This window comes from Rhinolophus sinicus, chromosome 3, assembly GCF_057876585.1.
Source record: "Rhinolophus sinicus isolate RSI-liver-muscle chromosome 3, RSI-T2T, whole genome shotgun sequence".
NCBI classification, from domain to species: domain Eukaryota; kingdom Metazoa; phylum Chordata; class Mammalia; order Chiroptera; family Rhinolophidae; genus Rhinolophus; species Rhinolophus sinicus.
Window position 1 is genome coordinate 102,729,178 of NC_142503.1, and position 70,339 is coordinate 102,799,516.

At 53.7% G+C, this 70,339-nt stretch overlaps 1 protein-coding gene across 3 annotated transcripts; it reads right to left on the reverse strand.

Moving 5' to 3' along the window:
- Positions 1-7,164: 7,164 nt before the first annotated feature.
- LOXL1 (lysyl oxidase like 1) lies at positions 7,165-31,329 on the reverse strand. 3 transcript variants are annotated; one of them, XM_019736051.3, is made up of 7 exons: positions 29,891-31,329; positions 16,160-16,268; positions 13,248-13,385; positions 12,589-12,745; positions 11,937-12,032; positions 10,233-10,348; positions 7,165-7,502 (listed from the first exon to the last, which is right to left on the reverse strand). In XM_019736051.3, exons 1-7 carry the CDS (start codon positions 31,023-31,025, stop codon positions 7,496-7,498), a joined length of 1,758 nt encoding a protein of 585 aa, XP_019591610.3. In that variant the 5' UTR covers positions 31,026-31,329; the 3' UTR covers positions 7,165-7,495. The 3 variants fall into 3 exon arrangements, 2 of the variants coding, with proteins under 2 accessions (XP_019591610.3, XP_088652966.1); XR_012494867.2 differs by having other exon boundaries at positions 11,937-12,745; positions 29,891-31,172; XM_088796840.1 differs by lacking the exon at positions 7,165-7,502 and having other exon boundaries at positions 10,229-10,348; positions 29,891-31,172.
- Between the last annotated feature and the right edge of the window lie 39,010 nt (positions 31,330-70,339).

The window sequence follows — 70,339 nt, forward strand, 5'->3', positions numbered from 1 at the left end:
AAATGGCAAAGGATTTAAACAGAAACTTCATCAAAGATGAGATGGGGTGGGTAAGATGTACATGGACAGATGGCTCACATTGTCAGTGACCAGGGAAATGAAACTAATGACAACCACAACGAAACACCACTACATACCTACTAGAACGGCTTGAAAACACCAACCGGAAGTGCTGACAATGCCACTTGGAGCAATAGCCACTTGGAAAATAGTTCGGCAGTTTCTTTCTTTCTTTCTTTCTTTCTTTCTTTCTTTCTTTCTTTCTTTCTTTCTTTTTTTTTTTTTTAAAGATTTTATTGGGGAAGGGGAACAGGACTTTATTGGGGAACAGTGTGTACTTCCAGGACTTCTTTTTTCCAAGTTATGTTGTTGTCCTTTCAGTCTTAGTTGTGGAGGGCGCAGCTCAGCTCCAGGTCCAGTTGCCGTTGCTAGTTGCAGGGGGCACAGCCCACCATCCCTTGCGGGAGTCGAACTGGCAACCTTGTGGTTGAGAGGAAGTGCTCCAACCAACTGAGCCATCCGGGAGCTAAGTGGCAGCTCAACTCAAGGTGCTGTGTTCAATCTTAGTTGCAGGGGGCGCTGTCCACCATCCCTTGCGGGACTTGAGGAATTGAACTGCCAACCTTGTGGTTGAGAACCCACTGGCCCATGTGGGAATCGAACCGGCAGCCTTAGGCGTTAGGAGCATGGAGCTCTAACCGCCTGAGCCACCGGGCCGGCCCTCGGCAGTTTCTTGTACAGTTAAACGTACCCTCATATGACTCAGTAACCTCCTCCCTAGGTGTATACCCAAGGAAAATGAAAACGTATGTCCGTTCAAAGACCCGTAGGTGGATATTTATAGCAGTCTTTTCCATAATGGCTCCAACATGGAAACAACCCAAATATTTATTCATATATGTAAAAATAAATGAAGGTCCACACAATGGAATAGTACATAGCAAAAACAAGGAACAAGCTATTGCTGCACATACACAGGATACACATGGAGACAGACTCAAAAGGCCACATATGATATCATCCCATTTACATGAGATTCTGGAAAAGGCAAAACTAGGGACAGAAAGCAGATTAGGGGCTGGGGGTGAGAATAGAAAAATGACTACAACGAGGCAGGAGAGAACTTTTAAGGGTGATGAAAATATTTGCATCTTGATTGTGTTCTACAACTGCACATAATTGTCAAAACTCATCAAACTGTAGACCCCAAATGGGTGAATCTCACTATGCAAATTATTCCTTAAAATACTTTAATTATATTTAGAAAGCGAAAAAACAAGAGGTGTGAGTCAGAAATGAGATGGCCTTTGATGTCACATATGGTGGAGAGAGAAGCCTGCACCCTCTGGTGGTCGCCAGGGGCAGTAACCGTCTGTTTCCTGGCTGAGAAGCTCCCAGGCTGCTGGGACCCCCGACCCAGGCCAAGGGCCTCCTCTCTTGGCTGGCATGGGTGCACTGCCAGCTGGACCACGTCCGTGGGCCCAGGTTTCGGTTGTCCAGATCACCACAGGCAGGCACTGTCCCCTAGTTTTGGGGGTCTGCACATTGATACAGCAAAAGACTTGGTTATTTAGTCAGATGTCACCAAGCCCAAAAGGGAGAAGGCAGAGAATGTGACCTATTTAAAAACAAACAAACCAACAAACTTTTCAAAAAGGAAAAGAAATGACAAAGTATCGACCCAACAGGGTATTCCAGCTGACTACAAGTTTCCAGTCAGCAGCAGAAATTCCAGCTGTAGCCTTTTTGTATTTTTGCACGCTTTGCACTCCTGCTCCATTTTTACCATCTCTGCTTCCTAAGAGGAACACTTAGGATGGTACAAAGTGAATGTTGTGTACAAGTTGCCTGGGCCCAGATATTGGGCTCCAATTTTGCCCCAGCACAGATGTGCACAATTGGAAAGTATGCCGAACATTAGCACTTGGGCAACTGTGGGCACTACTGACTGATTAGACAACGCGGTAACACAGTCTTCCTTTTGCTGGCATTTTCTTTGGGACTTTTGTATCTATTGTCATGAGAATATTGGTCTGTAATTATCATCACGAAGACGGGTGGGATAGGATGGCTATCTTTGTCAGTCTTATGTTGGGATTATGTTAGCTTCATAAAATCCATTCAGAAGCATAAAATCAATCCATCATCTCCCCCACATGCTCCGGAAGAATTTAAATAATGTAGAAATGACCTTTTCCTCCAGTTTGAAAGAACTCACACTCAAACTCTCTACACCTGGTGTCTTTTTCAAAGACACCAACATTTAAACTCTCTTCTGTGGTCTTTCAATCATTGAGTCAGTTTTGGGAATTTACAAATTTATTCCTGAATATTATTATTTAATGTTGATAGCATGGAGTTGCGTATACTATTCTGTTAAATTTCAAACGTCATCTCCATGGTTGTGTTAATATTCCCTTTCTCATCTCATGTTTTTTATTTTTATTTTTTTTGACTAGGTTTGTTGATGGTTGGTCTATTTTAATTTGCCCCTCCCTTCCTCTGCCCATAAAGAACAATCTAAGTATGAATCAAACCTCTTCTAGGAGGAATTCTGCTTCCTCTTGCCCAGCCTGTATTTGAGCTGCTGTTTCCAGGAGTCATGATTCCAGAAAGCTGTGGAGGAAGGAGCTGAAGGTTTGAACAGCTCTCTGGCTATACTTCAAAGCACAGACAAATGGCTTTTTGTCTGCTCCCAGATGCCTTTGACGACCTGTCTCCAGAAATGTGCCTGCATTTGAATCCCAGCTCTCCCATTTATTATCTGAGGGAATGGGGGGAAGGCAAGTCACATGAGTTCTCTATGCCTCAGCTTCCTCATCTGCAAAATGGGAATAATAACAGCGCCTCCCTCACAGGGTTGTTGTGAGGATTACATGTAGAGCATTTAGGACAGAGCCTGGCACATGGCTAAGCGGTGAAGAAGTTAGCTGCCATCATCATCATCATCATTATTGGTACTCTGCTGCTGAGTCTTTTTCTCAACCCTCCACCCCCACCCCCAGGAGGTACTTGTGCTTCCCCACCCCAAGGACCAGGTCTGAAGTGGCTTCTGAACTGAGGCACACTGGGGTGTCAAGGAAGTTGCCCCAAAGAGAAGGAGGAAAGGAGTGAGGCGTTAAGGAGGGCATGGCGGGAGCAGGTAGAGGAGAGTTTGGGAGAGCTGGGAGATGCAGCTGTGGCTCTGCTAGTAGCAAGGACAGTGCTCTTTCCTGGCACTGCCCTGGGGACGTGGAGAGCCTCGAGGGACACAGCTGAGTGGTGTCCTTATGCCCAAGCTATGCAGGAGTTGGCGATGTGGGCTGTCAGGGGTTTTCAGTCAACGAGCCGCCAGGGATGACTGGAGGGGACTGACGGCCACGGGACCCCTCTCTGATGTCCTGGGCCTTTACGGCCTCTAGAGTGGGAGCAAAACGACTCAGGACATTGAATTTCCCACCTGGTAGCCAGGGGCTCAAAGCAGACTGAATTTGATTTTGAAAAATTAAAGAAAAAAAAGAAGAAATGATTTCACATAGGGCACACGAGAACCCAAATCCATACCTGTCTCCCCTGCTTTCCATAGTTTGAGTTTCGTCGTTAACGCTTTTTCAGAAACTTCTTATTCTCAGAAATTTCTGCACTGTCCAGGGCGACGTGTGTCCTGTGCACCCTTGGTCTGGGTTCTGGCTGCTCCCCACAACTCCATCCACAGGCTTCAATGAGGTTTCTGGGGTGTGGGCAGTGCCTCTCATTCTCCCTAGCGAGGCCAGCCCACGGGCACTTCCTGCAGGACTCAATCTGGGGGATACCAGGGGGCTTTGCAGAAAGCTGTGCAGTAATTTCCAGCAACCACTGTGGCTGTGGTGTGTGCCTGGATGCAGCCATCCGAGGAGCGCTTTCTTGTGCGTGACCAGCTGGCCTCAGGGCTGTGAGCGGGCAGCCAAGGGGGCCTTGGAATCTTGTCTTGGCCACAAAGGTAGGCGAGGAGATGCCTGTCGGGAGCTGGGAAGTAGCCCCCCCCCCCCCCGGAAGAGCAGGTGTCGTCACCTTGCTCTGCCTGGCATTAGCAGGGCCAGCAGGACCCTCCCTTAGCTGAGGGGCAGGCATCACAGGCGTGAGGCGCGGCCTGTGTGCCCGTGTGTTGCCCCGGGATTGGACTGAGAGCCCGCCAACACAGAGGGGTAGGGCTGGGCCCTGGGCTCCCCCTTCTAGGGTTAAACTTCCAAGGCTTTGTTTTCATGAAATCTGTAAATATCACAGCCTCCACTCCTGGCCAAGCAGCTATTAAAGTGCTCTCTTAAGAGTCAATTCTATAGATTAAGAAGCATCTCACCTAAAAGTCAGGAAGGAGATCTGCATGGGTCTGCCATCCATACGGTGGTTCTCAGCCGCGTCCATGACACAGGCCTAAGTAGCTTCTCAAAAAACACGGGATTTTTATAGAGCGAGGGGAACCAGGAGGGTAATGTGTTTGCCTGGGTCCTACGCTGAGGGTGTAGCAACCCTGTGTAGGGGGCAGGTGTGGAGCCATGGGCATGGGGGCTGGGTGAGTGGGAGAAGACTGAGGCTGTGGACAAGACAGCAGTGGGATGTAGGTCCCAGCCGCCTCTAAGCCCATGTCCTTCAGAGGCCCCGCCCTCTGCCCCCAGCCACACCCTCCCCTGTTCCTCCCCGCCCCTCCTCCTCCCCCACAACACCTCTCAGCATCTTCTTTCTAATAAGAAGCCTTTGTGAAGGCTCCAGGTCCAGCCTGGTTTGGTGTCTCATGCCCCTACTTCAGGCCTCTGTCTGCAGTGATGCCCCAGGCTCTCCCAGGCTGCAGTCTCCCTCCTACCTGACCCCATACAGGCTGGGCTTTGTCTATTACCTCTCCTCTTCTTCTCTCCCGCCCCTTCCCTACCTTCCCCTGCCCCAGTCTCTGGCATAAGGAGCAGCAATGGAGCTCAAGGAGCTTAGGCCCTCAGGACACAGATGGGCAGAATTAGTCCCCTGCCACTTGCACCGCCTCTGCTCTCTCTGTCCCTCCTGCTCGCCAGCTACACCCACTCCAAACTGTTACTACTTAACAAATTCTGTGGCCCTGACCAAGGGGGAGGCTGTAGGGAGGTCCGTATCTCTCAAAGTGTTTCTAACAGCAGCATCTGAGAGGTGGTGAGCCTCTCAGCTCTGGCGCTCAGCAAGCAGAGGACGAGGGGAGTTAGGCAGGTGACAGAGGCCCTTTGCGGCCCAGGTGGATTCCTGCACATCAGTGCCCAGAGGTGCTGGCAGAAGCTCTCGGGGTCTGAACTCCAGAGGGAGGGAGGGAGGTTCTGGGTCAGGAGAGGAGACGACCTGCCCACGATGCCTCCCTCCTTCCTCTGGAAGGCCTTGTGTGACGCTGAGCACCAGGTGCTTAGGTGAGTACAGGGGCACTGCTACGGACCAAAAGGGATCCTCACCAATCTGCAGGGACTGTCTTCTTAGAAACCCACTGTCCTTGTTCAGGCAGGGAAGGTGGTCCTGTGCTCCTCCCCTCCCCCCTCCTGCTGGCCCCCTAGTCCCAGGGCCAGGCAGCCCCCACTGCCCCCCAGGAACCCTCCCTTGAGCATCGCTGAGCCTGTGGCCTCAGACGGTTTCTCATCCTGGGCTTCCTTCCTGACCTGGGACCTGGGGACTTTTGTTTCTACCTCAGGGATCGACTGAAGTCTGAGCCCTCCCTTGCTCATTCTCAGGGACACCTAGAATGGAGAGGGGTGGGGCTGGAATCAAGACAGCATGTCTGAGGCGTACAGGGGTGAGGGGTGTAGCAGGACTGTGACCCCTGGATGACAGGCTTCTGCCGAGGCTCCTCAGGCCTCCTAGTCTAGCCCCGGATGGAGTGGTAGGGCTACAGCTCCCTCCCTGTGCCTCAATGAGAGAAGGTGGGAAGGGTTCCAGCCACACTCCACTCCATCCTGCTGACTGGGCTGGCCAGTGACCCAAGGGCTCCAGGGGGCTGGGGCCAGGACCCTTCTGGAAGCACAGCAGGATTCCAAGAAGCCCTTCTTCTCCACCCTGTCAGGAGGCCTCTTTGCTACCAGGGACCTTGAGGCATGAATTGCATGAGAGCCCAAAGGGGGCCCCTTCTCCTTAGAGGACTCTGGGTGCAAAGGGGATGGGGTCCACGGTGGTCTGGAGGGGTGGGTCCACCCCCTGCAGCTCATGCAATGCCTGTCCTGCAGGAGGAGCTCAGTGGCTCTCCATTCCAGCCTGCGAGCCGGGCAGCATGCATTTCCACTTTATGCTGGGGAAACCGAGGCCCTGAGGTGTAGCATGACTTGCTCAAAGTCTGCACAGCCAGTGAGCAGGATACGTGGCCCTGGAACGCACAGCCCTGGGTCTTGGACTATCTCTTGCCCTTTCTGGCTACCGGTCCTCCTCTGGGAAGGCAGGGAGCTGGCAGGGGGCAGGCAGGTGCAGGAGTATCCTGAGGGCTCATGAGAGGGGAATGAAGAGGGGCCTCGCCCCCTTCGGCTTCTTCCTGCCCTGCCCCAGGGTTCAGGACCTGAGACACCACAGCCAGGGCAGGAGAGCAAGGGCCTCCCTCGACCTCTGACTCCCGCCCTCATCAGCCTCTGCCAAGAATACAACTGTTCCTTCCCTTCCTGGGGAGAAACCAGCCCCCATGGGAAGCCTCCACCTTCCCCCCAGGCATTGTCTCACTAGGTGTGGCATGCACCCCTCTCTGTGCCCTGTGAGTTCTGAGAGCAGGAACTGTGTCTCATTCTCCTGCGTGTGCTCAGCCCTAGCATGGCCCCAGCATTCAGCAGGTGCTCAATACGTGAACACGTGGCTATTACAGTGAGTGATTGCTTATGAGAGCAGGGGTTGGAGGGTGGGAAGTTGGTGGGGAGTGTGAGGCTGTAGGAAGAGGGGTGCTGGAGGATGGGGAGGCTGAGCAGAGGAATGGGTGGGAGCAAGAGTCCCCCCCCCCAGGGGGATCCCCTTCCCACACAGTGCGTTTGGCCTTGGGGTAAACCCCTCGGGGTTTCCACAGGAGGCTTGATGCCCTCGATGCCCTCTTGGTCAAGCAGTGGTCCTGAGGGGTGGGGGTGGCTGCCCTTACGAGACTCTGCTAGGGGAAGCAGGAAGCCCCAGGGCGTCCCCTGAGCCCAAGCCAGCTCTGGCCAGCCCAGCTGGCAGGCCACATGCAGAACCGCAGAGTAGAAAAACCTTGTTTTATTCAGCCCAGGTCTGGGCAATCTTGCTCTGTGGTATGCCCAAAATATAAAAAATAAAAACCAACAACCGACAAAATAACGCGGTAGAGAAAAGTTAAGTACGACATAGGGCCTGGCATCCAGAATCCCTGTGGTTTCGGTCCATGTTCGCTCCCTGAGGCCGGCAGGGAGGGATGTCCCTGTGTCCCACTGCCCCTGCCTCTGGGGGTGGGGGCTGTGCCCCTTGGGCCAGGTTTGTCCTGGTGGGAGGCTGCCTGGGGAGCAGGACCTGCCTTGGGAAGTGGGGGTGTTGGCTGTCGGTCCACCCTCTCCGATCAGGATCTAAGGAGAGAAACAGAACAGGTCAATGGTAGGCAGAGGGGCAGGCCCTCACCTCACTGTCAGCAAGGCCCCCGCTGCCTCCCCAGCTGAAGGCTTCCCCTGCACAGCCCAGACCCCATGTGGAGGGCAGGCACGGGCCTCAGTTTGCCTCAGTAACCTGGGCTCGGGAGAAGGGGTCCTCAGCCCCATGTCCCAGAAGGGGGGTGTCATGGCCTCCCACCCAGGTACTATCTCAGGACCATCCCCTCCCTGTGCTGTGAGTTTCAGATTGTCTTGTTTTCTAGGCAGAGCTGCTACTGTCTGGAAATACTTTCTTTCTAACTCAGTACTTTTTTCCCCCAAAACCTCCTTTTTCCTCTTCGGAAACAAGATTGAAACCCACAGGCGTCAGTCCCGTGGCCTTTCTGGGAAGGCTCCTTCCTTCCAGCTTCCTGTGTGCTGGCCCAGACGCCTGCCTGCGGTCAGGGTCACAGAGACGCTCTAATAAAACCTGAGCCTTTCCAAGCACTTATGTAAAAGGCTCAAAGGGAAGGGCCCACAGGCCCCAGGGGAGGTGGGGAGGGAGGTGCTCTGCTTTGCTGTCTGCCTTGTTGAGGGGCCTAGCCTGTGGTGCTGCCTGGAAAAGGGAGGCTGTTTTAATCCACCTTCCCCAGCAGCCGGCAGAATAAGAGGGGCTGTAGGCTCCCTGCCCCACTGCATGCCCCTCAGCCCCCTTTTTTCTTGTATGCTCCCTTCCTTCCTTCCTTCCTTCCTTCCTTCCTTCCTTCCTTCCTTCCTTCCTTCCTTCCTTCCTTCCTTCCTTCTCCTTCCATAGAATGGCTTCCCAGAACACTTCTGCCATTTAGGTAACCCCTAAATTTAAATGGCTAATTGAGACAGGCCCTGAGGAGTGAGAAAGGGCTGGAAATACAGGCCTGAGAAAGAGCCATGCTGCCAGGGAGGGGCCAGGAGTCAGTTGTTTCAAACATACTCTATGACCTGAATAATTCTGATATATTAAGTTGGTGCAAAGGTAACTATTGTTTAACAGGTTAAAAATCATTGCAAAAACCACAATTACTTTTGTACCAACCTAATAATTCTGCTTATGAGGAACCTAATCTCTGCACAGAACTAGAGGCTGTTGTTCTCATTTTTAGTATACATGGTACGATGGGGAGTGGAGTCTGCTTCGTGGTAGCACCCAAGGCTGAAAGAGCTTTCTCTAAATGGGTCTTGATCCTGCTCACACACTGAGCCCCGACCCCGCTCACACGCTGAGCCCCGACCCCGCTCACACGCTGAGCCCCGACCCTGCTCACACTGAGCCCCGACCCTCCTCACACGCTGAGCACCGACTCCTCACACACTGAGCCCCGACCCTCCTCACACACTGAGCCCCGATCCTGCTCACACACTGAGCCCCGACCCTCCTCACACACTGAGCCCCGAGCCTGCTCACACACTGAGCCCCGACCCTGCTCACACTGAGCCCCGACCCTCCTCACACACTGAGCCCCGACCCTGCTCACACACTGAGCCCCGACCCGCCTCACACACTGACCCGACCCTGCTCACACACTGAGCCCCGACCCTGCTCACACACTGAGCCCCGACCCTGCTCACACACTGAGCCCCGATCCTGCTCACACACTGAGCCCCGACCCACCTCACACACTGACCCGACCCTGCTCACACACTGAGCCCCGACCCTGCTCACACACTGAGCCCCGACCCACCTCACACACTGACCCGACCCTGCTCACACACTGAGCCCCGACCCTCCTCACACACTGAGCCCTGACCCTGCTCACACACTGAGCCTTGATCCTGGTTACACGCTCCACCTGTCAAGCATTAATAAGCATCCACTTTTGGGTAAAGAGGACTCTCTGGGCCTTGGAATCTCTGCTGTTCATCCTCCAGCTGAGGGATTAAAGCTCTAGGATTTTGCTGTCTCTCCCTTTTTTTAATGCTAAAGAGTTGCTTTGACCTGATCAAACATTTTAAACTCACATGTAGTGGGGTGAGGTTTCTTTTGCAGGGGGCCGCTCTGCAAAGTACTTCATGGCAGGAATCAGGAGAGAGGCTGAGGACAGCCAGCATGAGACAGTGACAGCTGAGGACCCACCCTACCCAGGAGCCACATGCCAAAGGCCTGGGCTCAGAGCTTATCAACTTGACCATGGGCCCAGCGACCAACCATGTCTCATTCCAACCAGAATCACCTCTAACCTGGGACTGTTTAACTCAACCCACTTGATAAAGACACTAATGATCATAGGTGCCATTTATTGAGTGCCCCTGTGAAGGGTTCTTGAATGTGCACGGATGTCAAGCCTTTAAATCCTCCTCACAAGCCTACGTGGGATATAAACAGTGGCTATTGTACAGTTGACAAAAGCATCTCAGAGAGGGGAGGTGGAGCTGTCCAATGTCACAGAGTGAGGAAGTTACAGAACTAAGACTGCAGAGCCGCGCATGTCCACTCAGCGATGCTGCCTCTTGCTGGTTCCCACACGACAAATCTTAGGGAGCCACACCCCAGATCTACACGGCAGCCTGAGCCCCACCACGGGAACACAGCCTGGGGCTGCTGCAGACAAGACTCCCCCTGCCCTGCCTGTGGGCTGGGCCCACCTGCAGCTGTGTGTGGCCGCAGAGGTGAAAAGTGCAGGTATCCTGGTGTGTGTTTCACGTGGCCTGGCTTGTTCCCGGGGCAGGAAAGGGGTGGAGCAGGCGAGCACTTACTGGACAATTTTGCAGTTTGTTGTAGAAACATAGCGGCCTGTGTAGTGGATGTTGCATCTGACCACATTGTTGGTGAAGTCGGACTCCAACACAATGTACTTGGGGTTCACATGCACCTGGAGGAAACGGGCAACAGAGGGAACGGGACCTGGTCAGAGGGGTGTGTCTCACTTGGTCACCAGGCAAGGTGGTGGAGAGGCAGACAGACAGAAAGAGGGAGACGGGGAGGTGGAGAAAGACTGCGTGAGAGGTAGGAGGTAGGAGACAGATACACTGATGGAGAGGCGCGGAGAGATGCAGAGAGACAGAGGGAGGAAAGAAGAGGCCGCCCTAGTTAAGAGCACATCAGGTCACCCTTATCAGAAGGTGGGAAACTTCCCCAGGCCAGTGGGCTCCGCACAGGGCATTCAGGCTCAGAGAGGTTGAATCACTGCCCTAGGAAACACAGCAGGGAGGGAGGGGCCGAGCAGGGCTCCCATGCCCGGTCTCCCGACTCCGAAGCTCACACCCTTTCACCGCATACGTGCCCGGCTAGATGACCTGCTGAAGGCCTGTCTCATGCCAGGTGGCATCCTCTGCCTGGAGCCCAAGATGCCTGACACTCACTGAGAGGGGCCAAGCACAAGCTGTGCTTTTTGTCTGAAGAAAAGCTGTCAGGACACAAGGAAGCCTTTTCAATGTTGGATTACTGGGGGGCGGCTCACGGGGGTAGGCTACACCCAGCTTTATTTGCGGAACACTTGAGATCAGGTGGGAGGAGGCTACTTTTAAATCCTCGTACACTCCTTATGGGCGCGAACTGCGTGTTGCTTATGTGCTTGGCTCTGCAGGGCCCATAATTCAGAGGGGCCTTTGTACAGTCTGTGAGTGGATGCACGAGGGGAGGGCAGAAGAGCCTGGACAACCTCGGCCCCGGGGGACATGCAGCAGGGCCCCCCGAGCCTGCTGAGAGGTGCTCAGATGAGGCTGCAACAGCTTCCAGGTAGCTGAGTTCTGAATATGGCCGCCCCAGCAGCCCATTTCATGCAGGTTAAAACCGTTTCCCAAGCCTGTCTTCACTGCTCTTGCTTCACTGAACTTCAGTGTGGAGCAGCAGGTCCAGGGGGACCTGGCACAATGTACCCGCCCTCACTTCGTACCTGGGTGGAGGAGGCTGATTTGGTTCCCCAGATGAGGTCATAATGGCCCGGCCCTGGTAAGCCTGCACAGGGGTATACCACGTGGGGCGGTGTGTCCCCACCGTGCTTTTCTACCTGTTTCCTCCCAAGGGACGGGGTATTGGAGTGAGTGTGCTTTGGAGGTGGGGTTCAGGCTGGAAGGGACTATTGGTCACAGGAGTCCCTGGCTTTGCAGGGGTCACTGTGAGGAGCTGAGTATCTCTCTCAGACGGCAGTGTCCTCTCCCAGATGGCCTGCCCTGCCCACAGACGGGGGATGGACCACATGGCTTTCTACGTACTCTGTCACTTAGGAAAGACAGAATCCCCACTCTCTGACACCACCACACCTGGGCCGAGGGCTCCTTGGTGTCTTTATGGAAAGAGGCTGTATGTGCCCGAGGCTAAGACCTTCATGGGAAGGGCAGACCTCTGTGTGAAGGCCCAGGATGCTGGGGAGGGACACAGCCAGAGGCTGGAGTGTATTTCAGAGGTGGGGACACTGACAAGAGCAGCAGGCGGAGGGGGTGCCCAGACCAGGGGCCCACCTTGAGGATGTAGTTCCCGGGCTGCACGTCAGTGATGTCAATCCACTGGCAGTCGATGTCCGCGTTGTAAGTGTCATAGCAGCCTGGGCTCAGGCCCTAGGAAAAGGCACAAGAGTAGAAGTCGGGTGTTGCATCCTCCTCAGAGCCTGGGGCCTCCTTCCTGTGCTTCGCCCGACCCCGGCCCAGGCAGCTGCTCGGAATGGGGCTGCTCCTGCCTCAGCCCATCGGTGGCCTAGAGGGATCAAATGAAAAAGGGGGCATGCCTGGGAGAAATGGGTGGAGGGGCACATAAAGGGACAAACAGGCAGTACAGATGGCCACTCTGTGATGATGGGACAGATGGAGAGAAAGGTGGATTTGGGTGCACAAGTCGGCAAACAGAACACCATGCCATCCTGACTTTGTTGGAATGTTCCTTTCTTTCCAAGAGAAGACACCTGGGAATGAAGCAGGAAGGGGCCGGGGGCGGGGGTATGCAGTCCCCAAGGGGCCCTTTAGTGGCCTGAGGACTGACGAGAAGAGCCTCCTCTGGATGACCTGAGTGGCCAGAGCCTTGGCCAGAGCCAGGCTGCACAGCTGTCCACTCCTCCAGCTCCATTGGGCTGGGCCGTATCCTGCACCCCTCGCCCCTACCCTGCTTCTCTAGCCCAACCTGCGTGTGTGAGGTGCATGCGTAGCGCTTGAGGTTGCCGAAGTCGCAGGTGCTGTCCTCCAGGCAGAAGCTGGCCTTGTGGCCCTCGGCCACCTTCTTGCCTGTGGCTGCATCCAGCAGGTCATAATGGCTGAACTCGTCCATGCTGTGGTAATGTCTGGAGGCAGCGGACAGGTTGGGGGAGAGAGAAGAGGGCCTCGTCATCCCAGGGCTTCCCATCCTGGCCCCCTCCTGAGATGGGCTCAGGTGACCCGGATGTAACACAGCCTCCTGACCAGTCTGGGCTCCTGTGTCCCCTGGGTCCCTGTGTCCCACAGGGCGGCATCTCTGTGTCCCCACCTAGCCAGGTCACCCTCCCCTGCCAGGGCTTCTTACTTCCTTTTGGGCAGCCACTGATACCGGCCTCCCTTGGGCAATGCCCTCGTTCCAGGCAATTTCATCCCTATCAAGACTGATCGTTCCATGTCTCCTGTTCCAGCCCAGCTTTTGCTAAGGCTCCTCTGAGAAGCCCTTGCCCCGCTGATGGATTCTTGGGAGAAAACAACTCACAGGGCCCTCCCACCAGCACCTGCCCCTCCCGAGCACTAATGTGGTGGGGAACTGGGGCACAGGTCCCCCAGTCCAAAGGGAGGGCAGGAGAGGCCGCTGGCCCCACTCACTGGTGGCAGCTGTGCCACTCCCAGGTGTGCCGCGGCCGGTTCGGAAGGAAGTCTGCTGTGCCCTGGTTCTTCACACGCTGGGGGAAGCGCAGTAGTACCCTCACGTCGTAATCGGTGGCCTCTGGGGCGTAGGCTGTGCTGCAGGGACAGACGGGAAGCACAGAGTGGGGCTGGGCACCATGACCCCGAAACCCAGAATGGCCGACTTATCCCTGAAGACGCTGGCATCTGACCCCCTGCTCTGTGACGGAGGCTCAGGCCTCTCCCCCTCTTTCCACTCTGGGGCTGGCAGCTGTCACCAGGGTCAGGCCTGACAGTGGGTCCCTGATGCCTGCAGGTGACTCTCAGCTCGGAACAGCCCCTGGGGTGGGGCCATTCAAAATCTTCAGAGGTCTTTTTAACAGTAGCCCTCCCAGGAGATTCTGACAGTCTTGCCTCCTCCAGACGGAGCCCTGCTCGTTGACTAAAGCGCTGTCTCAGGGGTGGGCCTGAGAAGCAGGTCAACATCTTCGTGTCAAAGCCTCTTCACTCTCCTGGTCCTGTTTGCCTTCCGCTTCCCCACGCACTCGCACTCTGGGCTCCAGCTTCCAACACTGTTTTCCAAACAGACTTAACTCTTCTGCTAATCTACACATTTGCTCAAGCTGTTTGCCTGACCCAGAACTCACCCAACCCCTAGGCCAACTCAGGCCACTCCCCCAGGAAGTCGCCCTGATTGCCCCACTGAAAGGAATGTGACTGCCTGTGAACTCCGCCAGCATGGCCTGCAGCACACCCTGTTACACAGACCTCACTCGGTCCCTGTGACTGGGCCACCTCTCCCTGACTGCTTGTGTGGCTTCAGGGCCAGCGCCCTGGCCTTTCCTTCAGGGAGCACACATCTGGTGCAGTCCGTGCTCACAGTTCACTCATTGACCCCCAGTTCCCACCTGAGATGGGCCCCTGAGAGTTGTCCTGAGCAGCTTCCAGGCACGTCCCTGGACCCATTAAGGTCTGGGTCGTCAGGCCAGAGGCAGGAGGTGGCCAGCTGTGGGTATTAGCTCTCTCGGAGAGGATGTCTGGACGCCAGGCAGTGCAGGCTCCTCTCTGCCAGGACATACGGCCCTTGGCCTTGTCTGGGGGAGGCTTGGAATCCATCTGTGTCTGGGTTGGAACAAACATCCTCCTTCCCTCTGCTGAGCTCAATGCTGCCCTTCTGTCCGGCTCAGCACACCGTGGGAAACCATCAGGGTCTAGGTTCTAGGCCCAGCTTGGCCACAAAATCGTGGTGAGACTTGGAGCAAGTCCCTTCCCTCGTCTGGGTCCTGCTGGCTGTCTGCACTCTGGCACAGCCGAGCCCACACTCCCGATGATCTCCGAGGCTTTGTGCTCCAGGGCTTCAGCTTTGGCAGGTCTTCTAGGTCTCACCCTGCGCCCAGCTGCCTCTCAGGCCTCAGCCCTTGCTGACCTCTCCCCTCTGGCCGTATACAGCTCCAGCCTGCAAACTGCTCATGCTAGCCCCTCCTCCCACCCTGCTGCTAAACCAGGAGACCCCTCCAGGACAGGGCCCGGCTGTCTCTTCCCCAGCCCATCCAGAGCTCAGGTCTGGACACAACGGGATGCTCCAGGAAGATGGAGGGATAGTTGGGTTTTGACTCAGATGCCTCAAAACTCAGCCTTCATGGATTGCTACGGAGACTGTGAGTCCCTCATGCTGGAGGAATCAGCCTAGTAGCGTCACCACTGTCTTCTCTTCCCAGGGACCGCTGGGACACAAGGCCTGAATGCACAGGCCACAGGCCAAGTGGCACTCAGCGTGTGGTCCTAGGGCTGTTGCCAGTCTGTAATGAGATAAGGAACTCACACCAGCATGAGAATCAATTACATCACTAATCACACTTTTCAGTTCAGCTGACACATTTTTTTTGAAGCCAGACTTTCTCAGTGGAGGAAGCAGTGAGCTGAGTGACATCCTGGCACAAGCTCCTTGTTACAGATAGGTAACAGCTGTGGTCAGCTACTCTGAGTGGCAGTGGACTAGAGGTTCCCTACGTGAGACAATGTTTAGATTCCAAAGGGGTTCCCAGATACTAAGAAATAAAAGTAAATAAAGAGTTCAAATGTCAAAAGCAAGTAATGAAGAAAACTAGGTGCTTCCGGCATAGAGAACTGTCAACAAAAGAAGTATGTCTGTGTAATCTTTAACTAGTTCTTTTAGCACAGGACGATGTCCGCAAAGCATACATATTTGAACAGAATATTCGCTGTTAATAAATTTAGAAGCCAGCTCTGCAGGAGGCAGAATCGCCTCGGAATAATGAAGAGTTGGCTGTGTTCACCTTCTGGGGTCACGTCAACTGGTCTTTCCCCTCTCTGGTGCCACACACAACTGAGGCTTCTTTGCCACCCATGCATACTGGCCCTGCTGTGACCCAGGCAGACAGCCTGGGTCAGCCACAGCCACACTGTGAAGGTGGCCCATATTCTGGCCCCATCCTGAAGGCTCGGTCCCCCCAGAGGACTTCCCCAGGTCCTCGTGGAAGCATTGGCAATCTGAACTCCCCATGAGGAAACTTCTCATGAGGCAGCTCGGATCGGAAAAGTTTTAGTTCCTGTCATTGCACCTCGGTTTCCTGATGGGGCAACACAAACCTTCAGGGCTGGAGTGAAGATTCAGGCCACAGCAAAAGGAAGCTCCCTTGTGTAGTGATGTGTTCAGAAATGATGGATAACAGCTTGTTCCCTTCCCCTCCTGACTCCCTTGGGGCAGGCAAGGCTCACAGATGATGAGGGCCAGGTCCTGAGAGGCTCAGATGCTTGGCCGAGGTCATGCAGATTGCAGGCAGCCTGGCAGCCTGGCCAGCACACATGTGGGTTCTGGGTGACTCCCAGGGACTGTCCCAATGCTCCAAGTTTCATCCTTAGCTCCTTACCTGGCCAGGCATTTCTCCTCTGCTGCACAGCGCAGAGAGTACAGGTGGGCTCTCTGGACGTAAGTGGATGCTTGCACGTAGTTGGGGTCCGGGACCAAGTCAGGGAGACCTGGAGCGGGCAGTGGGGGAAACGGGGATGGAGCAGGGGAAAGAGCGTGACATTAAGGAGGGTCAGGCTGGCCAGAGACCTCCCCAGCCCCAAATACCCTTTGTCATTCTCCTTCCTCTATACAGGCCGTCACCATCGTCAGGAAGCCTCCCAGCCTGAGCTAGGTGTGGGAGGTGAACCTTTCTGCCTGGGTTCAGGTGTGGGTCAGGGAGGTCAGGGAGCTCTGGAGCTCTGTGCTGTGGGAGCACTGAGACCTCTTGGCAGAGCTGGGACGTGAGCAAGAGTGGGGGACAGGGTGGAATGTGGAGCCAGAGAAGAGGGAAGGGTATTTTTTAGGGGAACGGCATGGACAAGGGCTTGGAGGCAGGACTGAATGAACCCGGTAACTTCCTGGCAGAGACACTTCCCTGCACCTCCTTATTCCCCAGTCCTCTGCACCAGCCTCCACACACCCTCTGTTCCTCTCGTCCAGCATTCTTCATGAACTACCAAGAGAGCCCTGGGTTTCTGGCCCCAAGTGGGTCCCAGCAGGCTCATGGCAGAGCCAGGTGAATGTTGGCTGGCAGAAGTGGAGGTGGGCAGGAAGGAAGGGGCTAGGAGGAAAACACGGCCCTAGAGCAGGCTGCTGACCGGGCAGGATTCTCAGCCTGGGCGCCCGGCCAAGTTCCTTTCTTCCTGCCATCTGCCCCTGGACCACCATGTGCTCCCGTCTGCAGCCTCTGGCCTCCAACCTGAAGGGCATCTGGCTCCCTCCCCTAACAGGGCGCAGGGGAAGTCTGGAATCTGCTCCAGTTCCTGTGCTCACTTGTTCCCAGGATATCCTAGAGCCTGGGTCTGTCCATCCTGCCTTCCTTCCCCTCAACCCTTCACCAAGCATTAGTTCCAGTGAGGAATTAGCAGAAACCAAACTCAGGTGTCTAGACCCCATCTGCATGAAATCAAGAAGCAATGACCTTGATGCTGGGAGTGTGGGGGTGCTGGGTGGGATGGGTGGGAGGTGGGCAGACAACTCCAGAGCCCTGGGCTCCATCCCAGCTGGTTCACTGACTTAAAGGAGACTGGGCCTGGAGCCTCTACGTCCCCTCCCGTCTCAGGCTTCGGGGACTCTGGCAGATAAATGATGAAATGAGGCTGTAAGTTCCTCCCAGTTTCTTTCAAGCCCTCTGTCCTTGGGGGCCAAGCGAGGTAGGGGGACTTGAGTCACATGGCCAGGTTTCCAGCTCCCTCTCCTTGCTGCCAAAACCCTTGTCGGCTTTTAGGTCCAGAGATGAGGCAGAGGAGGGGGACGCTGGCACCTCAGCCTTTCACAGAGGTGTCGGCCTGCACACCACCCCTCACACACACATACCTTGGGATCCCAGACTGTGCTGCTGCTCACCCGGGGCCCAGGCCTCATGCAGGGCCGGGGCCAGGCAGCCAGCGTGACCTCACCTACTCGGAATGGAGAGAAAGCTCGGAGCACAAGGGTGGGTGAGGATGAGGTGGCTCCTGGCGGATGGGGGCTGTCTTGGCCAGCCGAGGGCCCGTTACGCAAGCCCCCAGGAATGCCTGCAATCATTTCCCCAGGGATTCTCAGGCCCTCGAAGCAAGGGGCCACCTCGGTGCCACGCCGGCTCTCACCCACTGTCCCTGGAAGTCTTTGCGGGGACGTAAGGAAGACAGGAATAGTCCCCTTCCCCAACACCAAAGCGCCTTTCCTTCAGCACATGTGGGGGTGGGTCAACTGGGCCTGAAGCCTCATGAGACCCACCATTTGGCACCAGACAGCCGCCTCCCCCATCCCAGGCCCGGTTTCAATAAACACTGCACAGATGGCTCCACAAAGCTTTCCTGGCCCGACCCTTCCTCTCTAGCCCATTGCATGAGTTAGCTGTGCCGTCCAGGGAAGTTAGAAGAGCCAGCCAAGTAAGAGGCCAGGGGTATTCAGGGCCAGTGAGGGTCAGTGCCGCTACTCTCCTCTGACTGAGCCCTGACCATGGTCATACAGAGCCTGACCCTGGTCAGACTGAACCCTGACCCGGGTCCTAGACTGAGCCCGAATCCTGGCCACACACTGAGGTCTGACACCTGTCAACAACTCTGAACCTCAGACTCACTGCTGTTTGTCCAAATTACAGACTAAAGCTCAGTACTTAAACAAACAAACAAACAAACACCTTAAAAGGAGTTGCTTTGATGTCACCAATCCTCTTTGATTGTAGCTGAGTGGTGTGGGCTTTTTAAAAATAAGCTCCAGAGCCATGGGGGAGAAGCCGTTGTGTAGTGCTACATGTAGGCATGTGGGAGAAAGACTAAGGACAGACAGACACCTCAGAGCTGCTGATTGCAATGTGAGCCCTGACCCTGGTCATCGATGATCTTCCTCTTATTGTTGAGCGATCTCAGGTTCAGATGGGTGCCTCCTGCTCCAGGAAGTCTTCCCTGATTGGCCTCTGTGAGGCAAGCTTCTTTAACGATTAGCGGCTTAATGCAGTCATCCCTCAGTATCCAAGGGGGCTCGGTTCCAGAAACCCCCACCCCAAGAACACCCAAATCTGCAGATGCGTAAGTCTCTTAGTCGGCCCTCTGTATCTGTGGGTTCCCCAGCCCCAGAAACGGAGGGCCAACTGTAGTTTTCTGTTCCAAACATCCACAAGCAGCTCCTCACGCTGTGCTCCAGGACACCAGGGCGCATGGAGGTGCTGGAGCGACCTGAGGCTCAGGAGTGCAGCGCAGCTGCCCAGTCACAGGTCGAGTTGGGGCAGCTCTAGGAGGAGACCCCAGGCCCCGACACACTCCCAGGACTCCTCCTCATTCTTTTTATGAAAATGAACTTTTTTGAAATTTTATCTACATACAGTCAAATACACAGGTTTTTGGTGTACAATTTGGTAAGTTTTGACAAAATGTATACACCATGTAACTATCACCACAATCAAGCTGTGGTTTCCATCATTCCTGAAGGTTCCCTCCTGCTCCTTCCCTGTAAATCCCGTTTGCCCCTCCAGCACCCCAGGTAATCATTGATCTGCTTTTTCATTACTTTAGTTAATGCCTTTTCCAGAACATAAACAGAATCACACCGTCTTTATCTTCTTTTTGCTCCACATCTCACAGGGGCTCTGTGACGCCCCCAACTGAGTCCCCCTTCCCCCCCCATCAGCCAAGCTCCACCCTGTCACACATACATTGCCTCCCAGAAATCTGCTGGAAGAGAGCCACCTTTAGGCCCTGTACCCTCCTCCCCACCCCCTGCTGAGGTCCCTGGGAACAGCAGGCCCCCTCCCTCTGCTGGTATGTTTTTCCAGGAAGGAACAACCCCTCCTTCTCTGGCCTGCTCTCCCAGGAGGCACAGTCAGAAGCCAGGCCTGCAGCGTGGGCTGTCCGTCCCTTCACAGGGTCTTGGGCAGGGGGCAGGTTGTGTGATGAGAGAATGCTTGAGCAGGGGTGTGTGGAGTAGAGGCAGGGGTACTGGTCTGTTGTCTCTGGCTTATGGGGTGCAACCACACCCTCCAGGCTGGATTGGGTGATGTCCAGTTACAACCAGACCGTGTGCTCACCCCCCCCCCCACCTCATCCCAAGAAGACCCTGGAGAGGGTAATGCTTAGTCAGAAGGCAGAGAGAACCACCAGTCACGGGGACATAATTTTGAGGAGGGGCTGGGATCTCTTATCCAGAATGAATGGAGTCATCCAGTTCTTGGACATGGCACTGGAGACTCTATTAAGTGGGTTCCATTGAGAAGTTTTCCTGGAGACTCGTTTTCATAAATGCAGAAAATGGAATTAATCATAATTCTCATTTCAGAGCAAACTAGTCATTATCATCGGTCTTTGCGAGTCCCGTCTCTTGTAGTAAAATTTGTTAATCTTCACCCTCACCTCTGACTGTTAGATATGTCCACAAACATCTGTGCCTCTGTGTAAAATCTGCCGTGCGTATGTATTCTTGAAATATATAAATGATATTGTCTTACAATCGCATTCTGTTTTTTAGGTTCTCAGTCAATGTAAACATTTAAGATCTGTCTAGTTCATTGCTTGTCATTGCTATAAATAAACAGGCTTCATAGCGTGCACCCACAGGCCAATCTCGCCGGTCTCCTGGGACGGACGCCAGGGATGGGCTAACCACCTGAAGGCTGCCTGGGGAGGCTTTGTCACCATCAGCATCTCAGGAGGCAGACAGGAACCTGGCTTCTTACCAACTCTGTCCCAGGCCTTCTGTGTGGCCCTGGGCAGGCCTGGCCCCTCTTCAGGCCTCAGTGCCTCCATTTCTCCAGATTCTGATTGTCCTCTAGCCTACTCATGGCCTGGAGCCCTGGGCTGCCCCTCTGTGGGCACCCCTCCATACTGACCACGGGGTCGTGCACACAGGGAGTCAGGCTGCACAGAGCTGGGCCGGAGTGGGGGGGGCACTGAGTCAGAAGGCAGCAAGGGCCCCTGGGCTGGCCAAAGCCAGGCTACTTGGCTAGGGAGGAGCTGGGTGGAAGCGTAGTGGGTCCCAAGGCCCTTCCGCAGGTGGCTGCTGGTCTGGGAAGCCCGTCAGCCTCTGAGGGCCGTGTCAGACCTCCAGGGCAGTGAAGTCACAGAGTCAAGGACAAGGCCCAGCTTCTGCACGCTGGCTCGGGCCCGGGAGCTTCCTCTGTGCGGGGTCCAGGCCCCTCACAAGGTGCTCAGGCCAGCCTGCCCCACCCTCCACCCAGCCTGGGCCTGGGCCTGCGGCTGGTCCACATGCCAGCCCATGGGAACCTGGGACAGTCTTCCCTTCCCCTGGCAGGACACAGGCTGGGCCTTCTCGGTAGTAAGACTCGCAGGCGAGTTCACCATCTTGTCCAATTCCCTGCTGTCCAGGTCCCTTCCCTTTTCAGCTCCCCCATGTGGACAATGGGGAGATTGGACTAACCGGTCCTTGAGCATAATTTGATGGCTCCATAAACACTTGGAGATTAAAATACTTTTCAGGGGATATTCAGTCCATTCCCCAGCCTTGGGCAAGAGCCCAGGACCTCTCACAACCTCTACAGACTATCCTTTAGCAGCCAGGAAATTCTCCCACGTCTGACCTAAATCCTCCTGCCTTATGAGCGATCTGTTCCCTCCTGCTCAGCGGTTCCTGGAGGCTGCCCAGTGCAGAGGGCCTGCGGTTACATTCCTGCCACTTGCCCACACCTCACCTGTTTCCCTGTTGGCTTCCCCTTTTCTGTGGGTTCCATAAACCTCATCTCCTTGGAAATCTTCCCTCCCCAGGCCCTCTGCTCACAAGAAGCAGATGAAGGAGAGTGGAATGCAAAACAGCCCCAGTCCCCTGAGCCTGGTACAAGGATAAACAATGCCCAGCAGACAATGGGCAGTGGGTGTGACACACGTGCGCAGCGGGTTGTCCTGGCTCCCTGAGCAGCCAGACTCCAGAGGAGCCCTAGGTAGGGAAAGCAGGGAGCTGAGAGCATGGCCTTGAGGAGCGATGAGCTGAGAGGGCCCCCGGGGTGGGAGCTGGCAGCTCCGTGCCCCATGAAATTATCATCTAATAATCAGGACATTAAGTTGTCAGCAGCAACCCGGCAGAGCCAAACGTGCGTGACAGGCAGGCCGGCAAGGTGGCAGTGGGGTCTGCGCCCCACTGTGAGGGGCGATCCCAGCCCAGGCAAAGGCGCTGTGCTAGCCATGAAGCCAGCCCCAAGCCTTCCATGGCTCCCCACTGCCCACACAATCAGCCCAGACTGCTCAGGGTGGCAGCCACAGCGTCCTTAACCTGGCCTCCCAGATCTCTTAACACTGAGGATCAGTAGACAGCTCCCTAACACACCTGACATTTTCTGCCCCCGCCTCTGGTGCTGTGGTGCCCTTGCCTTGGAATTCCCTACCACACACACACACGCACACACACGTACAGCCCAGCTCTGCCCTCACTGGGGTACAGTTTTTAGGCCCCACAGCTTCCCCTGTCAGTCCTGACCACCCCTCTGCCACCGCCCTGCCACCCCTCTTCCAGCCCATCTGCTGCCTCCACCAGACTGGGAGACACTGTCCGGTGGCAGAGATGGCCTCACTCCTCTCTGTGGCAGGGCCCAGCTCAGAGAAGGGCATCTGTGAGTGTTCAATTGAGCAAACCACCCAGGAAGCAGGCCGGGGCTGAGCTGGGAGGCGGCCGATGCCAACCTTTGGGGAGGTTAGCGACCTTCCTTGCCGGCCAAGGCTTCTGCCACCTCCCTGCACACCTCACTGACCTGCACCCTTCCCAGTGTGAGCACAGCCTCTACCTCTCCCGGCCTCCCGCCCTTGCAGGCCCTGCTCAGGGCACCTGCCCCACCTCCAGAAACCTTCCTGGATGTTTTAGGCCTCTGGGCTCCCGCCCTGCCCCTCAGATCCTTGCCTGTGACCTTTTTCCATCTCAGCTTCTAGCAGCTTCACCCTTCTAGCTGCACAGGCCATAAACCTTTACGTTATGCCTGACCCCTTCTCTTTATCTTACACCCACGTCCAATCCATCAGGAAATCCCTTCAGCTCTATCTCCAAAATACATCCTGAATCTGACTTCTACCACCTCCATTGTTGTCTCCCTGCCCAGCTGCCGTCATCTCTGCCTGAATCTCTGTACCAGCCTCCTCGCAGTCTCTTACCTGTCTCCCCACTGTCCACTCGCAGCACAGCTGTCAGGGCCTCTATTTAAATGTCACTTCTCAGCTCAAACCCTGCAGTAGCTCCCCGATGCAGGAGAATCCGAGCCAAAGTGGCCACAAGGTCTTCCATGGTCTGGGCCTGTTACGTTTCTCACCTGTCTCCTATTATGCTCCCCGCTCCCAGGCCACTGTGCTCTAACCACACTGACACACACTTGAAACCCCCAGGGAACTCTAGCCTCAGGGCCTTTGCACTGGTTGTTTCCTCTATCTGGAATGCTCTTCCTGCAAATAGCTGCATGGCTTGCTCATTCCCCTCCTTCCAGTCTCTGTTCAAATGTCACTTTCAAGAGGCCTGTTCTGACCACCTTTGCAATCTGCCCCCTCTACGCTCCAGCTCTCCCTTACTTATTGCTATTGTTTCCACAGTACTTACAACCTTTGATTATTTACCTATTTATTATGTTTACGCATGAAAATACAAGACCCATGGGACAAAAACTTTGTGCGTTTCTTTTCACTAATGAATACCCAGCTTTAGGCCACTGCCCAGCACACAATATTGTTGAATGGCTGAATATCCTCATGAGGTGCTCAGCCAGACAAGAGCTCCTGGGAGTGGGTGGGGTTCTCCTTTGCCTGCTCCCCAGCTGCAAGCCCAGACCTCAGGGTACAGCAGGTCTGGGAGCTGCAGAGATGGAGGTGGGCTTGGGCCACTGCATCCTGTGTGCCTGCCTTCTTGCTGCTGGGCTGAGACCTCAGCGAGACACGGGTAGGTCTGGGGCATCCCTGCACTCAGCTCATGGCCTGGCACCTATACACCCATGGGGTGAGCATGTTCACAAATCACTGCACCCCATAGAGGGTCTGGTGCCATCTGCCTGTATGAGCACAGATTTCATGACCAAACAAAGAATGGGACTGATTCCAAAAGTCCTTTTTTTTTGGAAACAGGATTAGCTTTGGGGTTGGAAAACCTGTGGTATCAGTTGTCTCCTGAGCAGGAGGAAAGGTGGGTTGTCTCTCGAGGCTTTTGATGGCACAGGTTTTTCAGGCCTTGCCTTCCTAACCTGAGTCCCTTCCTGCTCTGGCGTTCTGACACCAGCATTACCCATTTCCAGGTGATACGCAAATGCCTGATTTCTGAGTGCCCATGAGCAAGCGGGAGAAGGACCCTGGCCTGACCCTGGCCCGACATCTGAATGCAGACACAAAGGCTCTCTGGGTGCGGCTGCCTGTGGTGAGGAGGCTGCTAGGGCAGGGCAGGGCAGGGGACCAGACCTGGCCGCTCATTCCGGCCTCCCGAGCCCAGCCAACTGCTGCTCCACAGGAATGCCTGCATGGGAATTAGAAGCAGGTGTGGGCCGCCTGGGCTGACCACCCTCCTCCCCTCGCCCTTCCTCTCCTGCCATTCCAGCCACTGCCCTGGGGACTTTTCCATGTGTTCTTGGCTTGGACAGGAGTGGGTGGACTCAGGCTGGGACTACTGGGGAGGAGGGACCCTTCAGAGCCAAGAGGACATTGAGACGGGGGCTCTGGGGTTTGGAGAGAGGGAGGAGGGGGACGAAAGGCCAGGACACCCAGGTCAAGTGCGGCGGGAGCCTGGTGCCCACAGGCCCTGATGATGTCCCACCCTGCTCTGCCACCACCTCCAAAGGCTCTGTGGGGCCTGTGGATGCGAGACAAAACTCCAAATGTGGGTTTTCCAGGGGGTTTAGACTTGAGAGAAACAATGAACGTGAAGACATACCCTTCCTTCCCTGAAGGCAGTCAGTGGGCTAGAGAGTCAGCCTGGATGCAAGCTTGGCCACTGATGAGCTCTGAGACCTCAGATGGGTTACTGACCTTCTCTAGCCTCGGTTTCCTGGTCTGTAAACTGAGGGTGATAATACTATCTATCCCACAGGTTGCTGGGGGGATTAAGAGAAAATGAAAATAAAATACCTGGCATAGTGTCTGGTGCATAGTAAGTGTTCAATAAATATCCGCTTCTATTATTATTATTTAAAATAGGAGCTGTTTGTTCTGGCAATGATGGCCCAGTTTGAGACCAGGGGAGAGAAGATGTGACCTGGCAACTGGATGAGAGAAGAGGCAGGAAGTCTGCCTTAGATGAGGCTGCCAGGACACCACTTGTTTGTTCCCACACTAGTGGCATTCGACTGCCTTACAGGGAATTAGGAAGAAGACCCAGGTCCCTCTCTCCACTGCTCACTGGACCCTTTACGACAATTTCCTCTGCCTGAAGACTCCATATCTTCCTGAAGGAGCACCTGAGGCAACTTCAGGGAAGGAGGGAGGGGTGCTGAGCTGTGATTCTGGCTCTTCCAGTCACCACTTATATGACCTGGGCAAGTCACTTAACCTCTGAGGGTCTCAGTTGCGTCATCTGCAAAATGGGAATAATAATAATACCTCGGGTTGTTATGAGGATTAAGTGACCCTACTTGTAAAGTTCTAAGAACAGTGTCCGGCACTTAGGAAGCAGTAGATAAGTGTTTGTTAAGTAAAGGTCCTGGAGTCTGGCATGAGGATGGCAAGGCTCTAACACCATCCTGCCAAGGGAGTCTTCACTTCCAAAGCCTTCACACTCACTGGCCTATCTCACCCTGTCACACACAACCTGTGCTTGGAACAGAGATGACTATCAAATGTCTGTTGAATGACCAAAAAAATGAGTGAATAAATGAAGTGTGCAGGGTATGCAAGAATACATAAAAATTAAATACGGGGTATACATAAAAATTTTAAAAATAATAATGTATAACAATTAAGAACTCGGGATGGGGAAGTCATGCAGACTCAAATCATGGTTCTGCTACTAAGAGGTTGTGTGACAATTAGCAAGTGGGCCTGTCGCCTTCTATGAAATGGGATGAATAACTACCTGGTTCATGGGGTGGCTGCAGGAACTAAGAGGGGTGATGTGTAAAGTGCCCTATAGATGCTAGTGTAATTATCTTGCCCGCTGCAGCTGGAGGAACAGAGGCCCAGGGAGGGGAAGTTGGTGGAGGAGGTCCAGGCTGTCGCCCTGCCCACCTGGAGGAGGCAGGGTGGGGGTCCTCCTAGGTGGTTTCTGTGCAAAGCAGAGATGACAGGCTCGGTGTGAATTCTGGATCAGCTGCATCCAGCCTGTGAGATCTCCCTAAGTCTACGTTTTCTCATCTGTACCATAATGTCCAACCTCTCTAGGAGGCTGTGGGGGTGAATAAAATTACACACTTAAACCGCTAAGCTCAGCAGGTGTTCTTCAGCAAATGGCCACGTTGTCACCATCATCTCCACCTTGGGACTCTAATTCGGGATGCTTGCTGTGGGAGGCTGCTTCCATCCTTCCCTGTCTCTACTCCCAGCCCTGTGGAGGTGGGTAGGTGACCTGGAGGGGCGGGGGGGGGGGGCAGGGCGCCAAGGCCATTCTCAGGGACTAAAGGGAGTCTGACCTCTTGGGTATGAGGCACTGGATGGAGAGGTGAACACCCCAGAAACACCCCGTGTGTGCAGGGAGGTGAACCCTCTAGGTCTAGGTATAGCACAGTCCCCATGGGGGCTGTGGAGACCTGAGAGAGGGACGAGGTGGCGGGGAGAGGAAGGAGGTGCCTCAAGGCTCTGGAGCCACGGGCATTCAGATTTTGTCCTGGAGGCATTGGGAGCCACAGAAACTCCTGAGCGGGAGAGAAACATGGCCAGCAACTCGGGGTTTATCTGCCCCATGTGTAGGATGGACTGGTGAGGGAGAGGCAGGGACCAGGGCATCAGGGAGGAGGCAGCCACAGCTCCCTGCTGACCTCCAACTGGCTGTGTGAGGGCAGGGATGGAGGATTCATGCCAGGCAAGGCTGGCACAGAGATGCCCTGAGAGGCTCCATGTAACTTTCACAGGGTTGTCAGAGCCAGTAAATCAGGCTAGGGGTGTAAGGGAGAGGCCCTGGGAGAAGAGCCGTGGTCTTCTGGGGCTGGCACTAAGACCACCAGCTCAGAGAAGCTGAGGCTGCGGGGAGGACGGAGCAGGGGCAAGGAGGCCGGAGAGGGGGGTCTGGTCGTGGGAGACAGACAGTGCTGAGGACACAGCCGGGCCTGGGAAGCAGGCGGCCACCCTCCAGGCCTCTGCATGGATTTGCTGAGAGCCAGGAGAATATGTGACTCTCTCTGGGCCTGTTTCCTGGTCTTCTCTCCAGTTACATGTTGCAGAGTTGGAGGCCTTGGGCATCCCCCACCCAGGGTGGGAGGGAAGAGGGTCCAGGCCCCTCAGGGAGAAACTGGGTCCTAGAAAGGCGCTTGGAAACCACCCAAAGATGGCGGGACGAGGGTGGTGCGCACATGTGTCTGGTGTTGTGAGGACACGTTCACGCCCACGCACACAGGCTGCCAGCGCCCTGCTTCAGACCCCTGGGTGTGTGGCCAGGAGGAATGAGGTCAGCCTCGGAGAATCCGCCCTGGACTCCCACACCAGGCTTGGGGGTCTGAGCTCAAGAACAAGACTTGGACTTCTCTGAACAGGGATTTTCCATGGTCCCAGCCTAGTAGGGTGGGGATGGGGAACCAATGATGGGCGGGAAAGTAGTGCTCCCTCTCTGAGCCCCAAACTGGCCCATACCCCCAACAGTCCCACCCACACACCATCCCCTCCATGACTAGGGGAGGGTGCAGATGGCTCTCCCTGCAGCAGTGCTTGAGCAGGTCCCCTGAGTCCCCAGACCCTGCCTGGGGAGGCTCCTCCTCTGGGCTCCCCTAGCCCATCCCCCCAATGCCTGCCCAACTGCAGCACTGAGGTATGCCCCAGAGCAGGGCCTGGATTTGGTGCATACCAGGATATGGGGCCTGGCCCCTAGTATCTACCTTCAGGGGAGAAATGTCTTTCATCCAAATGAATTGTGGGGCTCAGGAGCAATGGCCAGAGGCCCTGCCAAGCACCAAGCACCCCCAGTCCAGCTATAGCCTTGCCGTGGTTGGTCCCCCTCTGAACCTTAAGAACTACAGGCCAAAGAGGGGCCCTGGAAAACCCACTGGCTTGGAGCACAGATGTCCAGTCCCAGGCCTGGCTCTGCCAGCAGTGCTGTGGAATTTGAGGTCTCGGTTTTCTCCTCTGCTCAGAGGTTTGAGGGGGGGCGGTTGGCTGAGCCCCACTCTGTGGTGTTGCATTCTAAGAAAAGCTACTGCAAAAGTTTAGCACCTTAGGGGCGGCCGGATGGCTCAGTTGGTTAGAGCGTGAGCTCTTAACAAAAGGTTTGCTGGTTCAATTCCCACATGGGATGGTGGCCTGTGCCCCTACAACTAAAGGTTGAAAACGGCAACTGGACTTGGAGCTTAGCTGCCCCTCCACAGCTAGTTTGAAGGACAACGACTCGGAGCTGATGGGCCCTGGAGAAACACACTGTTCCCCAATATTCCCCAATAAAATAAAATAAAATAAAAAGTTTAGCACCCTATATGTCTTCTCCTGCAAGGAGTTTTCTAGGAGCAGCTGAGCAGCTGACGCTCAGCTGCAGGGTCCCGGTGAGAATGAGGGTGGCTCCTTATCATATCATATCACAGAGGGCCCTCTACCTTACTCCTGCATGTTCTCACACTGCGATTCAGCGCCCAACTTGAGGGCTATGCCTCGGATGTGAGGGGGACACTCCCTCGCCTAGCCTTGGGTTCCAGCTGCCCCTAGGGAAACAGGAACGCCCCCGCCCCCCTCACACACACACCCCCTTACCCCTGCTTCAGCAGCAACCTGTCACCCAAGGTCGGTGTGGCTGAAGACAAGGCATCAGTCCCCATGCTGACAGAGGCAGAGGAGCTAATGCTGGGGGTGCAGCACCTGAGCCCCTGGACCCCGAAGACCTCAGTTCTCACCTGGTGGGCCTGGCACAGTAACCTTGGTGTGGAGCAGGGAATCTAAGAGGTAGGGCAGGAGTGGATTGCATGGACAATGGGGACGGAAGGAAGGCTGCCCCCTGCACTGCGTCCTCGTGTGCAGATGGCTTGGGCCTTCCCAGGTCATAAAATCACCCACACCCCACCCACACCCAAAAAAGCCAGAGGGAGGCCCATCCACAGCAGCCTCCTAAGATTCTCACCCAGGGCCTAGACTAGGATGAGCTGTGTGAAGTGAGTGAGGCACTGGCCTGGGGTGCAAAATTTAAGAGGGTGCCAAAAAACTCAGGAACCAGATAAGTAATATTTCATGCAATATTTTTAAAAATCAAAATTAATGCAAAGAAGTCTAGGATGAACAAAACATCAAAATTTCAAATAAAGAGAGCATCAGCATTGCTGATTTTTCTGTTTGCCGTAGGCTCCAATGTGGCTTGGCATGGCACCGTTACTGATTCTATTTAAAATTGGGATATTTTGTTCATGATGGAATGTTTTACATTATTTTGCTCTGAAAATGCATTAACATATTACCTACCTCAATGACTGAGTTTTTTGGTACCCCCTTAAATTTTGCACCCAGGCTAGTGCCTCACTGGCCCCTCCAGTGTCCCTGAGAGAACTCTTGTCATCTAGTCTGGATTCCTAGGGCAAGAGCTTCTCCTCTAACCTCCTGCTCACTGGGGCCAAGCTCATGGCGCCCAGGGACCAGGAACTTGCCACATCTCCAGAGGGATCCTATAAGGCCTTTCTGACCTGCGTTATCCCTGCTTCACCCTGTGAGGCTGGCATAGGGGCATCTCCAAGGGTGGAGGACATGCCCTGATTGGAATGAGGAAGAGGCAGGGAGAAGAGCTCCTTCCCTTTGTCCCCAAATGACCCAAACCAGGTCTGGAAGGTGCTTCTTCCCAGAGCCCCCTGCCCCCAAGCCAGGGTCAGAGCCCAGGCCTGCCTGGCCAAATCCTGGCACCAATGATGTGTAGCCAGGGAAAGGCTGAAAGGTGGGATGTGCGGGGCTCCTGATAGGGGGGTGGGGGATCCTTAGCAACGCAGGGTGCTGGGGGGGTCTTTGGTTAAGGACGGAGGAGGGTCTGGGCTCACAGAGCGGTTCACCTTCACCAGGGACCAGGAGGACCAAGCACGGGGTGTGGGGACAGTACTCACCTCGGCCGTTCTGGGTGGGCCGGTACACGCTGCCCACGCTGAGACGGCCCTGCTGCGCGCCGTTGCGCTCCCCCACGGCCGGGGGCGCATCCGAGCTGCGCACCGGTAGGTATGGCGGCTCCACCACGAGGAACGGGGGCTGCGGCTCCACGGCCCTCGGCGGGACGTAGGCCTCGGGCGGAACGTTGGCATAAGGCGGGTACCAGCCGAGGCGGGGGTCGCCGCCATAGGCGCCGCCGTTGCCCTGAGCGGCGTCGGGGCTAGGGTCGGGGTGGGCCTGCTCGGAGCCCGCGGCGCTCTCGTGGTACAGGCTGTGCGAATAGCGACGGTCTAGGCCGTCGGCGGGCTGCGGCGGCGGCGCGTAGGGCCTCTCCGGGGCCGGGTAGAAGCCCTGCGGCGAGTACTCAGGCTGCTCCTCGCCCGCGCCGTACTCCTCGTAGCGCGCCCGGGGCTGGAAGGGGTAGACGACTCCCGCCGAGGCCACGGCCGCAGCCCCAGCGCCCAGGCCGCCGCCCGCGCCGCGGTAGTACACGTAGCCCTGGTCGTAGGTCCGCGCCACGGGATCATAGGTCTCGTACTGGCTGACGAAGGGCGCCTGCGGGTAGGGGAACTGCTGCGGGAAGGAGGGTGGCTGGCGGTAGGAGGTGGCGGCGAAGGCCGAGGCCGAGACCGAGGAGGTGGAGCCCCCGTGTTGGGAAACCGAGGTGCGGGCCCGGGCCATGCCCGTGCTGTCCCCGACGGCCACCTCGCGCCAGTTGTCGGGCACCTGGCCGAAGCCGAACGGGTGCCGCGCTTGGCCGCGCACAGTGTCTGAGCCGACGCGCCCGGGCAGGGGCAGGGAAGGGGCCTGCCGCCGCCGGGGGCCTCCTTGGCTGCGCCGCTGCGGGGTCTGGGGGGCGCCCGCCAAAAGCACTCGGGAGCTACTCTCGCCGCGCTGAGGTCCTGCAGGCACGTACTCGGAGCCCGAGTTGAGCAGGCTGTACACCTGCCCGTTATTCTCCCACTGGATCAGCTGTCGCCAGCGCCCCGGGTCTGAGCCCTGTCCCTGCTGGGCCTGCTGCCCGTGCACCAGGACGCAGAGGCAGGCGCCCCACACCAGGGCTCCCAGCTGCCAGCCGGTTCGGGCCAGAGCCATGGTGGCCCCTCTGCAGAGGCCTGGCGGACCGAGAGGCTCTCAGACTGTGCGTGCTTCTCTTCCCACGGCCTCGAGGACAGGATGGCGCCTTGCCTGCCCCAGCTCTAGCTTTGTCCATCCTGGCCTTGGTCCGAGCGGGAAGGCTCCTCCGATGACAGCATTTCGAGGCCAAGGGGTCAGGGCAGGGCAGGGGCGGTGCCCAGGGCTGCAAGAGGCTCTCTGCAGGGCACCGGGCAGGACCGCCTGGGGGTCTTACTGGGGCAGCCGGGCACTGGCTGCCCGCGGGCTGGCGCTTTCCCACTCTGAATGAATAAGCAACAGGCTGGGAGCTTTGGGAGGTTTCGGGCAGCCTGGTCCGCCTGCTGGGGTCTCCTCCGCAGGGCCCTATGGCCCGCCGGGTTTTAGCTATGTGGCCTGTCCCACAGCTGCTGTGCTCCCTCAGTGCCTGGAGCTCCCAGCCAAGCCGCAGACCTGCCTCTGAGGAAGGGAATGAAATAAAGTGTAGGAGGGGTCCTCTGGGGACTCAGACTTGGGAAGTGGGGCCCAGGCAGGCTAAACAGGGCTGGGTCGGGGGAGTCAGCACCACCCTGGCCATTTCTCTCTGTTTTGGACCCAGACTCCCCTGGTCTCCATCTTACTTACTGCTTGTGTGGGCTTGAATGAGCCCCTGACTCCTGTCTGCTCCAGCCTCTCCCCAGGACCCCTGGGCTCCAAGTCCCCAAAGCCAGGGCTAAAAGACACCCTCCTTGGGGAGATGCCGAACCCCAGCTGAACCACCCTCTAATTCTGGACCTCAGGTGCTCCTCAGTTTCTTGGGCCTGAGTATCGAGGGGCTGGAGCTTCAGCTTTTTGTCTCCTGGCATACCTCTGGGGCTTACTCTCCTGGTTTATAGACTGGGCGTATGCCCTGTGCTGAATAGAACTTGTGAAATCATGCGAGAGATCACCTTCTCACACATTATGTATGGTTTCTGCTCTTGAGTTGACATAACCTGGAAATATCCTGAGTGTGCACATGAATAAAATGAAACCCAGGCCTATCTGATATGGGGTGGGGGTCGTGTCACTGGCAGCATGGTTCACTGTAAGTAGAGAACAGCAGAAGTGGAATTCAGGAAAATGGGCCCAGGCCTGTTGCTGTGATTAAGTTGCTGGGTGATCTTGGGCAAGTCCCTTCCCCTCTCTGATCCAGTCACCCTATCTGATCATTGGAGGATTAGACCAGATGGTTCCCAAGAGGGCTTCCGGAGGTTCTCTGTTTCCTCTGGGGACAGCGGAGAGAGGAGGGGTCCTAGAAATTTGAACTTTGGTGTCCAAGAAATCTCACTCTGAATACCTCTTCTGGGCTGCCTTCTGCCTTCTCCAACCTTGCTTCTGGGAACTGGAGAGCAGAAAACCCCCTCTGGTGCTTATAAACCAAGTAGAAAGACCCTGCCCTTAACCTGACCCCTGCAGATTGCCCTTCTACTTTGGGAGCTCCTGGAGCCCACCTTAGGAAGACACAGCCAGAGTGGACATTTCTTGGGGATCCTTGGACCCCTTCCCCCTAGCTAGCATTTGTTCATCCATCACACTGTGCTTTAGGATGAAACTTGGTTCAGGTGACTTGGGGCATCTGTCTACCTTTAAATGCTTATAACCTAGCCAGCATCCATTCAACACTGGCCCCTCAGCTCTCCAGTGTGGAGTTTGGTTTCAGGCTCCAGACAGGACTCCTGCAAGGAGTGACTAGTTTGGCTTAGTACACAAAGCCGCCTGCGGAGCCAGCTTACCCAGGGCCGGGGCCTGGAGGGTTAAGCCTTCCTTCCCTCCTGCCTGCCCCCTGCAGTGCTGGCCTCAGCTGCCTGGAATCCCTGGGGTCCTGTAGGGCCCTCCCGCTAGCCAGATGGGCAGCAGCGCCAGGAGAGGAGGAGGTGAAGTGGAAACAGGCCTCAGGGTACCCCCAGGCAGGAGGGGAAGGGAAGAGGAGGAAGGGAGGGAGGACAGAAGCAGGGGAGCCCCACTGGCCTAGAGTGGAGAAGGCAGAACCCCTTTTCTCAAGCCAGGCAGGGGGCAGGGGCCACCTCAGGGCTTTTGAGCAGTGGGGAGATCAAGGCACAGGCCATTATGCTCAGCTGGCCTCTAACTCAGAGCCAGCTCTTGGCATGAAACCCTACCCGCTGCTGGCTCCCGCTCCGCTTTCTTTCTTTTTTTTTTTTCAATAAGGTCGAATCAGAGTGAGTCAGAGAAGCCAAGTTTCCTGTTAGGCTCTGTTTGAATAAACTGCTCTGAACATAGTTTGGGCCTCTGCAAAGTCTTCCAGGGCCAGGCTGCCAGGCCCTGCCAGCTCCCTGCTGAGAATGGAGACCTGAGGACCCAGGATGACTGAGCCTGGGTCCTGGCCTGGCCACGGCCACAGCCCAGGAAAACCAGTTAAGCTGTCAGAGCTTTAGCGTCTTCATTTATAACCTGGGGGCAATACCTTTCTTGTGGCATATTTGGGAGGAGGAAATGAGAGGAGTATGGAAAGTGCCCAGGCATGTAGCCACTATTTTCTTTTCTTCCTTCGGACTGGTGAAAGAAGGGGGGAGTTCATCTCCTAAGGGTGTCTCCTCACCCTCCTTCCCCCCTCTTCCCTTCCTGTTTATTACCTGTCTTCAGCATCCTTCCTTGCCCAAGGTGAAGTTGAACAAGGCAAAGCTCCTCCCCTGGGGCCTGTCCTCTTCCCTCCAATCCATGCCCTTCCTTTGACCTTTTTCTCCCTTCAGTCGGGTCTCCCACAGTGGCTGACAGGGCCCAGCAGCTCTGGGACCCCAGGGGAGCCTATGTGATTCCACCTTTTTACACAGGGCCAGGCATTGTCTTAGTGGCTGGAGGTGTCCTGGCATCATTCCGTTGACACCTGCAGAGTGGTGGCCTGAGAGAGACCTGGGCAGGCTGTAGAGGGTGCAGAGCTCAGGTCACATGAGGACTTGAGTCCCCAGGCTGGGCTGGAGCTGAGCAGCTCCTCTGGAGGCCGTGTCCCACAGGCCAGGATTCACACTCACTATTTTAAGACTCAAGGCTTGTTGCCAGTCCCTAGTGCTAGAAACCAGTCTCAAGGAACCTAGGAGGGCCAGTGATATAGGGCTGCAAGAGTTTGTCCGTCGTGCAGAACTCTATTAAACACCTATTGTGTACTCAGCTCTGGGCTGGCTGCTCTGTTGCTGGGGCTCCCATGGAGTGGCCAGTATCCCTTGCCCTTGTGATGAAACTCCAGGCTCTGGAAAATCTGTGGGGGAGCAAGGAGGCATCTGGCCTGACCAGCAGAGGGTTTGGGGAGCAGAAAAGGGACAGGAGTCATGGCATGCCTCGCGGCTTTGCAGAGGAAAGGACCAGGAGGCCCACTGTGGGTCAGAACGTTTCTGTGGCAGAGGGGAAGGGGTGAGGCAGGCTCTCATGCCCCTGCCCTGGGTCTCCCACACTGGGCAGGGCTGGGCCTCCCCCTCTTCCCATGATCGCTGCCTGGTGAGCCCAGGCCCTGGCACCTGGTGTGGGGGGTGGCTCAGGAAAGCCATGGCTAGGATTTGTGCTGAATGGGGACTGGAAGCCCTAGCCACTGCCTTTGGAAAGTGGGCCAGAGGAAGTGCTGAGTGGGGAGGCCTGGCAGCTGGCATAGAACCGGCTGACTAAGCAGGGAGAGGACCACCAAGTGACCACTGCCAGCTGGGCCCCACGCTTGCTCACCCCTCCCCCGCAGACACATCTGGCACAGTGGTGGGGGAGGCAGTGGGGCTTCAGTCCCTGGAGCCCAGGCAGCCTGGAGGGGCCCGTGGAGGGGGCTGCGGCCCTTTGGCTTGAAAGTGTCTCTCTTCAGGGCTGGAACTGCAGAGAAGCCCGGAAGTGGGGGAGGTGAGGTCACAGACAGATGGGGTGAGGGGAGGGGAGGGAAGGGAAGGAACCCACCCATCTCTAGGACCCAGGGAAATTTGGTGGCTCTGGCCACCTCCCTTTCTGTTTTCTCTCCCAGCCAGGGCCTCTCTGGGCCCCTCCTCCGTGGTTCTTGGGGAATTGGAAATACCAGTGCTGATATAACACACCGGGCATCAAGGCCCCTCGGTCCCCACAGCCCCCAGTCCAGCCAGCTTCTCCACTTTGTGACTTTCTCCCCCTCCCAAGAAACAGGCATGGCTCTGGGGCCTAATGAATGGTACATTCCCCTTTCTCATCCTTACCCCCTCCAGCCCCTGGGGGCTGGTAGAAGCAAGGGATAGTCAGCTGGAGGAGAGGGGTCTCATCCTGGGCTTTCCTTGGTAGAGGGATTTGGCTGAAGCTGGCGGCTGGGAGAACCCCTTCTGTCAATGCGGGGGTGGATCTCAGCCAGCATGCAGTGGGGAGAAGGCGTCCCTTGCCCCAGGAGAGGGATGGCAAGACCAAGCAGGGTGCCCAGTCCCTTAGGCTACAGCCCGGCTAACCCTGGACAGCTAGCAGGGAAACTGAGGCTGGAAACCAATGGTTCTGACTAATAACTGCCTGGCAAGGCTAAGGGAAGGCTCTTCTCTCCATTCTCCCCCCATCCCGCTCTCTGCTTTTGTTTTCTTGCCTCTCTATGTTAAACTTTCTCTCTGGGTCTCTCTGAGTCTTTCTGGGTCTTTCTAGCTTTTTTGTTTCTGTTTTCAGTACTCTCCCCCACCTTTCCCTCCCTCCCTCCCTCCTTCCCTCTCTCCCTTTTCTCTGTCTCTCTCTGTTTCTGGGTCTTGCAGTCTCTATTCTTCCGCATCTCTCTCACTCTGTCTCTGTCTGCTGTTGTTTCTTCCAGTGACCCCCTCATCTGTCCACTCCCTCCATCATTGTGTTCCCTGGGCAACTGAGCCAGCTGTGGGAGTTACAGAGAGAAGCAGACCTGTCTGGTCCCCAAAGAGCTCACAGGCTAGTGAGGGTGACACAAGTGAACAGAAGGAACAGAGTGATGAGTCCTGAGTGGAGACGAAGACATTGCACTGCTTTTCTGAGACCTTTGAGAGACATTTCTGTCTTCCTCAGCCTCCGTTTGTCGGCCCATCCCTGTCCATCTGTGACTCTCCTGGTGTCACTTCGTGTGAGGTGGCTTGCTCTCCTCTTTCTGCCCAACACATGCAGTTTGCGTCTTTCCTTGTGGTGGGGGAGGCAGGTGGTCTGGGCAGGTGAGCATGGAGGTTGGCGATGGAAGGAGCTCGCCCTTGGGGATGCTGATAGCTGCGCCTGCCTGTCGAGGGCTGGGGCCAGGCCTCCCTCCCCAGGACGCTGCTCCACTGAACTTCTGAGGCCCCGAGTCTGACGCAGATTCTATTCAAAGGGCGTGTCCTTAAAGGCAGTTCTGGGTGAGATGAGATGAAGGTCATGGGTATGGAGTAAGCTCCTGCTGTATACCACAGGACTGGAATGTAAGTGACCCCCATTCCCCACCTTGCCCACCTCAGGGCTGGAAGGGGATGGGGCCACAGGGTGATGAAAGAGGAGTGGAGATAAGATATTAGCAATCTCTCCCTTAAAATTTTTTTGTAGCTTTTCATTTCAGATTATGAAAGAACTGTCAATGGTAAGAAATTTAGAATACAGAATAGAAAGGGTAACTGCCGTCATGACTCACTCCCCTTTTCAGTATTCATGTTGATCACAGGGGCTCCCGCCTACCCAGATGAGGAGGTGGTCAACTCCCCGCCCCCCAGTGCCGTCTGTCTGGGGCTGGCTCTGGCGGCGGGCGAGGCTCCAGCCTCAGCTCCCCCACTATTAGAACCTCATGTCCTCCAGGACTGGACCTGAGCCCACAGTCAGATCTTCTGTTTCACTCTGACAGATCTCAGGTGGGGCGTATGGACCACTGGTTGACATGGGAAGGTGGAGTGGTGGGGTTGCCTTATTTCTGTCTACTCAGGAGGCAGCCACTTCCTTCCGGTGGTGTTGGAAGGACCAGACTTTCTTGAACCATAAATTGTTGGTAGAAAACCCTGTGGAGCAGGTGTGACAGCCTTATGTCTACATGACCAAAGGAACTAGTGATTTCTCTGACACCAGAAGACCTGCTCCGCAGATTTTTTTTGTGTTCCCCCAGGAGAAGCATCTGGCAACTTAAATTAAAAAAACAAACAAACGTTAAAAAATCTTTACTGTAACACAGAGAAAAGTACACAAAGTGTACAGCTTGATGAATGATCCCAAAGTGAACGCACCTGTGGAGCTCCCACCTAGATGAGGAAGTGGGACGTCACAGCAGCTGGCACCTCCTGACAGGAAGCGCCTTGCAGTGCCGCCTGCCTGTGTCAGCACCTGGCTGCATGAAAAAACATTTTTCTTCAACACGAGTTTTAACGACTGAACTATGTGGGTAAATGATCATTTAATGAAAACTCCCTTTGTTGATTTCTTGTTGTTGTTTTTTTCTCTTATAAGCGATACTGTAATGAACACCCCTGACCAAGGATCCTTGTGTGTACCTGCCTCTGCTATGTACGTAGCGGCCTCAGGGGGCCTGGGTTTGGTTCCAGCCCTTATGTGTGACCTGTGTGACTCACTGTGCCTTTTTTATTTCTGTACAGTGGGAATAATGATAAAGATTTAAACATGGTGACATAGGGGTGTATTTAGTGCAGAGTCTGGTGCATACAAACACTCAATAAGCAACAGCCATTTTTAGTCCCTCACATTAATTTATTGAAATTGGATTTCTGGTGAAAGGGGTCGAAGGTTTCTGAGGGTTTGGCACAGGTTACCCAGCTGCCCCCAGAAAGGTGGTCTCCATTTACCTGCCAGGAGTGCCCTTGCCCTTATCAACACTGGGTACTATCTTCTTAAAAGGGCATTAAACATTGAATAAGTTAAAAACAAGTGAATACGTTTTTTAAATTGCATATCTTTGATCACTGGTGAGAGGAAGCAGTTTGTCTTGTGTTCGGTGACCTCCCAAATGGTTTTCCTGCTTCTTGTTTGTACACAAGATGTCAACTCTAAGACAGTACCCAGAATGATCCTTTTAAGACACAAATCACCATGTCATTCTGCTGAAAACCCAGCGACGGTTCCCCATTTCACTGGGAATAAAAGCCAACGCCCTCGTAATGGCCTGCAGGGTCCTCCCCAGCTGGCCCTCCTCTCCCTGCTTCAGCCACACTGGTCTCCCCGTTCCTCTGCTACACCTGAGCTGTTAACCTGCCTCCCTCCCCCCATAGCCAGCTCCCTGAACTCGTGCAAGGCTTTGCCCAAATGTCACCTCACTGACACTTGCCCTTCATGCCTCACTCCTAATCACCTTAGTTACTCTTATTTTTCTTTGACTGGTAGTACTTACCACCTTATAAAATACTCCATAATTTACTGGTTTGTTTATTGTCTGTCTGTCCCCCCTGGAATGTAGGGTCCAGGGGAGACACCCTCTTGTCTTGGTCACTGCGGTGTCCCAGTACCTAGAATTGTCTGGCGTTTCAAAGGCACTCAGTAGGTATCTGTCTAATGAATGAATGAGTGGTGAACTCCCTGTCCGTATTCTCCAACGATATTTCTGTTGTAATGTTCATCTGTTTAGTATTGGTTTATAAGGTGTAATATACTTGGCAGCATCTTTTCATGTACCAGTCTTTTCACATATTGTGCAATTAGTTTATAAAATTTATCATTTACATCAATATTTTTAATACTTTTCTGCTATACCAAAGTGCTTCCCTTCCCTTCCCTTCCCTTCCCTTCCCTTCCCTTCCCTTCCCTTCCCTTCCCTTCCCTTCCCTTCCCTTCCCTTCCCTTCCCTTCCCTTCCCTTCCCTTCCCTTCCCTTCCCTTCCCTTCCCTTCCCTTCCCTTCCCTTCCCTTCCCTTCCCTTCCCTTCCCTTCCCTTCCCTTCCCTTCCCTTCCCTTCCCTTCCCTTCCCTTCCCTTCCCTTCCCTTCCCTTCCCTTCCCTTCCCTTCCCTTCCCTTCCCTTCCCTTCCCTTCCCTTCCCTTCCCTTCCCTTCCCTTCCCTTCCCTTCCCTTCCCTTCCCTTCCCTTCCCTTCCCTTCCCTTCCCTTCCCTTCCCTTCCCTTCCCTTCCCTTCCCTTCCCTTCCCTTCCCTTCCCTTCCCTTTTTTTCATTTTTTTTAAAGGAGGGTGCAGCCTAGTGGCCCATGTGGGGATCGACTGGTAACCTTGGTGTTATCAGCACCGCGCTCTAACCAACTGACCTAACCGGTCACCCCTCAAAGTACTTTATTTTTAAGCTGTCAAATTGTTACTTTTTCCTTTATGATCTCAGACTTTATTGTTGTGTGACCTTTGCCTTCACCAAGAATATATACATTTTTGATTAAAATTTCTTCCGTGATTTTATGATTTCATTTCATTTTTTAATTTAACTCTTTATTTACATCTATGGGGAGAGGTAAGACCATAACTGTAAAATAAATTAAGCAGCTATTCCAACATGAATCATAAAGGAATTCATTATTTCCCAGTGATCTGAAAGACCATTTTATCATGTACTGAACATTTTTGTGTGTTTGACTGGGCTTTCTATGCTGTTCCATTGGCCTATCAGGTAATCTTACACTGATATTACTCTATTTTCATAATTGTTACAAGTCCCCTTTATTTTTAAAAAATTACTCTTTTTAGAGTTTATCATTTAGATAAACTCTAGATTGTTTTTTTCCAAATTAAACAAAAACAAAGCAAAAGATCCCTCTAGGAATTGGAATTGGATTAAATTTATAGCTTAATGTGATAATCAACTTTGCAACATTGAGTGTTTCCATCTGGGAACATAGCATATCTTTCTATTTTTAAGGCCTTTTTCATTGTTGTTCTTCAGTGCGGTTTTAGTTCATAGTTGAGTATATGTGTGTGGTGCTTCTTTTCATAAGATAGAGCAATGGCATCTGTGGGAGGTGGCCTCTGAAATGGCTCCCAATGATCCCTGGATTACACTGCCTTGTGCAATCCTCTCCCCATGTGTGTAGGCTGGACCTCGTGACTCACTTCTCATGAATAGAATGTGGCAACAAGGAATGGGGTGTTACTTCTGAGATTAGCGGCTCGGAGGCTGACTTCTGTCTTGCTAGAGCCCCCTTACCTGCCTGCTCTGAGGAAACCAGCTGCCTTGTTGTGAGCTGCCTTACGGGACTCCCCTGTGGCAAGGAACTGGGGGGCGGGGGCTTCTGGCCAACAACTAGCAAGGAACTGAGGCCCTCAGCTCAACAACTGCGGGGAGTGGAATCCTGCCAACAACCACATGAGTGGGCTTCCCACTTGAACCTTCAGTTGAGACCATAGCCTGGTTAACAACCTGATTGCACCTTGTGTGAGACCCTGAGACAGAGAACCTGGCCACAGAGATCCCTGACCCACAGAAACGGTGACATAATAACTGTTTAAACCACCAAACTTTTGGGGTAATTTGTTATGCAGCAATGGAAAACCAATGCATCACCATTTTTTTCATTGTGTTTTCTCATCATGTTATTAGACAGTGGAAAAGATTAATTTTTCTGCAGTTATTTTATAACTGGCCACTTTACTGAAATCTTTTATTCTGATAATTTTGTATTTCTTTTCCTAGTTTTTCTAAGACACTTATATTTGCAAATAATTATAATTTGTTTCACTCTTTTTATATTTGTTCTGTCTAATTTCATTAGCTAGGATCTTTAGAACAATGTTGAACAACAAGATAGTAGAAATCTTTGTCTTGTTCCCATATTTAATGGGAATGCTTGCATTTCACTCTTTGATATTGGCTGTGGGTTTGAATTAATATTTTTTAATCATGTGAAATAAGTATACTTCTATTTCCAATTCACTAGAACTTTTTAAAAGAAAATCAGGAATGGTTGTTGACATTTACCAAATATCGGTTCAGCATGCACAATGCTCTTTCTGCTTTGACCTATTGCTGTGGGAGTCAGCTGACTCCAGTTCTGACGTAATATCATCTATGCATTCCAGGAGTGTCTGCTCATGGTGTATTCTTTTAATTTGTCGGGCTCGAGCTGATTAAATTTGTATTAGGACTTTGCATTTACTATATAGAGAAGAGACTAGTGACTGACTCGTTCATTCATTCTGTCTTTCTCTGTGCCATTGGTCCAGTTTTAGTATCAAATTTATTCTGGCTTTACAATAAGAATTGAGAAGTGTGTGAGTCAAGGTCCTGGCAAGAAACACTCACCCAAGATGGTTTAAATAGAGATTTTAATTAGGGTCTACTTATAGAAGTGTGGATAAGGTGAAGGGCGATGGTGAGGTACCGGGGACTAGCAAACACCGGGGGCCATTACCATCCCCAGAATTGCAGAGAATGGAGGAACCAGTGTGACTGGAGCCCAGAGACAGTTGGAACCTGTGAGAGTGGAGGTTGGGGACGCTGCCACTGCCAGAGCGAGGACACCAAAGTAGGGAGGGAGCAGGAAGGATACACAAACCTTTCCCTCCACCCAGCCTTCAGTCTCCTGCCTACAACCCCCCCAGAAAGCCTGGGGGATGAGTCAGTCTGTTGGGGTGCAGCCTCCTGGGGCAGGGACAAGGGAGAGAGAATGTGGTTTCTGGTATGGCTTCTGTCTTGTGCCTGGGCCCTGACGGATACATTCCAAGTCATGTGCCTATCGAGGTTTTTACCTGCACTTCCAGGTCTTTTAACAACAACCTCCCCATACTGACTTGTTTGTTTACTATGATATCGCTTATTTCGAGTCTTTCCTGCTTGCCAAGAGTGCATGTCTGAGCATCTCCCCATGAAAGGCAGAGCCACACATGGCACGTATCCGAAGTCTGGCATGTAGAAAAGACCCTTCCACCATCTTCATGCCTGAATGCCCCTGGCAGAGTGTGGAAATTTTAGGTCACAACTGTGATCTCTCAAAATTCTGTAGAAGAGTGGCTTTGAAAGTGCGTTACACCTAGCACCCCTCTTCCCACGCAGTCGACGGAAAAGGGTTTCGTCATCGAGCGCGGTCGGGAAACTATGCTTGCCAACATCATTCACTTAACAATATGCACGTACATTTTAAAACCACGAAAAAGCCTCAGTATAAGATTTTGTCTTTTTTCTCTCTTCATTCGGCATTTTCCAAGTTTTTTTATTTTTATTTTATTTTATTTTTTTATGACCGGAGACTTTGTTCCCCCCTCAAATATAAGCACTTCCCAACATTCTATGGAATCTCTCTTCCAATTACACGTTTTCAAAAGTGTAGATTTTTCCCTCTGCATGCGCACTGACAGGATTATTTCTTTACTCTTAAAATGGACAAAATCCTGCATGGTATTTTTAAGTATTTGTTTCTTTTCAGTAAGTCGACTAAGATAAAAAGGAACCTTTTAACTTTATAGGCTCAGAGTTTTCATCAGCTCTGAAGTATTGTCTCCTTTCTTCTTTGATTCTTGTTTTTGTTTCCTTTGTTTAGTTTCTTCCTTGCGCCTCGGTGTCTGTTATGTTCTCTCTCTCTTCGTTTTCATCCCTTTGGGCTTTCCCTCTGCATTCTCAGAGAACTCTTATCTGTCCTCCACATTTACAGATTGAATTTTCTGAAGTTTCCATTCTGTTCTTTACCATCGTAATGCAATCTTAAATTTGCAGCTGCATTTTTAGTTTCCTCACAGCCTTTCTCTTATATGTTTTGCTTTCCTACCTCTCAGCCAATAACCTTCTCATTTCATTTTTTCCATCTTGTTTTTCAACTCTCCTTTCATAGAGTTCACATTTTAATTAAATGAAGTGGGTACAAAGCAGATGTGGTCTGAAAGTTATTTGGGTTGCTGTGAGAAATCTTTTTCAAAGGGATTCTTTCTCTCTGCCCTTTCAGGGACACATTCTCCTTTCATGATACAGAGTCTTTTGAAAGACCATGTGTGTTTGCAAGTGTATGTGTGCGCGTGCCGGTATGTGTTTGCTTTTACTCCTGCTTAAGAAATGAGGGTTTCTAGTGTCTTATTTTCCCCAAGTGGATTCTCTTTAGCTCACCATCCACCAAGACAATTGGATGTCTTTCCAATTGTCTTGTCATATTTTAGGCAGAAGGACTGGTTAAAGCAAACTCGTGTCACCAGTTGACTGTGAACACAAATTATCTGTGACATATGCCCCCCACCATCTCCAGAGTTGACTTGGGGTCTAGCTGCTTGCAGGGTGTGTGTGTCCTGTTCTTTCTCCACTCAAATAGAACCTTTCCGGGCCATGACCAGCTTAGGGACCTAGCTGGGGGAAAGGGGTGGGAGTTGGCTGGGGGAAGGCACAGTGGGGAACCTTGCCTCTGGACCAGGGGCCAGTTATATGGCAGGCAGCTCCTCTTGGTAACCGATGTCACCATGACAAGGCTTGTGCCCACCCTGTCGGATAGAAGAAACACAGTATCAGAGAAACTGATTGAGGGAGCACTCCCCGCAATGATCTGCTTGGCCTACTGGTCACGTGCCCCTAAGCTCCTTCTACACTGTCATCCGCAGCACCCACATATTCTCTGCAAACCCGTGCCTCACCCCTTGCCCTCCACTTGGGGGCAGGAGACAGATGCTGCCAGGGTGTCCTCCGCTTGCTTTTCCTGGTATGCATTGTGAGTCTACCCTGGGGGTCTCCCTTAGATCTGGATCTTGCACATTTCCCACAGAGCCCCCAGCATTCTTGGTGTGGGAACGCGCCTTCTCTGCTTTCATAGTCTTTTGATCAGTCTATCTGGACCCCGGAAGGGAGGAGAGCCCTGCACCAGCATAGCGGATGTCACACGGCACTTTTCCTCCTGTCCTGCAATGCAGTTAGGACCGAAAATTCAGTAGGAAAGACACCAGGGCCCCTATGTCCCTACATCCGAAGACTCTTACCATCTCCCTTCCATAGGGCTTGCAGGAGAGAGGCACTGGTTCTTTTCTCAGCACTCCCACCCCCCACGCCCTGCAGTGAGTGTAAAAGGAGCAGGGATGGGGGAGTCATTTGCCACGTGGGGGGTGCAGTGTTCGTGGCAGAGGCTACTCTCTCTCCTTTTTGGGGGCAAAAGGGGGTGCTTTCCCTCCCCGAAGCCACAGGGAATTTCTTGTAAGGCGAGATAAACATGTCATCCCCCACGTGGGTGTCTGCTTCCTTGTGGACTCTGTGATGTACCTTGAGCTGCCTGAGTGGGGAAGAGGCAAATAAGAGGCAGATGGCGGGGTGGAGAGAGCAGTGCGTGGGGTAGCTGGGCTCAGCTGTCATGCTGGTGCCTGCCCAGGAGGGCCTCACTCCAGGGCTTCAAAGAACACACAGGCCCTCCAGAGGGAGCCAGCTTTTGAACAGAGTATAGTCAGAGTAGCCAGAGAAACAGTGATAATCCACTCAGGAGAGGGCAGTCTCGCGAGTTTCCAATCCCTCCCCTGGTCTTGTTCCCAGAGGTCCCCGGGAGAGAGGGGGAGGTTGGCCACCACTCTGTCCGAGCAGAGGTGGGGATGCCTGCAGGAGATGAGCAGGAAAAAGTGTTGATTGCTGACGTGAGACTGTTCCGGCAGATGAAGATGGCAGTGGACTTTTAAGGTGCAGCCATGATGTCATGAAGAGCCCTGCCACCTAGATGGGCGAGAGTAGCTGTTAGAAAACAGTGTCACGTTTATACCCCAGCAATATGAGACGAGAACAAACATGTTCCTTGAAAAACACGTTATTAAAAGCAAAAGGGAAAAAAAAAACAGCTTTGGAACTTTTCAGGGGTAGCGAATGTACACAGTGTGGGATGGGAACATCTGTGAGTGAAGACGAAGAGGAGGTGGGGGACCGAGGAGTTGAGGAGCATGTCCTTGTCCCTTTGCTTTTAAGTGTCACAAGCCCGACTCATACCAACCTCAGCAGAGTGGGGGTTACTGTAAGGATCCTGGAGCATGTCACAGACTCTTATAAGGAAGAGTCCAGTAGTCGAGCCGGAGGAGGGATGGTGACACAGGTGGCCCTGAGTGACATCTGCAGCCATAAAACCTCCCCAAGCCCTCGTTTTCCATTCCTGCTGCAGGTCAGCCTCATTCTTTCCTCTCACTGAAGACTGGATTTGTCCACAAGACAGAAAATATGGCCACTGATGGCTTCCAAGTGTTGTAATGTGGAAGTTCTGCCATGAGACAGAACTGGCTCCCGGTAGCTCCAAGTCTAAATATCCCTGAGAAGGGCGTCACAGGCCATGCCACGCCAGAGACACACCCTGCATAGTCAGCCTGGCCCAGGAGGGCAGCTCTGCAGGGAGCAGGGAAGGAACATCCCAGGAGAAAGAAGGTTGATGTCTGGCAGGGAGTCACAACCAGTGACTGACTGACACTGTGGCCTTCTGCACAAATGGGACTCTGACCACCCCACCGTCCCTCCAGCTGCCAGGGAGCCATGCAAGCTGCAGAGGTGCTGATGCCACTGCGCCCTTCAGCCCTCATGAAGCCCGTGGCAAGGGAGACAACAGCGGTAATAATAATAGCTGCATTTCTTGGGTTGTGCTCTGTGTGAATTTTCATGTAATCGTCACAGCAACTGTATTATTTCCATCCATCCTGAGGATGCGGATGCAGGGGCTTGGAGAGGTTAGGTACCCAAAGTCACATGGCTACTGAGGGGCGGTACTGGCACTCTGCCCCCCTCTGTCTGGCTCCCAAGTCTACATTTTTACTGTCAAGTTCTCCTACCTCCACCTCCATTTACAGAGAAGGTAGACAAATCTTCTGGGCCCAGGGTATTGTTCAGTCGTGTGGACTTACAGACACCTCAGCCAGAGCCTGGGAACCCCCTGGGGCCTGGTTGTGTTACCGTGAGCTCTCCAAAAGGTCGTAGGAGCACCTCAGGCAGTGATTCTGCTCTGAGGAGCTGTTATGCTCAGTGGAGCGGCTGCACAGCTGGGTCTTCCGTCCTGGGGGCTTTGAGGACAGAAGCGGCCCTTTGACTCGCCATCTCCTTTCTCTTTGTCCCTCCTGGTTTTCCCTCTTCCCACACTACAAGGGAGTCCCACAGGCACCAAAGGCTTGCTACACAGGCTCTGACAAGTCTGATGTGGGCTTCAGGCAGAGCCATTGTCAGTAGAGGGCGCCAAAGCCTCTTCACACACCCAGGGCCCAGGCCTAGCCCAGGAGGGCAGAGCAGAGAGGCAGCTGGCTCCCAGGGACTGCACACTCTGGCAGGTCCCTCTTGCCCCAGTCAGCCTGTGGCCTGGGCACCTGCACCCTAAGCTGACAGGTGTGCACATGCCCTCTGTGTGTGTGTGTCTGTGTCTGGTTCCCCCAGGGAACACATCTGACAGCCCCACAGTGTCAAAGAGGAAGTTCAGGGTCAGGGCATAGGGACAGATACTCTGTTCATAACAAGCCACTGCTTTTACAGTTCTCAGTAAAACCATTTTCTGGGCAGACATTATAATTTTTTAACTCCTGTTCTACTGCGGGAGAGGCAAAGAATGACTGTGGGACAGACGGGAATGGATGGACAGTTATCCAGCTCTCTCTGGGCCAGGTCTCAGCTAGAAGCTCACACCTGCTATCCTAGTGGACCATCCCAGCAGTCCTATGAGCCAGACAACATTAGTCCTACTGTGCAGATGAGGCTGGTGAGGCTCAGGGAGGTTAAGTAACTTGCCTGAAGTCACACAGCTAGGAAGTGGTGAAGCTAAGATTTGAACCTTAGTCTCTCTGATTCCAAAGTCTATGCTGGTTTCACATCTTCTAAACTGGTCCTCTCAAACTGTGTTTTCCTCAGTGCAGACCCCACCAAATCTGGGCTGGAAAACAGCCCAGTGAGGTTCCAGGAGCAGCAGATGGCTGACGGCTAGAACAGCACAGCTGAGACATGAAACTGGATGGACAGTTTGTGGCTGGCTGGTAGGCGTCAAGGAATAAGGGGCTATATTTAGCTGTTTGCTGTGGGCTAGTTAGCTTATGGGGAGTGAAGGCCCGGATTTTTTGGGAGGATGGAGGGAGAAGAGAGAGAGAGACAGACAGACAGACAGACAGACAGAGACAGAGAGAGACAGAGAATATGAGGTGCCCAGCTGCCTGGCCAGGGCTCTTGCCTTCAGAGTTGGGTCTCTGTCACCTGTTTTGCATGGAACCGTGGCTGGTTGGGGTCCATATCACCAGGCTGGGGGGACAGAGAATCATCCAGGCATGAGTGTGTCCTCTCCACATACGTGACGATGATCCATGAGTCATTCCAGCCTGGGGGTGCTGAGGCCTTGCAAACCAGTACTTAGTACAGCTCAGATCTAAGGACAGTCTCTCAGCAAATACGTCCTGGATGGGGTCAGGGGCTCGGTCTCCCTCTGATTTACTTGACCTCAGTTGCCCCTCACGGTGGGCCAGGACTTCCCTCTTCTTCCTTCTGAGGGGAAATGGAAGCCCTTGCTCTGGGTGTGCCTTGGGCTTTGTTCGCCCCAGCCACCCACCTAAGAGGAGCAGAGGTGAGCACCTGCCTTCCTTTGCACAGGAGGACGCCCACAGCAACACTTGAAATGCTTTTTCGGCATTTCTTTCCAGCCTGTCTCCACCTTCTCCCCACTTAGGTCTCCCACCCCCGCAATTTGCTTCCCCAAACCCTTCAAGCTGGGTAGCACAAAGGGCCACCAGGCACGAGGTGTCAGCTTCCTGAGAAGGCATTGGACAGTTAGAAATGACAACCAAACCTCTCTGTATGAGGAAGTAGCACAACAAACTTTCTGGGACTGAGTCTGAGCAGCCCAGGCTGCAGAGAGGCCACTGGGCTGGGGCCCAGGAGACCTGCTTGGCCCATCCTGTCCGCACTGCTGGTGACGCCTTGTCCGATGTTTAGGCTTATGCCTTTCCCTCCAAATCACACTGCCTGAGGGCAGGCACGAGGACCTGGGGGACAGAGGCCAGGAATGGGCCTCAGCAGGTCCATCTAGGCACTTGATCCACCCCCCCCTCCCCCGACCCCCACCCCCATGGATTCTGCTCTGCCCCCTGAGGGAGGCTCACAGCTGGGACCTGGAGCCAATGCTGTTAAACTCACAAACATGTTCAGGAGTCTGCACACCTGGGAGCCACAGATTGGTGGTGCTGGGCGACGCGAGTGAAGGCACTCACCTGAAGAGGGAAAAAGCCATGGTTTACAGCAGTTGCCAATTTCCATGGTGTAAATACTACCCCCATGACCAGTTTGAAGCTGCCAACATGATGCCACTTAATGTAGAACTGGAAAAAGATAGGCTCATTTGTTCTTTTCCCACCAGTCTTACATCTCCCGGCAAGCGGAAGGGTGTGAACCCAGGAGCCTGTAACCTCAAGGACGTGCTGAATTCAGCTGGGAGAGCCACGAAGCAGACCTCTGAATCTGCACAACCCTCTGTGGGGGCAGAGCCCCAGAAAGTAGTTTGCAGGCTCTCAGCCTCACATAGACAGGTGCTGGCTCAGGTAGTAAATGGCCATCAACTGTGATTGCATGGCCATCAGCTGTGGCTAGTTGGCCGTCAGCTGTAACCAGTGAGCCATTGGCCACTAATATAACTGCTGTGGCTACGCTAGCAGAGAGAGAGAAAGAATGGGGGCTAGCAAGAAGATGGCGGCTGGGCTGGCAAGTGTGGATGGCGGTTTGCGGACAGTGTGGATCCAGCCTCCAGTGAGAGTATAGTGCCGCCAGAGAGAATATAGTGGTATGACTCCCCTACCTATGGCTCCGTGGGTGTTCCTTTTTGGCCTCACCATGTCCTGCGTTCTTATGTGGGGAGCGGGAGCAGAGACCCCGGAGGCCGCCCCGCACGACAAATGGCGCAGCAAGCAGGGTCCCCCTCACGACACCCTCCCTAAGAAGAGGGAATAGCAAACTCAGGGGAGCATTATGAGGGAATTTCTCTCAGAAACAATCACATCACTTAGCAATTTAATTGCCTAAATATTTTTTTACCTGATTTAAAATCGCTCGTCATGTGAGCAATTGGGCAATGCATTATTGAATTACTGAGGGATTTAGTGCCTAAATTGAAGAAGCAATCAAACATTTGCATCTTTGAATCTAGTAGTTGATTGACACCTAAGGAGGTATCACACTGTGGTGGTGGCTGTTCTCAGGCCTCTCTTGCCAGCTGCCCCATGTCCCATGAGCCTGAACGCTGCAGAAGTAGGGCCTGGCCACCCTCCTTGGCCGGCTCATACTGCTAACCATATTTGCTCATCACTCCCCAGTTTGCACTTTTGTCACTGGAGTCTTCTGTTTCTGCCCTTGGCTTTCTCCATTTCTCTTTCTCTTTGTTTCTGCCTGTCTCCATTTGCTGTGTCTCACTCTGTCTTCTTCCCTCCCTCTGTGCTCTTTGTTTGTTTGGTCTGTGTTTGCTTTGTCTCTCCGTGTCTTTCTATCTTCGTCTTGTCTCTTTGTCTCTCCCTTGCTGTTTGTCTCTTTTACACACACACACACACACACACACACACTCACACACACACACACACACACACACACACACACACGGCGCTGGCCCTGGTCTTCCAGCTCCTCCCTGCTCTGGTTTCTACCTCACCCAGCTGCGCTCTGGTTCCTGGCTCCTTTCACCTCCACCCTGGCATCGTGCTGCCCAGTCGATACCCCTCCTCTAAGCCGATTCTGCTCTGCCTCTCAAGGGAAGCTCAGAGCCTGGATCTGTGCTAGAAACACACAAACAGTCAGGATTTCATCACACATGGGAGCCACTTGTGGGGGGTGGGAGTGGGGACAAAGGTAGTGGTGGCTCTCTGAAGAAAACTAAACCCTTCATTTGTAGCATTTGCCAATTTCCGTGGTGTAAATACTCTCCCTGTGGCTGATTTCAAGCTACCAACATGATGTCAGTGAATGAAGAATTGGGAAGAGATGCACGTTTGGTTCTTTCCAGCCAGTTGTAAACGATAATATAAATGGAACTGCCTTAAAGTGGAGCTGGAGCTGCCATGCAAAGGAATTGCCTTACACATCTTATACCTCTGTGGGGGCAGAGCCCCAGAAAGTAGTTTCCAGGCTCTCGGCCTCACATAGACAGGTGCTGGCTCAGGTAGTAAATGGCCATCAACTGTGATTGGATGGCCATCAGCTGTGGCTAGTTGGCCGTCAGCTGTAACCAATGAGCCATTGGCCACTAGTATAACTGCTGTGGCTACACTAGCAGAAAATGGGGGGCTAGCAAGAAGATGGTGGCTGAGCCTGCAAGTGGCAGAGTGAGGCTTGTGGATCGTGTGGCTCTTGTTTCCTGTGTCTCCAACCCAGCCACCAGCGAGAATATAGTGGTGTGACTCCCCTACCTATGGCTCCGTGGGTGTTCCTTTTTGGCCTCACCATGTCCTGTGTTCTTATGTGGGGAGCGGGAGCTGAGACCCCGCAGGCTTCCCTGCAGGACAACCTCAAACCTTGGATTTGAAAAACAGGGCAAAATAACCTTTTGACTGGGCCTAGGGCAATACTGCATCAAAAAAACCCCAAAACTGTTTGCAAAGGTAAGAAACAGTTATGACCACTGGACGGGTGACTGCTAGACCGAAAATTAAACACATTGTTTAGAATTAACATCACTGTTATGTGATCTGATCCAATAGAAATGCCGTCCTTTTATTGATGTAATTGTTCCCCTTCTCATAAATGCCCATTACCTTAGTCTCCTAATCAGAACTTTTTGGGCTTCTGCCTGAATTAGTGCATCTCGGAATAGCTATTTTTATTGATCTCACATAAACGCTTGTTTGCCTCTCACTTTGAAAGGTCTTTTTATTTTTTAGGTTAACACAGGGCAGGCTGACGTCAGCACATCACTGGACAAGGGGAAGGGGCTTCTTTCCTGCCTCAGGGCATTGGAGGGGTGGGGACTGCTGACAGGGCTGGCCATAGAGCGGCTCACCGTGGCCTCCCCAGCACAAGGTCTCACTGGCCTGGTGGGGGCTACTCCCGGCCAATCCCCCACCCCACCTGGGCTACTTCATCCTCCTCGTAGCTGATTTCACAGTATGCTCGCCTTAGAGGGGGCAGGGAGCCAAAGGATTGTCCTCCACGGTCCCAAAGGAAGGCGGCCAAGGCCAAATGCCTGGCGGAGCATAAAGCAGAGGGTACAAGAGGGGTTCCAGGCCGAGGTCAGAAGCCAAAGTGTGTGTGTGGGGGGACACAGCTATTGTGTGGTGCTGGTGCCCACAAGGCAGGAGAAAGGGGGAGGCGTGTAGAGGAGGCTGACCCCCGCCAGTACCATTAAGGGCCTGGAAGACAGGGTGAATGAAGGAGCCTGATCTTGTCTGGTCAGCAGTGAGGAGAGTAACGTGACCTGTTGTCTCAGTTTGGTTTCCCCCAAAACAGGTATTTTGACAAGGATTTGGGTGAAGTCACTGTTTGGAAGATGATTCCCAGAAGCCGGTGAGGGAGCAGGGAAGTGAGACAGGATGGAGAGGCAAGTCGATAAAGGGTCTGTTCATGAGCAGCCCACGGCTGTGGGCGACTGGGGGCCAGTCCCAGTGGGGACCCTCTGATGTACAGAACACACCTCAGAACTGTCCCATGAGGGGCAAGGAAGCAGGGGTATACAGGGACCAGCACTCATCCCTTGTTTGTTGTGGGTTGCTCCTGGGATGGTCATGCCCCTGGCGTTCCAGTCTGACCCACGTGGGGTCCACATTCAGGCCAGGGCCAGAGAATGCCCTTATGAAGAGAGACCAAGAAGCCTAAGGTGTGGGAATGGGAGTGGGGGAGAGGGGAGCAGCAGAGAGATGGGCTGTCATGTGGGGAAGCCTGCGGGGTCTCTGCTCCCGCTCCCTATACAAGAACGCAGGATATGGTGAGGCCAAAAAGGAACACCCACGGAGCCATAGGCAGGGGAGTCATACCACTACGGTCTCACTGGAGGCTGGGTTCACTGGACGTGCGACCTGCTGTCCCTTTTGTCTGCAACCCCCCGACGACTCTCTTTCACTCTCCTCCCCTCTCCTCCGTAGCCGCAGCAGTTATATTAGCGGCCAATTGGCTAACCGGCCACAGCTGACGGCCAATCAGCCACAGCTGACGGCCATCTACTACCTGAGCCAGCACTCCTCCACGAGAGGCCGAGAGCCTTTAAACTACTTTCTGGGGCTCTGTCCCCACACTCTACCCCTACAGGTTCTCGCCTCACAATCTAGGTGACAAGCGTCTTCCGCGAGGGTCCCTGTGCCATATTAGCCTACTGACACCTACGGACGAAAAGAAACGGTAGTCTTAGGAACCAACAATGGCAAATCCCTTCCATCTGGGAGGATACATGCCAGCTTCTTGTCCTGGGAAAGGAGGGTTGCTGCCACTGGCACCTTTCCCGGTTTGTGGTACCAGACCTTTATGGCAGTGCTTGGGGTCCCTTGCATAGTTTCAACATGTAACAGAACAGGGGACCCCATAATAGGCCATTGAGAGCACATAGTTCCCTCGCAAAATCATCCCGGTATCGGGACCTCTGTATACTACAGTCACTTGCGGTGGCCACTCAGCCACCACCCCTGGCGTCACTTGCAAATCATGAGTCACACCGGCCCCCCATGGGGCTATCAGACCCAACCACCGACAGTGGGGGCTTTTGACCTGCCAGGGCCAAGTCCATTGCTGCCGTTCCCCTGCTTTCAAGCATGTGGGTGCTGGCAGCAAAATGTTCCCATTTCTGCCGTAGCCTGGCTTTAACAGAGTCTCACTGGTGGTAACTTGTAATTGAATGGGAGCGGCCGTTCGATGTAGCAGAGCTTCTACTGGCGCGGGCCCTCCCTTCCGTGGTCTCTCATTCAGGACTCTCAGGACGTCCCATAGATGCGAGGCCCAGTCACGCATCGTGGGAGGGTGTTTTGACACCTGGAGACCTTGCTTCAAAAGACCATTATAACGTTCAATCATGCCAGCTGCTTGCGGATTGTACGGGGTGTGAAACAACCATTGCACGTCCATCCTGGCAGCCCAGCGCTGCACTTCTTGCCCCGTAAAATGGGTACCCCTGTCACTTTCAATGACTTGGGGGCGCCCATAGAGGGCGCACAGCCGTGTAAGGGCGACCATTGTATGCCGCTGATCCGCAGCAGGACAGGGCCAAGCAAACATCAACCCCGTAGCAGTGTCCACTGCTGTAAATGCATATATCGCATTGCGGGCCTTAGGCAGGGGTCCAATGTAATCCACTTGCCAGCGAGTGAGGGGCACCCTCCCTCGCGTAATCTGCTGTGTCTCCCAGGGGAGCCTCCGCCTTTGGGGGCTGTCCTGGGCACAGACGGCACAGTCATAGCAGGCATCTGCTATCTCCTGCCATTTCAAAGGCAGGCCCCAGCGTCTGCTCACCTGCCACATGGTTCGGCTTCCAGCGTGCTGCAATTTCCTATGCAGCCAGTGGGCCACATCAGTGGCAGGAGCCCGCTCTAACCATCGTACCCGTGCTAGGGCGTCTGCTTCATCATTACCTGGGGACACTAAGGGGGAGTGACCTGTGACATGCATTAAGGTCACCTCCTTTCTCTGCCCTAGGTCCCAGAGGTCCTGCCACATAGCTTAACCCCACAGTGGACGGTGTCCCACCAACCAGTTTTGGTGTTTCCATGTAGGGAGCCACAACGTTAGGCCCCGGAACACCGCCCAGCTGTCAGTGCAAATAACTAGGGGTCCAGGCTCATGGCTGATCACCATCCACACAGCCCGTAATTCAGCCCACTGGCTACTCTGGCCCATCCCAGTATCAAACCAAATGGTGTCTGTTTTGGGCTGCACACCAATAGCCGTCCAAACAGCTGCAGCCCCTCGGCTAGAACCATCGGAAAACCAGGCATCCTCAGGTACTGGGGATTGTCCTTCTTTGTAGGGCGAGGGCTCCAAGTCCTCCCCTCTAGGCAGAGCACTTGGCTCAGCCTGGGCTGCAAGCTCCACAGGCCCCAGGACCTGTTGTAGCTCTGTGCTCAAAGGGCTTGAACTAAGGGTGCTACGTTGCTCCAAGTAGGCACCCCACTTGGCGAGGGTGGTGGTCTGTGCCACCCCCGTTTTGGGTCCCTGGGTCCATGTACGGACCCACCCCTGGACAGGATAGGTTGTTCGAACCAATACGCGTGCCGTTCCTGTGATGGCTTCTGTGGCCACTAGGGCTGCATACACAGCAGCCAGCTGTTTCTCTATTAGAGAGTAGCGGACCTCCGCTCCTTTCCATAATTGGTACCAAAATCCCACTGGCAACCAGAGACGCTCCTGCCGTTGCCAGAGGCCCCATCCGTACCCCTCTTGGGTTACGTGAACATCAAGTTCAAATGGGCGGCCGGGGTCCACTACTTGCAGAGCCTGTGCCTGCTGCACTGCCCGTTTTGTGGCAATGAAGGCTTGCTCTATAGCCTCTGTCCAATCCCATGAGGCCCCCTTTTTTATCATATTGTACAAGGGCCTTGCCATTTGTGCTAAATGGGGTACAAATGCCCGCCAATATCCTAGCAGACCCAAATACGTCTGCAGTTGGGAGACCTTGGTCGGCCGGGGAAAGGCTTTTAATTTGTCAATGATTGCCTCAGGTATAACCTTTGTCTTACCCGACCACACAACACCTAAAAACTTGACGGATAAGCCAGGGCCTTGGACCTTTTCCTCATTCACCGCCCAGCCGCGTGACTTCAGGTGGCGGAGAAGAGAGGGAGCTGCTTGCTCTAAATCAGAAAGAGAATCTGAGGTTAACAGAATGTCATCAACATAATGGAACAAGGCCACAGAGGATGGGTGATCCCACTGTGCCAAATCCTGGGCCACAAGCCCGTGGCAGATAGTGGGGCTGTGCAAGTATCCTTGCGGAAGGACTTGAAAAGTCCACTGACGCCCATCCCACGTAAAAGCAAACTGCTCTTGACACGGGTGCAATGTCAATGGAGAAAAAAGCATTGGCCAAGTCCACTACATAGTGATATGTCCCTAGGCGGACAGTCAGACGATCCATTAAATCATGAATTGACGGCACTGCAGCGTTTAAGGGTGGCGTCACCTTATTTAACTCCCTATAGTCCACAGTCATTCACCAGGTCCCATCTGGCTTCTTGACAGGCCATACTGGGGAGTTAAAGGGACTGTGCATTGGCCTCACTATATGTGCCTTCTCCAATTCCAATATTGTACGACCAATCTCCTCCTGTCCTCCTGGCAGGCGGTACTGTCGCACTGTAACCACGCACCAGGGCTGTGGCAACGCTTGAGGAGGGTGGTGAGCATGCCCGCGTGTCACCGCTTTCACCACCCGGATCTGGAGATGGAACTCTCCTACCGATGTCTGTAAGCTGAGGCCATGTAGCACGTCCACCCCTAGAATATATTCCGGAACGGGGGAGACATAAACCTTGTAGGTACGAGGAGGGAGCCTTCCTATACCCAGTGGTAAGGAAACGGCTTTCACAGTCACAGTCTTTCCCCCGTAGCCATCAATGCAGACTGCTGGTCCGGGGAACAGTTCTGGGTTCCCATAAACGAGACTGCAGTCAGCACCAGTGTCAACTAGAGCCAAAACCCTCTGTACATTCGAAGGGGACCAATGTATGGACAGTTCCACGTGGGGCCTCCAGTCCCTGCTCGTCCCCTCTGACCGGGTACCTTGGCCCCACCCCTAATCAAGCTGAAAGGAGTCGGCCTCAAGCGGCTGCATGAAGTCCTGGAGGGACACGGGTCGCGCTTTGCCAGACTCCTCCTTTATGCTTCTCCGGAATTGTTGTTCTGGACGCAACTGTTTCCAAAGTTCAAGCATTAGTGCGTTGGGTTGCTGGTCTATTTTCTTCCTATCGACCCCTGCTGCCACGAGATCACGCCACATCTGTGCGCGTGTTACTCTCTGAGGCCCGCGACCTCGCCCCTTTACTTTTGGTTTGGGCTTCCAGGTCTCAACTGTGCGGACCTCCTGTCTTAACTTCCTTCGCCTCCGGCTTTCAACATCCCCTAGGGTGGCCATGGCAGTTGTAACTTCATGGATCCGTCGCCCTACATACGGTGTAAGAATAGCAACCAAGGATCCAAAAGCACTCGCAGGTGCAGTGTCCAAAACCAGATCTCTCATGCTGGCAGTAAAAAGCTCGTCATCTGGGCCCTGCATGTTGAGGTTAAAAATAGCATGTCTCATACCCATTTCACGGATTATTTGCATAAGTTCTGTATATGACTGCCATTGACTCAGTGTCTGGCAGCTCGCCAGCCTGTTCCCATACAGTGCGTACCGCAGCCGTGAGCCACGCCATTAGAGAATGGTTGCCCTGGTTGTTGGCCAACCTATGGCAGTTTTGTAACCTTTGTCGCAGGGATGGATGCACTGTCACGAAGGCTAGCTTTTCCATCTCGCCTGGGGAGCAGAGAATGTTGTCTGCTCCCTCATCCCATAAACGTAGTAGCCAAGCCGAGACTGGCTCTCCAGGGCGCTGTCTGTACCGCCTCCCCAGCTCCTGCAACTCAGTGGGAGTGTATGGGGTGTAGGTCGTGAACCCAGTCACAGCTGGGTTGCCGGCAGCAACGCCCCCAGGGCCCAAAGGTTGCTCACGTTTTACGCTTTGCTTCAAGATTGACCGGGCTTGGGGGTTGGGAGCTACATTGTCTCCACTTGCTTCCTCCGCCTCTGCCTCAGAGTCTCCACTGTGGGGCCCCTGTTCTAACAGGCGGACCCGGGCTTCCAGCGCTTCCAACCGGGACACCTGGTCAGACACCCGGGCCACTTCATTAAGCACATTTTCCGTGTTGAGACTCAAGGCCGTGAGGAACATCCAGCCCACACGGCCGGCTGTAGCCTTCTCCTCCTCCGGCAACCGCTCAGCCATAGCCTACAGGGCCCTCTCCACACTGGCTGGAGAGCCATCCATGTCCTCCCACCCTTCCTTGGGGGTTCAACTCCTGAGAACAGTGGCCACCGGACACCATACACTGTGTGGGGGCCACACATCCTCCTGCCCAGAGTCAGACGCCATTCCTACCTGGTCGGAATCTTGCTCACCGTGCCAGGTGTCTGAGTGGGTGGAGGCCTCCGTGTATAATATCCACAATCCTCGGACCCAACACCTGAAGCAGATCAAGAAAAGGAGGACAACGCCCTCCATGGCCAAGAGGAAGCTGTGCCATCTGGAGGCTCGAGTCTCTCAGGTAGACCGTGCCTCCCGCTCCCGGCGTAGCTCTTTGCGGGCCTCCCGAAGCTCGACTTTTGTATGCATAAACTGCTCAACCATCCTTCGGTGAGTTTCGGCCGGTACCATACCCTGCTCGCTGCGCCATTTGTTGTGCGGGGAAGCCTGCAGGGTCTCTGCTCCCGCTCCCCATACAAGAACGCAGGATATGGTGAGGCCAAAAAGGAACACCCACGGAGCCATAGGTAGGGGAGTCATACCACTACGGTCTCACTGGAGGCTGGGTTCACTGGACATGCGACCTGCTGTCCCTTTTGTCTGCAACCCCCCGACGACTCTCTTTCACTCTCCTCCCCTCTCCTCCGTAGCCGCAGCAGTTATATTAGCGGCTAATTGGCTAACTGGCTACAGCTGACGGCCAATCAGCCACAGCTGACGGCCATCTACTACCCGAGCCAGCACTCCTCCACGTGAGGCCGAGAGCCTGTAAACTACTTTCTGGGGCTCTGTCCCCACAAGGGCTTTGGTTAGAGCCTTTGGACGGGGCAGCACCGAGGTGGTTGGTGACTCTGGGAAGGGCGGTGTCATGAGAGAAAGGGGCAGAATCCAGAGAGGACTGACTTATGGGAGAATGAGACATAATACAGAGGGTATAAACTACTCTGAAGAATATGGAAAAAGGGAGAGCTGTTGGAAGGCACCTGGGGCTGGGGAAGGGTTGCTGCGAGCAGATTGGGGAGTTGCTCAGAGCCAGGCAGAGGCGGCAGGTGGGTTTGCAGGAGCAGCAGCATGCACCCCACCACTTGCCAGACCTATACCGATGGAAGTGTGGGTGGAGCCCCTAGAGCACCCCAGCCTGCACCCCTCAGACAGAACAGCCAGGGCACTGAGCTGACACCTTGCACTTCTGTCTTTCGTCTTTCTCCTGGCGTCATGGATTCGCTCAGCATGACCGCAAGCTGCAAGCATTTATTTGATTGATTGGGAGCAGATGAGACCTCTGCTCTCCAGGGCCGCAGACCCCAGGATGGGCATCAAAGGGAGTGAGAAAATGAGAAAGATGCATCCTTACAGTCTGGGGAAGTTGTGGACGTGCCATGGCAGCTGCATATAGCAGGCTGGGAGCGTGCAGCGGAGGCACCAGGGAGCGGTGGAGGCCAGAGACAGACAGCTGAACCTTCCAAACTGAGGAGCAGAGGCGGAGAGAAAAGAGGGCGTTTTCCTGCAACTCAAAGACTCCCCCCCTGCTTCAGCTTTCCTGGTAACTGGATGTCATCACACACCCTAGGACTCACTGCCTCCGAGGCACAACTTCCATAGCCAGATCCCTCCCACTGCTCTTTGTCTAAAAGATGTTTGGAAGGAAATGAGGATGTCCCCCTGGGCCTCTAGCTTAAGGGAGACGGCTACTTTTTTATGTTTGGTTCCTTGGTGTCGTAATCTGATTAGCAGCCCCCTACCCCATCCCAATGTCCACATTCTAATTCCCAGAACCTGGGAATGTTACCTTATATGGCAAAAGGGACTTTGCAGATGTGATTAAGTCAGGATCTTGAAATGGAGAGATTATCCTGGATTATTTGGGTGAGCCCTAAACGTACCCACAAGGGTCCTCATAGGAGGGGGCAAGAATTTCCAAGGATGAAGCAGGAGTTATGACAATGGAAGCAGAAGTTGAAGTGATGCAAAAGGGGCCACGAGGGGCGGCCGGTGAGCTCAGTTAGAGCGTGGTGCTCTGAACAACAAGGCTGCCGGTTCAATCCCCACACGGACCACTATGAGCTGCGTCCTCCACAACTAGATTGAAACAACTACTTGACTTGGAACTGATGGGTCCTGGAAAAACAAACTTAATAAAAGTTTTAAAAAAATGTTCTTTGGGGGGGAAAAAGGGGGCCAGGAGTCCAGGAATGCAGGAGCCCAGAAGCTAGAAAAGGCAAGGAAGCAGAGGCTCCAGGAGGAGCAAACCCTGCTGCCACCTTGATTGCTGCCCACTGAGGCTAATTTCAGACTTCCGGCCTCTAGAACTGTAAGACAATAAATGGGTGTAGTTTTAAGCCACGAAGTTTGTGCTGATTTGTTACAGCAGCCAAAGGAAATTCATATACAGGGGAAACAGACTCAAGGATGAAGGTTTACACACAGGGATTCGAGTGGGGGGCTGCGCCCTCACCTGCGGGGAGTGAAGGACGCAGAGGTGTGCAGAGGGCTGGCTGCACAGCTGCGGGCACACGTGACCCCTCACGGCTCTCCAGGGCTGCCCCAGGTGAGGTGAGAGATCCTGGCCCATGATCCACATTGAGTCACTGCAAGGGGCTGCCCTGGACAGGAACTTGGCCTTGTATGGAGCAGCTCCTGGGGAGGGACTGCGCAAGCCCTCAGCAGGCCAGCTCACCCTGGTCCTGAAGGGGCCTGGGGCGCAGTTCAGCCTCCCACAGCTGTGGCGGAGCCTTCTTCCTTCGGTCGGCAGGCTTGGTACTTCGGCAGTTTTCTGACACCCTGGACTTCATCTATTGTGGACTCCACAGTATGTCCACGTGTCTCCCTGAGCAAGAAAGTGGGGTCTTCATCCCAGTTTCTAGAATGGTCACTAAGCGCTTTCCATGCATTGCTGTCTTAAATCCTAGGAAGAGCTCTAGTTATCTCCATGTTACAGATGAGCAAATGGATACTCAGAAAGGTGAAATGAATGCCCAAGGTCAGGGCCAGGACACTCCCTACATCTGTCTGGTGCCTCATCACTGCCCTGTGACTCTGCCTCTCATCACCCCCACTTGGTTATCAGCTGTGCCTTGTTGAGCAGGTTTCCTAAGCTGGGTTGTTTTGTTTTGTTTTGTTGTAATGGGACTCTAGTCTCTGTCCTGCCTCCCTCCTAGGGTTGTGGTCCCTCGGCTCCAAGGAGACAAGACATAGCAGGCTTTGTAGCTGGGCCTGTCAGCCTCTGACTCCCTGGGCCCAGCGAGTTCTCCCCACCTGTGCCTCCCTACCATCCAGTCCCCTCATAGCTCTGAGACCCTGATCTGGGGGATGAGGGGGAAGGACTCATTGTGGTTTTCAAGTGCGACTTGACACCTTTGTACAGTTTCCCTCAACGCTGGGAATCATGCAGGACTCATGCAGGAATCGCGCAGGAATCATGCAGGACTCATGCAGGAATCACGCAGGAATCATGCAGGAATCACGCAGGAATCACGCAGGAATCATGCAGGAATCATGCAGGACTCATGCAGGAATCGCGCAGGACTCATGCAGGACTGCTGCGCACGGTCTTATGGTTCGTGTGCTGCATCTTGGCCAAGGGCGAGGTAGGGGTGGAATCCAGCCCACATCGGCACGTTTTGGCACAAGGCACCATCTGCCAAGGGACTGCATGTTTCCAGAGGGACAGCCTTTTAAAATTCTCATAGAAGTCCTGCATCGGTCCACAGTGGGCTGGGAATTTGTTGGCTTTGCAGGAACCCAGGGCTCAGAGCACAGCCCTCAGACCCTGGAGACCAGAGTTTAGAAGGGGCATGAGAAGCAAAACCTCACCCAACTCAGAGTCGCAGTTCCAGAAGCCGCTGGAATCCCTTGGTAGGTGCGCCCGGGACTCTTCGGCTTCTCATCTCAAAGCCTTCAGCCTACTTCTCTCTGTGGACCCCACCCCAGCTGAGCTCTCTGGAACCAGCCACAGAAGGTCACAAGTTCTCTTTATTCCCACCCCAGAGTGGCAGTTTCCTTACTCAACTCTTCCTTCTTGGCTCTTTTTCTATGGGCTCCAACCCACACTTCACTGCATTCCCTCCCTGGCTCAGAAGCTTCCATGTTTCCACCTGGTCCAGACTGGCATTTAGCATCACACATGCGCACACACACACGTACACGCACGCGCACACACACACACACACACCTCAAGGCCAACAGCACTCCTTTCTCTGTCTCCCCTAATTTCCCTTTGGCTCCCTGTCATCTCCTGTCCCCCAGAGTCTACCAGCAGACCTTTGCCCAGACTGTTGCCTTCCTGGGCCTCTTTCCTTACCCTCTCCTTTCCACTCCATAGATACTATTAACATCCCTTAGGGCTGCACAAAGTCCCTCTGCTCCTGCAGGGCAGAGGTGGGGCTGTGCGCCAGGCCAAGGAGCTCCGGGGTGCAGCTGGGTGCCTTGTGTGCCCTGAGGACGGGGTTTGAAGGAGGCTCCTGATGTACCCTGTGGGCCGGCCTCAGATGCAGCCTCCTGTGATGTGGGAGTTGACGGCCCATCCATCTGCGAGCAAGTTCCAGGTTCCCAGGACGCTCCCAAGTCTCCCTTGTTGGGGACACAGGGAGAGACCCTGAAAGTCCTCAGACCCCTCAGCAACTGCTGCTGCAGGATTCCCAGGAGACTGTGGGCCTGCAAGCCAGACAGTCAACACAAACTTATTGAGATTGGGAACCAGAAGGTAACAAGTGACTAACATGCATTGTCCCATACACAAGCCGCAAGCTACATGTGCCTACTAAGCACCTGAAATGTGGCTTGTCCCAGGTAAGATGTGCTGAAAGTATAAAATACACACCGGATTTTCAAGACTTAGTACAAAAAAAGAATGTAAAAACCTCAAATAATCTTTTACGTTGATTACATGTTGAAACAATTATATTATGGATATATTGGTTAAATAAATCTTTTCACCTGTTCCATTTTAAATGTGGCTATTAAAATATTAAAAACTACATTTGTGGCTCACCGTGTATTTCTATTGGCTAGAGGAAAGGGAGGCGGCCTGGGGCTCCAGCCCCACACACAGCTCGGAGCGCTGGCCAGTGGCAGGAGGCATGGCTGGTGCAGCTGCCCCTGTGCCCACGTGACCCGGGGCAGAGCCTCCGCTGATGGGACGGCAGCAGCCCGGTTGTGCCCGCGCCGGGTGTGTGCGGGTGACGACCTGGACCTGTGGGCCTAGGGAGGAGGCCAACCGACCGGATCCTGTCTAGTGGGCCCTCATTACCATTCTGAGAGATGGCTCAGCGGGGGTTCCCTCTTCTCAGGCCATCAGCTGGGCCAGTCAGCGGATTGTCACCACTCAGAGTGAATCACGCTGGACCAAGGTGTGTATGTGGTCGTGGTGGGGGGGAGGGATTCCAAATCAAGAAAGGGAGCGTGGAGGAGGGCATGGTGCTCACTGCTCTGGAATTGTCCAGAGATGCTTCCAGGGGGACCCGGAGGGCTCCTCCGTCTAAGCTAATGGCCGCTGCCTAGCAAATCTGCAGCCAGAGTGGAAGGCTTAGGACCTCTAAGAGACACAGACAACAACAGATTGCATCTCCCTGCCCCTCCTGAAGCCCCACAAGCAGCTCTGGCCTGGGAGCTAGTCTTCCTCCCCTCCCCACTCCCCCTAGCCAGAGCACCGGGATTGCTGAGTGCCTCTCACAACCTGCGCAGGGTGTTTCCTCCCTGGGGCAGCCTGGCCTTCCGCGGAGTCCTGGCTTGTGGAAGAGGTGCGCCCTCTACAGGACGTTGCGTGCAAGTGTAGGTTCCCCAGGAAGGACACGGTGGTTCACTCTAGAAGCTGGACCTTGCAGCTGTGGGGAGCCCTGGAGAGGCCCTCTCTCCTGTGGCTACTGCTTCTTGGGTTAAAGAATAAACGATCATGGTGCAGCTGACTCCTGCAGTGTCTGCCTGCCAGCGGTCAGTTCTTTGGGCTGAAGTTTGCTGTGCTAAACACGTTATAGACACCTGTTCTACAACCTGTATAGTAGATATTTTTATTCCTTTTATAGGTGAGAAAGAAGAGGCTCAATGAGGTTAAGCATATTGTCCAGGGTCACACAACTATTACTTGGAGTCTGACTCCAGATCCCGTGGGCGAAGCCGTTCACTCTGCCGCCTGTTTAGGGTGTGGCCTCCCAGGAGGCAAATGGAGCTGAGGATAGTGCTAGGCGGATAGCTCTGGTGGCCGTCATTGCAGTGACCATGAGGTGAGGGTGAGAGAGAAGTGGAGAGGAACTGGGCCACAGAGGAGGAGTGACAGAAGTGTCGAGTCCTCCCGAGAAGACATTTGTCAGTGTCCCCCAAGCTCCAGTTGCCATGTGCTCTCCATTTTCTAACACCCATCCCTCTCTTCCCCGCCCTCAGTGAGGCAGCTTCATGCCACTGCAACGCATAGCTGGTCAGCCACAGGGGCCCTGCCGCCCCAGAAGGACGGAACAAACTCACCCATTCACTTGTTTTCACACTACCTCCCATTTCATAGAGGGAGAAACTGAGGCCCACTGGCTATGATTTCTCCAACCCCAGGTCACCCCACTGGTCACTTGCAGACCTCAGACCTGCCACCCTCACTGAGTGGAACTGGGGTGTGTAGCTAGGACATTGCTGAGGAGAGAGAGAAGCTAGGAGTTGTCTCTGAGCTTCCTTTAGGTGTGTGGGAGGGGGCCTCATACTCCTTGCCCCCATCACAGCACACCTGTGTCTCCTCTTCAGCTTCCTTCTCCCCTCCTCCCTGCCTTTGTTCTGACAGGTTCTCTAACACCCTCCTCTAGTGAGCTCAAGAGTTTTGAGAACCCATCTTCTTTAGCAGCTCCCCCTCATCATCTTCCCTTTCTTTGTCATTCTCCATCACCCTCATCTCTTATCGGTCGCTGCAGTGACCACTGCCCCCGTCACTCTGCCGCGGCCTCTGTTACGGCACCTGCACCACCATAGCATGTTCACTTACCACTGCCACCACCTGCCAATCTGTCCTTTCTGTCCTCCTCCTCCTCCTCACTTCCGCCAGCCTCACCACTCGTTGTCAGCTTCCCCACCATGACTATTGCTAGCATTACCCTGTCATCGCCACTTCACCCACAGCTTCACACCCGATGTCACTGATGTCACTGCTGCCGTTACTGCCACCACTGCCATGACCTCCATTATGTTTTCCTCTCCACCGCCATGCTACCCTTTTCTCCAAGCCCATTTTCACTTGTCATCACCACCGTTACCAGGGACACCCCCACCCTCGTCTCCACCTCTGCCATCTTCTCAGCTATTTCCAGCCCTATCATCTCCACATGATCTCTCCCAGTACCTCTACCATCCCCACCATTCCTGTCACCACCACCGTCTTCCCCAGAGCTCAGCACCTGCCATTACCTGGGACTTGGGAAAGGAGCCCAGTCAGAGAACATTCTTCTGCCTGCCAGATGCCCCGTCTAGATTTCTCAGAGGAGACCATCAGCAAGCCAGGTGTCAGAACAACCCATGCTCTCCACCCTTCCTCAAGATGCTTCTGTCAGGAGGCAGCTCAGCCTTCCCTGTAAGCCACGCCCGTGCCTAGAGACAGCAGCTGTCTGGTTGAAGATCGCCATTAACCTGGGGCTGCCCTTGTTTGCATAATGATTGCATACATTTGCTCCCAGCTTCTGAGTGCTGCACTGTGGGTGTTCAGGGCCATTTGCATATCACTGCAGGTGAGGGTCAGGCCTTGGAGACTTGGGCACTTATTAATTCCCTAAAGAGATTCTTTTATGTGCTGGTTTAGAAAAGAGCCTGGAATGCTTAATTCTAGACTCATTCAGCTGAAGGCTCTAAGGTGGGGAGGTAGGGAGGTCTGGTTAAGAGCCAGTGGGGAGAGGGCCTCCCGAAGCTTTGCTGTGGTCCAGGGTGGAAAGATGTTGGGGGTTGGCTGCAGAGATGAGCTCTGCTCCTCAGTATCAGTTCAGAACAGTGCCCTGCACTGCCACTCCTGCCCTCTCCAGGCCGCAGTCCTTTTGCTGTGTGACCTTGGGCAAGTCCCTGCCCATCCTGTGCAGGCGGGTGTTGAACCACTAACCCCCTCCATCAGCTGCCTTTTCTGAGCACAGGGGTCCTCATCACTGACTGTACATTGGGATCACATGGCAGCTTTTAAAAGTACCAGTGCCCTGGCCCACCCCCCGAGATTCTGATTTCATTGGTGGGCCCTGGGCCTGGGTTATTTTTAAAAAGCTTCCTGGTGATTCTAATGTGCAGCTGAGATTAAAAAGCTATTGCTTGTGGCTGTCCCCTCCCACCCTGCTGCGGCCTTGCCCGGACCCACCGCCCTCATTTCCAGGTGCTGCTAATCTCTGCACTGTAGGCTCACCGAGCCCCAGGGCTGCCAGAACACTTTGGATGCTAGTGCTGTTGGTGAGGTCTCAGAAATAGATCCTTTCCCCTCCTGGACCATGTGGCTGGTGGCCCATGTGTGGCAGGATAGCACTTGACACTGTTCCCCGTCTCTGCCTTGGTATTATAGCTCCATTCTGTCTCCCTGACTGGGGCTGGTCCAGAGAGGGGTCTGCGGGGGCAGGGATGGGGAGGGGGGCTATTTCTGTGCAGCCCTCCTCCACCCTTCCTCTCCCATTCCCGCCTCCCAGATTTGCGGCTGCTCTTTCCATGCCTGACAGAAAGATGTGGCAGCCCCCTCGGTTCCTTACCCTGCACATTGATTTCCTTGTAACTGCAGAGCCCCAGCCCAGCCCCCATCCTGGAGAAAGAATTTCCAGAGCAGCCTGAACTTTGTTTCAAAATAAGATGTAGTAAACTTGATTGTAATTTGGCATTCCCCAAACTCAGTGAGGTTGTAACACGCATAGGGTAAGCTTCCTGCACGACCCCCAGCAGGGCAGCCCTGAAACATCTCCGCCCACCTGTGGGTCCTCAGTTGCCAAGGGCAGGGGTGGCCTGTGAGAGAGGGGTGTTCGCTGCAGAGCACCAGATAGGAGACTTGGCTGTGCGCCATGGGGGAGGTGAGATGGCAGACCCTGAGTGAGGCTGTGAGCAGGCAATGAGGTGCACACGGGAGCTGCCCCAGAACTAATACTGTGGTGCTAACAGTGGGGACTCTGGGCTCACCTGTTAGCATTCAGATTCTACCATTGCTGTCTTCTGAATTTGAGGATTATGGGAGAGAAAGCCTATGAAGAGCTTAGCACAGGGCTTGGGACGTAGTAGTTGCTTAGCAAATGCAGCTATGATTACTGTGAGGGTCAGGCCACAGAGCCCTCATTGCTGACCTCCAGCCCACTCCTTGTTGTCACAGTGCCCTCCCCCTGGGGGCTCAGGCCCCTAAGGGGCCAGTGAGAGTGTGGGATTGGGGGAGACTTACCCTTTGGGGTGGGGGCTGCAGCTCCAGATTCTGGGTCATGAGTCGTCTCAGGGGGGTTGGTGGTGACGGTAGCAGGAGCACCAGAGCTGGGGTCGCCCCTCCTGGCTATTGCACTAAGAAGGCAGCTCAGGCCCCAGCACTAATGAGCTCTGGACTTGCAGAGCCTGACCTGTGTCCACCAGAGGGCAAGGGGTCAGAGGGCAAGGGGTCTGAGGGCGTGGTCAAGCCACCTTCCTTCCCCCAGCAATGGCAGGACTGAGCAAAAGGTCTATGTAGCAGTAGGACTGGCAGGACTTGGTGACAGATTCGTGTGTGTGTGTGTGTGTGTGTGTGTGTGTGTGTGTGAGATGCAGTAACGGGGAGTAGAAGATAGTTCCTTTGGTGTAAATGGATCTGAACATCTTGACTTTTCTGAAAGACGGAGAAAAAGATGTTTCTAACATAGTTACATCTTATCAGTGTAACAAACCCATCAAGGATGCCCAGGCCGCAGGCTGAGTGTACGGCGTGTGTATGTATGTGCACATGCGTGTGTGTTGGGGTGGGAGGGGGAATGGTCTGGGAAACTCGTCAGTGAGAAGCATCGGCCTTGAGGATCAGTGCACGAGTATCATTCGTCACTTTGCCATGTTCAGCCAGCACTGTTGATGGTCCCTAACATGACTGGTGATTTTTAATTAGTTGAGGAAGAAAGCTCACATTCCCTCCTATTTAACTACCTCCCCGAATTTTCTAAAACTTTACATTCTTCACTCCCTTACCACCCTCTTCCTTTCTCCCTTGTCCTTTTGAGAGGCGAGTGCTCCAACCTCAAATCTTGTCACATCAATGAGGTTGGGTCCTGGGCAGTGGAGGTCCCGCCCACTGGCTATGTCCTCCCCCTAAAAATAGGAAGAGTCTTCCTCCCTTGCTGGACAAAGGTCTGGTCACCCTGAGGGTGGGTGCAGAGCCCACCTCTTTTCTCCCTCTCTGAGTATAAAACACAGACACTAGGGCCCAGAGAACTTAGATCTTTGTACATGCAGCCTTGTGAATCTATTAGTGGGTGGAGAGCAATTATCCTGGTTCTAAGAACAAAGAATGGGCGTGAGGTCATTCTAGGTGGCTAGAGAAGTGGGAATAAATGACCCCCAGGGAAGAGGCTTGGAGCAAGAGAAAAGGGGGGAGACGTGGGCTGAGGTCATAGCCTATCCAAGCTTTCATATCAGGCAGAGGACCAAGTTTTGGAAAGCTTGGATAGAGCATAGGTGCTTCCATTTTCTTGATCTCTACACTCATGGCCACTATGGCTCATTTAAAAATATCATATTGGGGGGCCGGCCCGGTGGCTCAGGCGGTTAGAGCTCCATGCTCCTAACTCCGAAGGCTGCCGGTTCGATTCCCACATGGGCCAGTGGGCTCTCAACCACAAAGTTGCCAGTTCAATTCCTCGAGTCCAGCAAGGGATGGTGGGCTCTGCCCCCTGCAACTAAGATTGAACACGGCACCTTGAGCTGAGCTGCCTCCTGGATGGCTCAGTTGTTGGTTGGAGCACGGGCTCTCAACCACAAGGTTGCCAGTTCAATTCCTCGACTCCCGCAAGGGATGGTAGACAGCACCCCCTGCAACTAAAATTGAACACGGCACCTTGAGCTGAACTGCCGCTGAGCTCCTGGATGGCTCAGTTGGTTGGAGCATATCCTCTCAACCACAAGGTTGCCAGTTCGACTCCCGCAAGGGATGGTGGGCTGTGCCCCCTGCAACTAGCAACGGCAACTGGACCTGGAGCTGAGCTGCACCCTCCACAACTAAGACTGAAAGAACAACAACTTGAAGCTGAACAGAAGCCGCCACAACTAAGATTGAAAGGACAACAACTTGACTTGGAGAAAAGTCCTGAAAGTGCACACTGTTCCCCAATAAAGTCCTGTTCCCCTTCCCCAATAAAAAAAAAATCTAAAAACAACAACAACAAAAAACACAAAAACAAAGTAGTCTTTAAAAAAAATATATTATATTGGAAGACTGTTAGGCACTAGTTTTTCCAGAGTGAATTTATCACTGTTTCATCTTCACCGTGACTACCAGCACGACCAACATCACCACCAATATGAATACAGAGATGGCCATTGTAGACACTCAGTCAGTTTTTGTTGACTGAATGAAAGCACTACCACCACCACCATCTTCATCTCCAACATTGCCAGAATTGGTATCACACCTCTGCCATTAACGCTACCACTGACATCACCAAAACCACCACCATCAGTAATGATATCACACCTCTGCCACCAACCCTATGACACCATTGACGACTCCACCAATAGCCACCATCATCACTGACATCCTACTTACTTTCACCACCATCACACCACATCACACCTCTGTCACTAACCCATGACACCATTGACATTAATATCACTGATAACCACTAACCTCACTGACATTCCCATTATCAATATCAAAACTTACATTTCCACCTCTGCCACCAATCTTATATCATTGCTGACATCACCGTTACAACTACCATCATTGGCAGTGCCACTATTGTCCTCAGTTGACATCATTAACACAATCATTCACCACCATCATTACTGACATCATAACTCATCCCACCCACCATCATCATCACCACCATCATCATTGACATCAGCACCATCACCACTGACATCACCACGGTCACCACTGACATCACCATCATCATCAGTGACATCACCACCATCACCACTGACATCACCACCATCATCACTGACATCACCATGGTCACCCCTGACATCACCATCATCACCACTGACATCACCACCATCACCGCTGACATCACCATCATCATCAGTGACATCACCACCATCACCGCTGACATCACCGTCATCATCAGTGACATCACCATCATCAGTGACATCACCACCATCACCACTGACATCACCACCATCACCACTGACATCACCACCATCACCACTGACATCACCATCACCACTGACATCACTGTCACCACTGACATCACTGTCATCACTGACATCACTGCCGTCACCACTGACATCACCACCGTCACCACTGACATCATCACCATCATAGTGACATCACCACCATCATCACAGACATCACCACCATAATCGCTGACATCACTGCCATCATCATCACCACAACCATCATCATTGACATTACCGCCACCACCGATTGTCATCTTCTCTCCTAGAGTCATGTTTCTGTCCTTAAGAGCACAAAAGGAAATTTGCAATTACGCATTCTTTAATGTAATTATCTGGTCCCCACTCAACTCTAAGTGTCATGGAAACAGGGATTATGTCTCTCTTTTCCCCCACTGTTGAATTTTCAGTGCCTGGACACCGGGCAGCTCACAGTAAGGACTTAATAACTGTGCACTGATTTAACATATTATTTAGACCAGCACAGTCCCTACACCAAAGGGAACTTAGGCTGTTGGATTTCAATGCTTCCCATAGTTCTAACTCCAGACTGGGCCTAGAAAAAAACAGCACTGGGTGATAGAAATGATAAGCTAAATGAAGAGAAGCCTGTGCGGGCTCCATGACCTGCACAGTGGTGTGGGGAAGGCTGCCCAGGGCTGGGAGTGCTGCAAACGAGCTCAGAGAAGCCTGGCTCTCCTAAGACCTTTACATCCCTCACTACATCACCTGGAATTTATCTGAACCTCGATCAAGTCGGTGTCAAGACTCAATCCAGTTCATCTTTAAGACCAGCAGAGGTTTTCAAACGTGCTCCCAGCAGACCAGAGGCTCCTTGAGGCACCACAGGGAATGATGTGAGATTGAGAAAGGGTCTGGAGGGCTCACAGAGAGGCGGGCTCTGGGCTCCCCACCCACCCTTCAACCACTGGGCTCCTGGGAAAGGCTTACAATGGGGCATCAGTCATTGTAAAACAGTTTGAAAACTGTTGGACTAGAAGGCGAGTGCTTGAGTTTTTTAGTTTTGGAATCGATGTTTGGCATTGTGTATAGGTCCCAACCAAAACCCACAGCGCCAAAAGCAGCATTAGGAACTGCATGTCTGATGTTTCTTTTCTTCTCAAGGCCACGTTAGCTCACCAGGATGTCTTTTACTCTGGTTCTTTGGTAGAATAAAAAGTTTTGTTCTTGGAGTGCTGTATTCCATGCAAGAACCCTTATTTAAATAAACTGTCTTGGGAACATAAACCTGAGGAGAAGCGCAGTATATGAATTTACCCATGTGTCTTCCTGCCCAATGAACGCTGCCTCTTTATCCAGGCAGAAAAGACCCTGGTGGGGGGAACAGGCCCCACTTTTTAGCAACACCCCCCTATGGAGGAGACACAGCAT

What these genes read in the sequence shown, in the direction of transcription:
- LOXL1 (XM_019736051.3), bottom strand. Translation starts at nt 31,025, where the DNA reads ATGGCTCTGGCCCGAACCGGCTGGCAGCTGGGAGCCCTGGTGTGGGGC. An exon ending in GAGGAGAAATGCCTGGCCAG is followed by an intron (nt 13,386 to 16,159) that starts GTAAGGAGCTAA and finishes CTGTCCCTGCAG; the next exon opens with CACAGCCTACGCCCCAGAGG. An exon ending in CCGGGAACTACATCCTCAAG is followed by an intron (nt 10,349 to 11,936) that starts GTGGGCCCCTGG and finishes CGTTTCCTCCAG; the next exon opens with GTGCATGTGAACCCCAAGTA.